At 42.6% G+C, this 65121-nt stretch overlaps 1 protein-coding gene across 4 annotated transcripts; it reads left to right on the top strand.

Annotated features, from left to right (window-relative positions):
• The first annotated feature begins 8957 nt into the window (after positions 1-8957).
• LOC129831946 (roundabout homolog 2-like) lies at positions 8958-62173 on the top strand. 4 transcript variants are annotated; one of them, XM_055895589.1, is made up of 26 exons: positions 8958-9493; positions 31776-32102; positions 39780-39937; positions 40339-40459; positions 40559-40697; positions 43786-43913; positions 45725-45849; positions 47007-47178; positions 47402-47607; positions 49050-49131; positions 49397-49571; positions 53303-53454; positions 54218-54339; positions 54473-54689; positions 54978-55096; positions 55776-55959; positions 56228-56446; positions 56775-56817; positions 57075-57217; positions 57442-57759; positions 57979-58117; positions 58979-59376; positions 59769-59882; positions 60294-60473; positions 60786-60925; positions 61473-62173. In XM_055895589.1, exons 1-26 carry the CDS (start codon positions 9415-9417, stop codon positions 61482-61484), a joined length of 4212 nt encoding a protein of 1403 aa, XP_055751564.1. In that variant the 5' UTR covers positions 8958-9414; the 3' UTR covers positions 61485-62173. The 4 variants fall into 4 exon arrangements, with proteins under 4 accessions (XP_055751564.1, XP_055751562.1, XP_055751563.1 ...); XM_055895587.1 differs by having other exon boundaries at positions 53288-53454; positions 58982-59376; XM_055895588.1 differs by having other exon boundaries at positions 53288-53454; positions 60817-60925.
• The last annotated feature ends 2948 nt before the right edge of the window (positions 62174-65121 follow it).

Raw genomic sequence — 65121 nt, 5'->3', positions numbered from 1 at the left:
CAAATATTGGGACCCGTTTTGGCTCCTGAACACCACTTTCAAAACGAGTGGCTGAAATTATACAAAAGTTTGAGAGTGCATCTTTAATACAAGCAAGACTTAGACTTAGACTCCCAAAGCTGGAACAACTACAGCGCCTTCAGAAAATATTCACACCCCTTGACTTTTTCCACATTTTGTTGTTACAGCCTAAATTTAAAATGGATTAAATTTAGATTTTGTGTCACTGATCTACAAACAAGACCCCATAATGTCAAAGTGGATTTATGTTTCTAGAAATGTTTACAAATTAATAAAAAATAAAAAGCTGAAATGTCTTGAGTCACTAATTATTCAACCCCTTTGTAATAGCAAACATAAATGAGTTCAGGAGTAAAAATGTACTTAACAAGTCACATAATAAGTTGCATGGACTCACTCTGTGTGCCATATGTGTTTAACATGCTTTTTAAATGACTATCCAATCTCTGTACCCCACACATACAATTATCTGTAAGGTCCCTCAGTCAAGCAGTGAATTTCAAGCTCAGATTTAACCACAAAGACCAGAGGGGTTTCCAATGGTTCGCGAAGAAGGGCACAAATTGGTAGACGTGTAAAAAAACAAAAAACAGATATGGAATATCCCTTTGAGTATGGCGGTGTTAATAATTACACTTGTATCAATACACTCAATCACTACAAAGATACAGACGCCCTTCCTAACTCATTTGCCGGAGAGGAAGGAAACCGCTCAGGGATTTCACCATGAGCAGTGGTGTAAAGTACTTAAGTAAAAATACTTGAAAGTACTACTTAAGTAGTTTTTTGGGGGCATCTGTACTTTACTTTACGATTTATATTTTTGACAACTTTTACTTTTACTTCACTACATTCCTAAATAAAATAGTGTACTTTTTACTCCATACATTTTCCCTGACACCCAAAAGTACTCGTTGCATTTTCAATGCTTATCAAGAGATCATCCCTACTGCCTCTGATCTGGTGGACTCACTAAACAGTGTGAGTGTTGGAGCATGCCCCTGGCTGTCCATAAATAAATAAAAAACAAGAAAATGGTACCATCTGGTTTGCTTAATAGAAGAAATTAGAAAGTGTTTATACATTTACTTTTGATAGTTAACTATATTTTAGTAATTACATTTATTTTACTTTTTAGACTTTAACTCAAGTAGTATTTTACTGGGTGACTTTCACTTTTACTTGAGTCATTTTCCCTTATAGTATCTTTACTTTTACTCAAGTATGGCAATTGGGTACTTTTCCCACGACTGACCATGAGGCCAATTGTGATATTAAAACAGTTACAGAGTTTAATGGCTTCGACAGGAGATAACTGAGGATGGATCAACAACATTGTATTTACTCCACAATGCTAACATAAATGACAGACTTAAAATAAGAAAGCCTGTATAGAAGAAACATATTCCAAACATGCATGCTCTTTGCAATAAGGCAAAGTAATACTGCAAAAAATGTGGCAAATAAAATAAACTTTTTGTCGTGAATACACATTTGTATGGGGAAAATCTAACACAACACATGACTGAGTACCACTCTTCATATTTTCAAGCATGGTGGTGGCTGCATCATGTTATGGGTATGCTTGTCATAAGCAGGAACTATGGAGTTTTTAGGATAAAAAGAAATGGAATAGAGTTAAGCACAGGATAAAATCCTAGAGTAAAACTTCTTTCACCTTTCAGCAGGACAATTTTATTTATTTTTTATTTCACCTTTATTTAACCAGGTAGGCAAATTGAGAACACGTTCTCATTTACAATTGCGACCTGGCCAAGATAAAGCAAAGCAGTTCGACACATACAACAACACATAGTTACACATGGAGTAAAACAAACATACAGTCAATAATACAGTGAAAAATAAGTCTATATACAATATGAGCAAGTGAGGTGAGATAAGGGAGGTGAAGGCAAACAAAATATATATATAAATAAATAAAAATATAAAAAGGCCATGCTGGCGAAGTAAATACAATATAGCAAGTATAAAAAAAGAAAAAAAGTAGAGATAGTAGAGATAGAAATAATGGGGTGCAAAGGAGCAAAATAAAGAAATAAATAAATACAGTAGGTAAAGAGGTAGTTGTTTGGGCTAAATTATAGATGGGCTATGTACAGGTGCAGTAATCTATGAGCTGCTCTGACAGCTGGTGCTTAAAGCTAGTGAGGGAGATAAGTGTTTCCAGTTTCAGAGATTTTTGTAGTTCGTTCCAGTCATTGGCAGCAGAGAACTGGAAGGAGAGGCGGCCAAAGGAAGAATTGGTTTTGGGGGTGACCAGAGAGATATACCTGCTGGAGCGCGTGCTACAGGTAGGTGCTGCTATGGTGACCAGCGAGCTGAGATAAGGGGGGACTTTACCTAGCAGGGTCTTGTAGATGACCTGGAGCCAGTGGGTTTGACGACGAGTATGAATTACCGAAAACACAAGGCCAAATATACACTGGAGTTGCTTACCAAGACGACATTGAATGTTCCTGAGTGGCATAGTTACAGTTTTGATTTAAATCGGCTTGAAAATCTATGGCAAGACTTGAAAATGGCTGTCTAGCAATGATCAACAACCAACTTGACAGCTTGAATAATTTTTTAAAGAATAATGGGTAAATATTGTACAATCTAGGTGTGCAAAGACTCACAGCTGTAATCGCTGCCAAAAGTGATTATAACATGCATTGATTCAGGGGGTTGAATACTTATCTAATAAAGATAGTGTTTTATTTTCAAATGATATATTAAAAAAAATGACATTATGGTATTTTGTGTAGTTCATTGACAGAAAACATAAATTAAATAAATTTTAATCCCACTTGTGGAGAAAGTCAAGGGTTGTGAATACTTTCTTAAGGCACGCTATATAGCAGAGAAAGACTTGCAGTCAGTTGTGCCAGAGAAAGAGCAAGTAAGTGTTTTCCTTGGCTCATGAACACTTAGTGGAGGAGATCCAATAGCAGTCAGCACTCCTGGTCAGGTAGACTGATGAGAAAGAATAATTAGTAATACAAACCACCTCATTCCCTCCGGGGTGGCTCAATACAAGTACAACTCTCCTACAATTTGCCACTGATGTTTGAGGGCATGATAAGAGGGTGTACGTTCACGTTGTCTATATTGAAAGGCCTGAAATGAGAAAAGATGGGCTGGCCGCCAAATGCAGCTGTATAATTAGTTGCTTACCTTAGCACTGTACTGTATTGGATGTAAATGGCCTGCCGTAGGGCCCTGCATGGCAGTGACACCAGGTCTATAAATAAACCCCAGGCTGAGGCTGTATCCCAAATGTCACCCTGTTACCTATATACAGTAGCGCACTACTTTTGACCAGTGACCTATGGGCCCTGGTCAAAAGTAGGACACTACAAAGGGCATAGGGTGCCATTTGGGATGGAGCCTGAGTCCTCCAGGCTGACTGAAGGTCCCTCACACAGCCAGGCAGGCAGGCAGGGGAAGACAAAGGGTCTACACCAGTGACTAATGAGACTGGCTGATCAGTTACCACAGAGGTTGACAGCTAAGGACCCTCTCTGTGGGAGAGGAGAAAAACAGGGAGGTACTGTATGTGACGAGGTGAGCCCAGGAGAGGCAGGTAGAGAGAAACTAGGATCCCTAAAGGAGCTTTCTACACTGTACAGGGAACAACCAACCATGATCAGAGGCTCACATTTAGAGTTGTAGTGCGGTTGAGAGTTGTGTTTAATTTGTCATTAGAGTTGTACATTTCAAGTTCAAATCAAATAAATTTTTATTGGTCACATACACATGGTTAACAGATGTTAATGCGAGTGTAGCGGAATGCTTTAGCTTCTAGTTCCGACAGTGCAGTAATATCTAACAAGTAATCGAACAAATTCACAACGACTACCTTATACACACAATGTAAGGGATGGAATAAGAATATAAATATATGGATGTGCGATGGCCATGAAGCATAGGCAAGATGCAATAGATGGTATAAAATACAGTATATACATATTTTTTTAAATGTAACTAGGCAAGTCAGTTAAGAACAAATTCTTAATTACATTGACGCCCTAGGAACAGTGGGTTAACTGACTTGTTCAGGGGCAGAGCGACAGATTTTTACCTTGTCAGCTCAGGGATTTGATCTAGCCACTTTTCAGTTACTGGCCCAACACTCTAACCACTAGGCTACCTGCCAACCCTGAACAACAAGTTGAGTTATATGAGTTGAGTAATGTAGGATATGTAAACATTATTCAAGTGGCATTATTTAAAGTGACTAGTGATACCTTTATTAAATCCATTTATTAAAGTGGCCAGTGATTTGAGTCTGTATGTTGGCAGCAGCCTCTCTATGTTATTATTAGTTGTTTAACAGTCTGATGGCCTTGAGATAGAAGCTGTTTTTCAGTCTCTCGGCCCCAGCTTTGATGCACCTGTACTGGCCTCGCCTTCTGGATGATAGCGGGGTGAACAGGCAGTGGCTCGGGTGGTTGTTGTCCTTGATAATCTTTTTGGCCTTCCCGTGACATCTGGTGCTGTAGGTGTCCTGGAGGGCAGATAGTTTGCCCCCGGTGATGCGTTGTGCAGACCACACTACCGTCTGGAGAGCCTTGCAGTTGTGGGCGGTGCAGTTGCCATACCAGGCAGTGATACAGCCCGACAGGATGCTCTCAATTGTGCATCTGTAAAAGTTTGTGTGTTTTAGATGACAAGTGTTTAAGTGTTGAGTGTTTTTGATGACAAGCCAAATTTCTTCAGCCTCCTGAAGTTGAAGAGGCGCTGTTATACCTTCTTCACCACGCTGTCTGTGTGGACCAATTCAGTTTGTCCGTGATGTGTACGCCGAGGAGCATAAAACTTTCCACCTTCTCCACTACTGTTCTGTCGATGTGGATAGGGTGCTCCCTCTGCTGTTTCCTGAAGTCCACAATCATCTCCCTTGTTTTGTTGACATTGAGCAAGAGGATATTTTTCTGGCACCACACTCCGAGGGCCCTCACCTCCTCCCTGTAGGGTGTCTCGTTGTTGTTGGTAATAAAGCCTACCACTGTAGTGTCATCTGCAAGCTTGATGATTGAGTTGGAGGCGTGCATGGCCACGCAGTCGTGGGTGAACAGGGAGTACAGGAGACGGCTGAGAACGCACCCTTGTGGTGCCCCAGTGTTGAGGATCAGCCGGGTGGAGATGTTGTTTCCTACCTTCACCTCCTGGGGGCGGCCCGTCAGAAAGTCCAGGTCCCAGTTGCACAGGGTGGGGTCAAGACCCAGGGTCTCAAGCTTAATGATGAGTGGGAGGGTACTATGGTGTTCAATGCTGAGCTGTAGTCAATGAACAGCATTCTTACATAGGTATTCCTCTTGTCCAGATGGGATAGGGCAGTGTGCAGTGGGATGGCGATTGCATCATCTGTGGACCTATTGGGGCATTAAGCAAATTGGAGTGGGTCTAGGGTATCAGGTAGGGTGGAGGTGATATGATCTTTGACTAGTCTCTCAAAGTTCTTCATGATGACAGAAGTGAGTGCTGCGGGGCGATAGTCATTTAGTTCAGTTACCTTAGCTTTCTTGAGAACAGGAACAATGGTGGCCATCTTGAAGCATGTGGGGACAGCAGACTGGGATAGGGATTGATTGAATATGTCCGTAAACACACCAGCCAGCTGGTCTGCGCATGCTCTGAGGACGCGGCTAGGGATGACGTCTGGGCCGGCAGCTTTGCGAGGGTTAACACGTCTAAACGTTTTACTCATGTCGGCCACGGAGAAGGAGAGCCTACAGTCTTTGGTAGCGGCCCGTGTCGGTGGCACTGTATTGTCCTCAAAGCGCGCAAAGAAGTTGTTTAATTTGTCTGGGAGCAAGACGTCGATGTCCACAACAGGGCTGGTTTTCTTTTCGTAATCTGTGATTGTCTGAAGACCCTGCCACATTCGTCTCGTGTTTGAGTCGTTCAATTGCGACTCTACTTTGTCTCTATACTGACGCCTGCTTGTTTGATTGCCTTGTGGAGGGAATAACTACACTTTTTGGATTCGGTCATGTTTCCAGTCGTCTTGCCAGGATTAAATGCGGTGATTCGCCCTTTCAGTTTCAGTTTTGCTAAACCATCAATCTACGGTTTCTGGTTAGGGAAGGTTTTAATGGTCACAGTGAGTACAACATCTCCAATGCACTTCCTAATAAACTCACTCACCGAGTCAGCGCATACCTCAATGTTATTGTCTGAGGCTACCCGGAACATATGCCAGTCCACGTGATCGAAGCAATCTTGAAGCGTTGGATCCGATTGGTCAGACCAGCATTGGATAGACCTAAGCACCTGGTTTAATTTCTGCCTATAGGAGAGGAGCAACAAGATAGAGTCATGGTCAGATTTGCCGAAGGGAGGGCGGGGGAGGGCCTTGTATGCATCACGGAAGTTAGAGTAGCAGTGGTCCAGTTATTTGCTCGAGCGGGTACTACAATCAATGTGCTTGTAGAATTTAGGTAGCCTTGTTCTCAAATTAGCTTTGTTAAAATCTCCAGCTACAGTAAATGCAGCCTCAGGATACTGTATATGGTTTCCAGTTTACATAGAGTCCAGTGAAGTTCTTTCAGGGCCGTCGAGGGATCTGCTTGGGGGGGATAAACACGGCTGTGACTATAATCAACGAGAATTCTCTTGGGAGATAATGAGGTCGGCATTTGATTGTAAGGAATTCTGAGTCAGGTGAACAAAAGGACTTGAGTTCCTGTATGCTGTTTTAATTACACCATGAGTCGTTAATCATGAGGCATACACCCCCGCCTTTCTTCTTACCAGAGAGATGTTCGTTTCTGTTGGTGCGACGCATGAAAAAACCCGGTGGATGTACCGACTCTGACAACACATCCCGAGTGAGCCATGTTTCCGTGAAACAGAGAATGTTACAATCTCTGATGTTTCTCTGGAAGGCAACTTGTGCCCTAATTTCATCCACCTTGTTGTCTAAAGACTGGATATTCTACTAATATGCTAAGAAGTGGTGGATGGTGTGCTCGCCTTCTAAGTCGGACCAGGAGGCCGCTCCGTCTGCCTCTCCTGCGGCAACAACGTCGTTTTGGGTCGGCTTCTCGGATAAGATCCCACGTCCAGGGGGGAGGTCCGAACAAAGGATCCGCTTCGGGAAAGTCGTATTTCTGGTCGTAATGTTCTTAAGTTGACGTCGCTTTTATATTCAATAGTTCTTCCTGGCTGTATGTAATAACACTTAAGATTTTCTGGGCTTACAATGTAAGAAATAATACATAAAAAAGCGAATTACTGCATAGTTCCGTAAGGACTTGAAGCGAGGCGACCATCTCTGTCGGCGCCATCTTTTAGGGGGGATATACTGAAGAGTTTGTGTAAAAGGGAAAATAAAGTTGTCTGTAGAGTCTTATCTCTGGATTGGGTTTCCAGGTTATGGTATGGAGCCAGACGATGATCTGAGAGACATGAGATCAGGGCTCAGGGTGGACAGCTGAACCTCACATTCTTTACCGGAGTCAAACTCACTAGCCTGTCCCACCACCATCTGTACCCCGCCACACTTTCCCCACCATCCACATACTCTACCCCATGCAGAGGGATCAATTGACTTTAAACATAGCTTGTTGGTTATTACAATGAACAACATTATTTTATCATAAATCGAAAATACATCAATGGCCTCTACCTAAATGCACATTGCTGAATTCCAAGTAAACAACACAACTGCTCTCAGGTAAAAATACATATATATATATAAACATTTATATACATGATATACATTATATACAAAGGCACAAAAAGTAATGTATTTATTTTGACTGCATCATGAGTGAAATCCCTAAGAATTGGGCATGAGTGCATGGATAACCTCCAACACCTGAAGAGACAGTGTCCACTGGTGCCATTTGTTGTTGTTTAAATATTGACTGACACCCAATTATGCCACTAAGACTCCTGATGAGATGTTTCCATTTGCTCTATTTAGCTTTGTAGACTTTGATAAGGTCCACGCTTCCATTGGAGCTGGGGGTTAATGCTGCTGTTGCCGGGACAGGCGTCTGGACCACTTCTGTTGCCCAATTTCCAGCCCAATTCAGGGGGACAAAGGGAGAGTAGGCGCCTGATTGTCCATGAGCACTCTCCATCATGTTGGGCTCTCAGTAAGAGACACGGAGACAATGCATTGAGAGGGCAGGGGGCAGGGGCACACAGAAGCTGGGGTGAAGGCAGAGAAATGGAGCCTGCCCTGGGGAGCAGGGTGTCCTTCTCCCCAGAGAGTACAGGCACCAGAGGCTGTGCGAGAGGCAGATTGCAGATCAATGAGAGAGAGGAGGAGTGGGTGTGAACCTGCACCTGTTTAATAAATCACTATGGAATCTGGGGTCTGTGGAGGCTCGGTGGCAGACAGTGTTAAAGGGCTGAGCTGCTCTGGACTGTGGATCACAGTGGAAGGCTATCTTCATCATCATCAGCAGTACATGTACTGTAGTAGCAGGAGAATATCATTATCCTTTATCATCATCATTATGATTATAATTCTCTTCAACAGGAGGAGAAGCAGAGATAACAGTAAAAGATTAAAGTCACAACCATAATAATCCTCATCATTATCCCCTTGATTACAGTTCTGTTGGTCAATAACAACATATGCCCTCTGTGATGTAGTTTTCATCAATTTGTGTTAGCCTACTTAAAGGCAACACATGACATTAATCATTTCAGCCAATTGGCAGGCTAGGATTATGTTTATTGAATGACCTATAATTGCTTTGCCATACGATGTTAGGCCCATATGAGTTGGGGAAACTGACACCTGCAATTACTGTAAAGATTGACATGGCTGAAACACAGACCTTTAGGTTGTGAATCATCTCACGGTCATCTAGCCATGCGTAGCGCAGCAGAGGGATATGAAGTGGCAAGGTCAGAGCCTGCACAGATGTCGCTCCTGTCTCTTTAAGAATACATCCTTGTATTTGTGGTTTTGTAGCTGAGAGCTGTGTACGCAGTTGATTCAGCATGTGCGTCGGGTACCATTCGTAAAGTGGTGGTCTCTTATTCCAGGCACACATACAGAGATGCGAGCGGGAGCGCAACTTCTCCGACGAAGCTGTCTTCTTAATATTTTATAGATTAATATATTTACGTATCGATTTCTTGTTTTGCTGAGGACGTTTCGCTACAATATGATTTCATTGTGATTTTGCGTGCATAATGTACGGGGCGAAGTGATGCGGCGATGTATTTCTTCGGGCAAAATTGTCACGGGTCCGGAGAGCTGTTGTCAAATAAGTTCTGTGGGGTAGTTTTAACCGTTAGAAAAAAATTCAGCTGAGCTCGTAGTAAGCACTGTAATTGTTTACCTTTGATAAAAGTGGATACTGAATGTGACTGAGGGTTGAAAACCAGTTTGGACATAGACAGACCTGTCACTACGCAAAAATGACTAACTACAAGAATTTGGAGACACATACCACGCATATCTTGCTATTGGCGGTATCAATCATCTGTACCGCCTTGGGTAAGAGAGACACTACAATATGAACTCTTCCATCTTTTCAACTTTTACGTGTAGCCGATGCATCAAGTACAGGTAACTGCCAACATAAAGGAAACGCTTGCGTAAACTAGGTATACAAGATACATTGAAAGTAGGTGCTTCCACACACAGGTTTAATTAAGCTTTTAACATCCCAGCATGCTTAGGGTCATGTATAAAAATGCCCAGTTGCCCATTATTTTGTCCACCATGGCTAGAAGAGATCTGAAACAGGTTCTCAAAGGTGCATAGGGGGTTAAGTGTGTGTGTGACCAGATCTCAACCCAATTGAACACTTATGGAAGATTCTGGAGTGGCCCTTGAGGCAGTGTTTTCCAACATCATTAACAAAACACCAAATGATGGAATTTATTGTGGCTGAATGTTGTTGCATCCCTCCAATAGAGTTCCAGACACTTGAAGAATCTATGCCAAGGCGCATTGAAGCTGTTCTGGCGGCTTGTGATGTCCCAGCACCCTATTAAGACACTATGTTGATGTTTCCTTTATTTTGGCAGTTACCTGTAGGCTAGGCTAAGGAACAATGTTTTGATTGGTATTAATATTCAGTAATGCAAGCTGTTGATCTCTCTTCATTTTTGTTTTACATTATATTTATTATTTTAAAAGGCTATATATCACAAGGGTATGCATCACAAGGTTATGCAAATCACTGTATTATACTGTAAAACACTGCTTTTATCCAAAACATAGCTCTGTAGTGTGAAGTGTATGGAATTACATTTGATTTTAAAACATTATTGTGAGTTATTTTTCATGGGTCAAAATACTTTTTCATTTTTAAATGGAACATTCAATATATTGTAAAGTCCTAAACATATTGAGAGGAAAACAGTAATTATAGACAAAATGTTATATTTGTAAACAAAAACTAATATAAAGTTATTGCAAGCCAAAAATAAATTATATCACTGATAAAAAAGGAAATTAATATGTTCATGTCACTAGCTAGGTTTCCATTCAATTGGAGACAGATGTTCATGTGAATATTTTAAAATCTGCATAAAAACAATGGCACATTTTCCCAGCAGAGATGTTAACATCAAACTCACTTGTTGCAGATAAAAGGCTGTGTGTGATGGCGTAGTGCACATAAAAATAAATTTTTCCTTTAAATTCCCATGTACAGAATAAAAAATAAGTTAAATGGGTTTCCATCGCATTTTCAGCTCTGTTGATGCATTTCTCACAAAAAAATATGTTGTGTTTATTTAGTGAGGTATTGGCACATGCGCTTTTAAGCTAATTTATCGTTGCTCTTGTAATATAGTACGGAGGGTGTGATGCAATTGTGGATCCTCCGAATGCTTGCGGTGGCCTAATTGAGCTCCGTTCCGCATCGCCATGTGCCTCCAAATTTTGTAACAACGTGGAGGGCTCCATATAGCTACACATTGACATGATTGGGTGAGGGTAGGTGGGGGTGGGAGGTCCTGTATAAACACAAACTCACTTCCTTGACAACAGATCAGCTCCGCAAAGTACAAGAAGTATGAATGCTCTGACTTCTGCGGAGGCTGCATCAAAGTAAATGCGGTATTTACATTTTTTTAACTATGCAAGTCAGTTAAGAACAAATTATTATTTACAATGACGTCCTACCCCGGCCAAACCCTAACGACACTGGGCCAATTTTGCGCCGCCCTATGGGTCTCTCAATCACAGCCGGTTGTGATACCGTCTGGAATCGAACCAGGGTCTGTAGTGACACCTCCAGCACTGAGATGCAGTGCCTTACACCACTGTGCCACCCGGGAGCCCACTCAGGCTTGTAGTAATTATTTTGGTCCGACATGTACTTTACTCGCATAAAAAGATTGGATGGAAACCTGGTTACTTACAAGCAATCTTCTCTGCTTGGTTCGCAACTTTTCCTCACCTATGCTTGCATTTCTCAAGTCTCTTCAAATCACATTTCTAAGGTTACAATATTTCTTTCCCCAGCACTTACATTTTTTAATTTCTCTGTTGGGTTTAGAAGGGAGCGAACTAAATTGGTTACTGTTGGTCAATACATTTTGGAGTGAGAGTTCAGCAACCACTCCCACAGAACGCATCATCAACGCTGTCATCCTCTACCAAGCTACATCACTCGCTGAACAGTAGTGCTCCGCAAGCGGGAGTGAAAGTCACTGCCCAGGTGTCGTACTGTCGGCTTGCAGAGCATATGCCGTGTTCAAGACAACTGGGAATAAAAATAAATAAAATGTTTTCAACTCGGAATTCGAGGTCGGAAACTGACTTTTTCACAGATGTCATGATTTTACCACGTTTTTTTTGTGTTCCCAGTTGCTCCAATACTCCCCCCATTGAACAGTAGACTATGTTCTTAGCTGCTTAGCTTCTGAAGCTAAGCAGGGTTGGTCCTGGTCAGTCCCTGGATGGGAGACCAGATGCTGCTGGAAGTGGTGTTGGAAGGCCAGTAGGAGGCACTCTTTCCTCTGGTCTAAAAAATATCCCAATGCCCCAGGGCAGTGATTGGGGACACTGCCCTGTGTAGGGTGCCGTCTTTCGGATGGGACGTTAAACGGGTGTCCTGACTCTCTGAGGTCATTAAAGATCCCATGGCACTTATCGTAAGAGTAGGGGTGTTAACCCCGGTGTCCTGGCTAAATTCCCAATCTGGCCCTCAAACCATCATGGTCACCTAATAATCCCCAGTTTACAATTGGCTCATTCATCCCCCTCCTCTCCCCTGTAACTATTCCCCAGGTCGTTGCTGCAAATGAGAATGTGTTCTCAGTCAACTTAACTGGTAAAATAACGGTAAATAAATAAATAAATAAATCACTGTAGCATCCAGATGGTCACTACTAATATTACAAGTTATTTCTCATGTAGGCTGCCTTCCTACTCAAAATAAAATCAAGTGGGATAGAACAAATTGGCAGGTGACATCTGACCATACAGCTGAGCAGCGTGTAGGAGGGAGGGTCCAAGGTGTGAGAAGTGTACAGAAGGGCATGAGACAAAGGAATGTGTAATATTGGGGAAAGTAATGGAATGTGTTAATTGTAGGGGTGCGCATGGGGCTGGGGATCAGAAATGTCCCGTGCGATAGAGGCAGGTTTAGGTTTCCAGTGTTTGAGTAGTGCAGAAGTTGTCATATACAGAGGCAGTGAAGATGGGTTAAGGGGGAGTAGTGGTGAGAGTAGTAGAGATATACCAGTACAGGGGAATAGGCCAAAAAGTGATATATGTTTCAGTAATATTGGATTTTTAGCATTTATAGCAATGGTTATCAACTGTACTGCAGGGATGGAACGGAAGTTCCAGAAAATTGAGGTTGAGATGGCAGCTGCAGAGAGGTATTTGGGTGTGCGAGACTTGACATCAGAAGAGTTACAGGGTGTGTTAAGTGGTGATGGCATGAGGTAGGAATAACTACATTTAATTAGTGGAGTAGGGTGGTGTTCATTTTATTTTATATAATTTTGAAATTAGTGAGTGTAGTGTTAAATGGTAAGGTATTTATTTAGTACATTTTTATTTTTCAAGCAAAGTATAAGGGAGTTGTACTCCAGTCTAGTAGGTGGCGGTAATGCAACAAATTGGATGCCAACTGCCGTTAAACCTCATAGAAGAAGACCATACAGCTGCCCAGTGGGAAGCAACTCACGTCGGGAAGCACCTCGATGCAACACCGGTGCACTGGTCATTCACACCGTCTTGACTTGCTTCCCGTGAGCAGAAACGTTAGCTAAATAATTGGCATATTATGGTGAAATACATGGTGATCAATATTACAAGTTAATTATCCCTTTGCCTTGATGACAGCTTTGCACACTCTTGGCATTCTTTCAACCAGCTTCATGAGGTAGTCATGAATGCGTTTGAGCTCAAACTTCTTAATGCGTTTGAGCCAATTAGTTGTGTTGTTACAAGGTAGGGGGGTATACAGAAGATAGCCCTATTTGGTAAAAGACCAAGTCCATATTATGGCAAGAACAGCTCAAATAAGCAAAGAGAAATGACAGTCCATTACTTGAAGACATGAAGGTCAGTCAATACGGAACATTTCAAGAACTTTGAAAGTTTCTTCAAGTGCAGTCGCAAAAACCATCAAGTGCAATGATGAAACTGGCTCTCATGAGGACCGCCACAGGAAAGGAAGAACCAGAGTTACCTCTGCTGCAGAGGATAAGTTCTTTAGAGTTACCAGCCTCAGAAACTGCAGCCCAAATAAATGCTTCACAGAGTTCAAGTAACAGACACACCTCAACATCAACTGTTCAGAGGAGACTGTGTGAATCAGGCCTTCATGGTCGAATTGCTGCAAGGAAACCACCAATAAGGGGCCAAACACCAGTGGAAATTTGACCTTTGTTCTAGAGGCCAAATTGGAGATTTTTGGTTCCAATCGCCTTGTCTTTGAGAGACATGGTGTGGGTGAACGGATGATCTCCACATGTGTATTTCACACTGTAAAGCATGAAGGAGGAGGTGTTATGGTGTGGGGGTGCTTTGCTGGTGACATTGTCTGATTTATTTAGAATTCAAGGCACACTTAACCAGCATGGCTACCACAGCGTTCTGCAGCGATACGCCATCCCATCTGGTTTGGGCTTAGTGGGACTATCATTTGTTTTTCAACATGACAATGACTCAACACACCTCCAGGCTGTGTAAGGGCTATTTGACCAAGAAGGAGAGTGATAGAGTGCTGCATCAGATGACCTGGCATCCATAATCCCCCGACCTCAACCAAATCAAGATGGTTTGGGATGAGTCGGACCACAGACTGAAGGAAAAGCATCCAACAAGTGCTCAGCATATGTGGGAACTCCTTCAAGACTGTTGGAAAAGCATTCCAGGTGAAGCTGGTTGATAGAATGCCAAGAGTGTGCAAAGCTGTCATCAAGGTAAAGGGTAGCTATTTAAAGAATCTCAAATCTCAAATATATTTTGATTTGTTTAACACTTTTTTGGTTACTACATGATTCCATATGTGTTATTTAATCGTTTTGATGTCTTCACTATTATTCTACAATGTACAAAATATTACAATTTAAGAAAAATCCTTAAATGAGTAGGTGTTCTAAAACTTTTGACCGGTACTGTAGTTTGTTTTAGGCTTGCAATACTTTTGATTCGTTTTTGTTTACAATATTTATTTGTTTCCTCAATACTTTTTGAACAGTACACTATATTTCTTTTTTTTCATTTAAAAATCCCAAAGTTTTACGACTGACTTACAATTCTTTCTTTAATCAAATGTGATGCCATAGGCGTGAGTGTGTGTGCATGCTTTCATGCGTTTGTGCGTGCCTGTGTGTAATTGACATTATATCCCCCAGACACCCCTCCCATCAAACTCTTTTTAAGTCGCTGTCAGATCACACTGGTGCCGTATGGTATGAAGTGTATTGAGTGATATGCTTCACACATCTTGAGTTTTGTTATGCATGTTTCCACCAGAAGTATTGTGTTGACACTGACAGGGACTCACAACAGACTCATATGACTTCAATGCAGCTGCCTCAGTCACTGTGAATATCTATGTCATAGGCTACTGTAGGACCTCAAGAATTCCTATGATCCTTTGATAGACTGGCAATCCTATGATGAAAGGATAAGTACTACAATATTTGGAAATAATGACCCTGAGACAGGATGATTGATGTCAAAAACATGAACTACTCGGGTACAATTGAAACCACGGTCATGTTTAAAAAAAAAACAAGCTTTTACTTTAAAGACACAAATGATAGACACTTGTGTACTACAGGGGTGCATGTAAGACAATTCTGCATCATCATGTTAGCAGCAGTGGTCTTGGTTGACTTTGGCCTCCACTTTTAGAGTCAGTCTCTGAAAATAGCACTACCTTACTTTATTGTGAGAACAGGGCTGTTAATGCATGGTCTCCATCCTCTCTCTGGAGTCCATCAATATGCCAATACTTTCCTAAGTTGTTTTTGAACTTGTGTGTTGCATGTGTCCTCCTAAGCCTCTGTTTGATTGCATGAAAAAGAGGGACCCTCCACAAATTGCATTCGATTGAAGGCAGAAAGGGGGAGAATTGTGTGCCTCGGGTTGAGCAAGACAGAGTTGCCAGAGCTAACGGTCTCTGCTTAACATATTGATTGCAGTCTCAGCACTTAACTTGCCTCACCAGAGTGTTTCACACACACAGACTGATCAATCTGATTCAGGTCGGAATTAAATTGTTTTACTCTATGTAACGACAAATCACTGCTATTTCACTGAAGTTAAGTTGAATAAATTCAGAGCACTTGTTGTGCTTGGCGTTATACTAATCCAATGCTAAACACCCTTCTAAAAGCGACAGTTAATGAAATAGCCAACAGAGATATCTGTCCAATTCCTCCTCCCCATAGTTACTTAGCTAGTGAAACATCATGGCTGCAGGTTCACCCAAAGCCTCTCAGAGCTGCACTTAATGAAAATGGTCTCTGGTCTGGATGATGAAACCACAAGAACAGTGTCTGCTCACAGCCTACTATTGTAGTACACAGCCTGGCTTGAATCATATCACTGAATAATGTCCTGCTTCTGGGACATGCTGATGACATCACTGAGATGAGTCATGGGCAGTAAGGGCAACTGCCAGGCAAAGGCCCTATCTCAGATGGGAACTATATGAGACTAGCACATACACAGACCACTTGACTTTTTCCACATTTTGTTACGTTACAACCTTTTTCTAAAATTGATTAAATACACACAATCCCCCCTAATGACAAAGCAAAAATAGGTTTATAGATTTTTTTGCAAATGTATAAAAAATGTAAAACAGAAATCCCTAATCAGACCCTTTTCTATTAGACTCGAAATTGAGCTCCGGTGCATCCTGGCACCATCCCTACGGTGAAGCATGGTGGAGGCAGCATCATGCTGTGGGGATGTTTTTCAGCGGCAGGGACTGGGACACTAGTCAGGATCGAGCGAAGAGTGAAGGGAGCAAAGTACAGAGAGATCCTTGATGAAAACTTGCTCCAGAGCGCTCAGGAACTCAGACTGGGGCGAAGCACACAGCCAAGACAACGCAGGAGTGGCTTCGGGACAAGTCTCTAAATGTCCTTGAGTGGCCCAGCCAGAGCCCGGACTTGAACCTGATCGAACATCTCTGGAGAGACCTGAAAATAGCTGTGCAGTGACATTCCCCATCCAACCTGACAGAGCTTTAAAGGATCTGCAGAGAGTAATGGGATAAACTCCCCAAATACAGGTGTGCCAAGCTTGTAGCGTCATACACAAGAAGACATGAGGCTGTAATCACTGCCAAAGGTGCTTCAGCAAAGTACTGAGTAAAGGGTCTAAATACTTATGTAAATGTAATATTTAAGTTTTTTATTTTTAATACATTTGTAATATTTCTAAAAACCTGATTTTGCTTTGTCATTATGGGGTGTTGTGTGTAGATTGATACAAAAAAATACATATTTAAAATAAGGCTGTAACGTAGCAAAATGTGGACAAAGTCAAGGCGTCTGAATAATTTCCTGAATGCACTGTAACATGCGAGTCAATGGAAGACTACAAGTTTAAGACTGAGAACATTACTTGAGTCTGCCCTTCAAAGACCATTTGACAGCGTGCCAAGAGTAACCAAACTTTTTTCCTTATGACTCTCGAATGCTTCTCAAGGGCTTTTGGGTCCATTCCATTATGTAAATGATATAAGAAGTGAAATCTTAATGAATAGCAACCAGCCCCCAAGGTAAACAGCCCCTACAAATTTGTGTGGTGGTGGCCGAATGTATCCTTGTGTGCCAGCTACATTATTACCCAACAGGTACACTCTGTCTCTCCTGATTTTTGTATACTGTGAAAAATATAGGAAACAGGGTCTGGGGTGTAGTATCTCTGTTTTGAGGAGTGTTGTGTTCCCAGCGCCGACCTAGAGGGGTACTCTTACCCTGAACAACAACAGGATTTGAAGTGAAGCAGGACGTAGTTCTCCCTCTGGTTTTGTTGTTTTCACACCATGTTAGCATGACGGGGGTACACTTATGCCCTTGGGGAAGAAAGACACTGACGCATGCTTAATATTTGTAAATATTAATTAATGAAAGAAGCCCAATTACGTAATGTCATAGCTAGCAGCCATAGGCCAAATATAGCCTTGATCAACAGGGCTGTAAAGATGGGGCTTGATCTTCCCCTAAGCTCTTCTCCTGCTAACTCTGCCTGCTTAATAAGACAGAAGTGTATGAGAAGCCATGAGCCAATATGTGGGTGGGTGTCTGAAGTTGCAATTAGGGCCAATTCAATAGCTTGTCTATCAGATAGTGCTTGGCTTATTTTGCTGTCACTCTCTGACAGGGCTTGGTTGCTTGCTCTGCTGTGGATGTTTCATGTTCTCCATGAATAGCTTTTACTATCTTAATAAATCTACAGTGTATGATGATGGATGTTATTTAGACTCATCATCCTTGCATAATGAGTGAAACATTATCTATAAAATGATTAGCTCTTTGGACTCCGTCGCACAGTATGCGAGTTGTAGATGTAAATGGAATTGTAGTTGTGTTACTACATCAAGGTTAGTGCTTTATTAACCTAACGAGGGGAGAGAATGTCAGCTTCATTCTGGAAATCTGCACAACATCTATCTAATGAGGTATGACCATAACAGGAGCAAGCTATTTGCTTTAAGTTTCTTTCCTACCAGAGATACAGGAAACTTTAGTAGGCGTACAGTGCTCCAGACAGATTCTCTGTTACTCTGTACACAACCTTCACTGCTGCGTGGAGATATCCTTGAGAGGCTGGTAGAGAGTGATCACCTTGTTTGAGACCAACAGCCTCTCATTCAATAGGCCCCTCCCTCTGGAAGTCACTTCAAGGTTGCCCACAATTCAGTCTTATGGACAACCCAGGCTCCTGCTCTGGCATTTGATAGCGCTGGAAGCTTCTTCTGTGTGGCGTGTGTTGAGTGAAGGAATAGTCTGATTGTGAAGTGGGTGTATGTACATTATTTCTCCAGTGTGTAGTATTACAATAATGACACAAACCTTACATAACTACTTATTGGATCAACACAGATGGGAGCATTTTGTGACAGCAGAGATTTAAGATTTAGCTCTGTTCTGTGTTTATTCATTTATGTGGACATTTGGATTCATGAATATGCCCTTCCCTTAGCTGTTCACCCTTAGTGTGTTTAATTTTGTTAGTTCATTTGGAAACAAGGATTGACCTAGAATTATAATTTGGGTCAAATCAAGTCACACCAAAGCATTTTTAAGAATTCCATATGCACATTGAACTCTCTGAGGACACACCATGCTATTTATTTCATGTGGTTGAATGCTATCCAGGCCAAATGGGCCATGAGTATTAGCTGAATGTTTGTACCGCTTTATAAAAGCCTCCAATATCGGCAAATACGTGTTTTTCTCTGTCACAAACATGGTTGGTTGCTCATGTTTCTTTTTTTGAAAGGTGCACTCAACTGCCACCCACAATCTTCTTGTCATAAACCAAACAGCCTGATTACACATCAAAGCAGCCTTACAACGTGACCCAAATGAACTACCCTCCAGTGCATGACTCCCTGTCTTCACTAAAAGATCCCATGGCACTTATCGTAAGAGTAGGGGTGTTAACCCTGGTGTCCTGGCTAAATTCCCAATCTGGCCCTCATACCATCATGGCCACCTAATCATCCCCAGCTTCCAATTGGCTCATTCATTCCCCCTCTTCTCCCCTGTAACAATTCCCCAGGTTGTTGCTGTGAATGATAATGTGTTCTCAGACAACTTACCTGGTAAAATAAGGGTTCAATAAAAAAATGTAAATACATTATAACATTGACTGAAATAGTACTCATACAACTATGTCATGTTTCAAAAGGATTTCTTTATCCAGATGAAGGATACTGCTATGGGATCCCCGATGGCTCCTAACTATGCGAATATGTATGTGCGTTACATGGAGAAACAGTCAATTCTCAATCCTCTCAAAAATGATTTGGACACTGTACATTGATGATATTTTAGTTCTATGGAGGGGTGATGCAGAACAGATCTAGGCGTTCCATGCTTTTCTTAACGCTGGGTCTGAGCACCTGAGATTTACTATACAATCTAACACGTCAAATCAGTTTCCTTGATCTTTTGATTATTTGTGAGGTTAATGTTCTATACACAGATTTTTTCAAGAAACCCACTGGCTGTATCATTTTGTTGAATGCTGATAGCTGTCGCCCTCTTCCCTTGAAAAACAGTTTGCTCTACAGCCAGTTCTGTCGAATCAAAAGAATTTGCAAAAAATAATCACACTTCGACAGAAACATGGTTGCGATGCAAAGACATTTCTATGAAAGGGGGTACAGAAATGGTCAGATCAATACTGCCATTGAGGAAATCCAAAACAAATCGAGACGAGATCTCTTTCAAGGACAGTTTCGCAAAAATAACCATTCTTGCGTTCTCACTACACACTAAGTGCTCTGAACAAATTAAGGGAATCGTTCACAAACATTGGCACATGATAAGATCTGATGACCGTATCGATAATGTGTTTTCGAAACCTCCCTTGGTTTTATTCTCGCGGGGCAGAAATCTCAGAGATCAAATGATAAACTCTGATTTACCACACCAAAATACGTCCTCACAACATCTCAAGTGTTCAATGAAGTGGCACTTAAAAATGTAGATCCTTCAAACACCCCCAAACAGGGAAACAAATCCCAATCAAAGGTGTTATTACATGCTCCACTAAGGCAGTTATTTATCTTATATGTTCTTCTGGTAAAACTCATGTGAACTAAAAGTAAGAATCTCTGAGCATCGTAGCACCATTAGGTGCAAAAACTCGACGTACTCAATTGCTGCCCATTTTTTGGAAGCAAACCACCCTATTTTGTCCCTTCGTTATATCGGCATAGAACACGTCACACTTCCTAGGAGAGGGGGGACTTTTACGATTTATTGTTAAAATGAGAAGCCGACCTGGATCTTTAATTTAAAGACCATCAATCCCTTCGGTCTCAACGTAGTTTGATCTGAAGCCATTCCTGTGATTTTTGCTATCCATTGTAAATTATATTGTGTTTTGTAGGCCTATATGATGTAGCCTAATTGTATCTATGATCATATGTTATCCATTCATGCTTTTTTATGTACTGTTGATATTTGTAAATTGACCAATGAAATCAGGGCCCAGCTGTCAACATTGGAAACACATTTATTGCATTTGAGTGTGCGGCTTTCCTTTTACTTCATAAAACAAACATCCTGATTGTACACTGAACAGAAATATAAACGCAACATGCAACAATTATTTTTTTTTTACTGAGTTGCAGTTCATATAAGGAAATGAGTCAATTGAAAAAAAATAATTAGGCACTAAATTATTGATTTCACATGACTGAGAATACAGATATTCATCTGTTGGTCACAGATACCTTAAAAAAAGGTAGGGGCGTGGATCAGAAAATCAGTCAGTATTTGGTGTGACCACCATTTGCCTCATGCAACGCAACAAATTTCCTTTGCATAGATTTGATCCGGCTGTTAATTGTGGCCTGAGGAATGTTGTCCCACTCCTCTTCAATGGCTGTGCGAAGCTGCTGGATATTGGCAGGAACTGGAACACGCTGTCGATTTAGAGCTTCCCAAACTTGCTCAATGGGTGACATGTCTGGTGAGTAAGCAGGCCATGGAAGAACTGGGACATTTTCAGCTTCCAGGAATTGTGTACAGATTCTTGCAGCATGGGGCTTTGCATTACCATGCTGAAACATGAGGTGATGGCAGCAGATGAATTGCACGACAATGGGCCTCGAGATCTCGTCACGGTATGTCTGTGCATTCAAATTGCCATCGATAAAATACAATTGTGTTCATTGTCCGTAGCTTATGCCTGCTCATACCATAATCCCACTGCCACCATGGGGCACTCTGTTCACAACGTTGAGATCAGCAAACCGCTTGTCCACACGACGCCATACATGCGGTCTGGCATCTGCCTCAGTACTGTTGAAACCGGTATTCATCCGTGAAGAGCACACTTCTACAGCGTGCCGGTGGCCATGGAAGGTGAGCATTTGCCCACTGAAGTCGGTTACGACGCCGAACTGTAGTCAGGTCAAGACCCTGGTGATGACGACAGGCACGCAGATGAGCTTCCCTGAGATGGTTTCTGACAGTTTGTGCAGAAATTATTTGGTTGTGCAAAGCCCACAGTTTCATCAGCTGTCCTGGTGGCTGGTCTCAAACTATCCCGCAGGTGAAGTAGCCGGATGTGGAGGTCCTGTACTGGCGTGCTTACACATGGTCTGCGGTTGTGAGGCCGGTTGGACCTACTGCCAAATTCTCTTAAATTACGTTGGAGGCGGCTTATGGTAGATAAATTAAATTCTCTGTCAACAGCTCTGGTGGACATTCCTGCAGTCAGCATGCCAATTGCACGCTCCCTCAACTTGAGACATCTGTGGCATTGTGTTGTGTGACAAAACTGCACATTTTAATGGCCTTTTATTGTCCCCAGCACAAGGTGCACCTGATCATGCTGTTTAATCAGCTTCTTGATATGCCACACCTGTCAGGTGGATGGATTATCTTTCCAAAGGTGATGTATGGAACATTTCTGGGATCTTTTATTTCAGCTCATGAAACATGGGACCAGCACTTTACATGTTGCATTTTATATTTTTGTTCAGTGTACATCAAAGTATCTTCTGAGAGAACAGGTGTTGTGATGCCCTTGGTGCCACAGAGTTTGCACGGATTATACACTTGTCACAGAAGTTTGATGTTGTCACAGGAGTTTGCTGCTTTTGGTTGTCACACAGCCAGATAAAGGTGTTTGCCTTTCAACTATGGGTGAGCTGTCTGCTATTCCCCAACAAAATTATAAAACACATAAGCTTTATGGCCTGGCCTGTTGCTCCTGCTATGATGTAAGTACCCATTAGCTCTCAGTAATCCCAGAGAATGGCATTATGGGAAAAGCAGCAGAGACTCTCCTCTATTGTCTGATTTAACTTCTTGTGGGGGAACTCAGCCAAATATGCAGATCAGGTCCCAGCATCTGTGAACCATAGGGGAGATGAGACTGGTCATAACAACAACTCAGCTGGAATTGTATTAGAGTTGAAAAAGGGAAAGAGCGATGGAATGTATCATAATGAAGGCTGCAGAGAGATGAGTCGAGAGGGGAATAGTTTAAACTGAATATGAAATGTGGAATAATATTTTCAAATGTTACTTTTTTTCTGTTGCCTTGCTTTTTGTCATTATGAAAGCAATGAGAGAGGTTGAAGGTGCTACAGCTCATCTGATATTACAAACACTCATCTGCATCCTGCATTAGTATTAGCTGCCCTCGTGCGTAACCTGTGGGTTTTAGCTGGTACAGCGACCGTGATGGGATTGTTTGGGTGTTTTCCTCAGGTTCATGGCATGTTGGTCAGTGTTTCTGAGTTCAGAGTAATTCCACATTAACGAAATTCCGATTTTTCACTGTAAAATGTATGCCAAACAAAAAACATTGGTTTAAAAAAAAATAAACATAACTCTATGCACAAGGACTTCCACCAAAAATTTGACAAAAACACATTTACAGTGCAGATGCAAAGTTTGGTAAGAGAATGACTGCACAAACAGCACAACCCGTATGGTTTGTTCAACTTTTCAATACATTTTTGTTTGGTATACATTTTAAAAGTGACATCTGAGTTTCAGCATAATTCCGTTACCTTGGAATTGCCTGTCATAAATTAAACAAATCTGCTTACAGCTCAAAGCTTGGATTTGTCCACACGCCTCAGATGTAACTACTACAGTGTAGCAGCAAGCATGTATGTCAATAGGTTGCGATATGCTCCTCCCCACCATACGCTTCTGGTAATGAAGGTATTCATTCCACAGGAGATTATAGACGGACCGCAGTAAAAATAACACAACATTCAGATTCAGAAAGTCTTAACTGTTGCATTGTGGGGCTGGCTATTCGGTTGAAGCAGTTTAAAAACAACAGGCAAACAAGTAAACAAAAAATAAGTTGGACAAGAAAAACACAAGCTGAAAATTTAACAAAGGAGAATCAAATGTTTTACTGCTTTAGAAGCCTCCGTTATTTTCAGTGACATGTTTTTCTCTTAGTAACAAACGGCAAGCTTGGTTAATTGTCTGTGATTTTGTCTTTTAAAGGTGCACTCAACTGCCGCCCCACAATCTTCTTCTGAACAGAAATATGAACGCAACATGCAACAATTTCAAGGATTTTACTGAGTTACAATTCATATAAGGAAATCAGTCAATTTAAATAAATAAATTCACCCCTAATCTATGGATTTCATGTGACTGTTGGTCACAGATACCTTAAAAAAAGGTAGGGGTGTGGATAAAAAAAACAGTCAGTATTTGGTGTGACCACCATTTGCCTCATGCAGCGCGACACATCTCCTTTGCATAGAGTTGATCAGGCTGTTGATTGTGGCCTGTGGAATGTTGTCCCACTCCTCTTCAATGGCTGTGCGAAGCTGCTGGATATTGGCGGGAACTGGAACACGCTGTCGTACACGTCGATCCAGAGCATCCCAAACATACTCAATGAGTGATATGTCTGAGTATGCAGGCCAGTTCATTTTCAGCTTCCAGTAATTGTGTACAGGTCCTTGTGACATGGGGCCGTGCATTATGCTGAAACATGAGGTGATGGCGGCAGATGAATTGCAAGACAATGAGCCTCAGGATCTAGTCATTGTATTTCTGTGCATTCAAACTGCCATTGATAAAATGCAATTGTGTTCATTGTCCGTAGCTTATGTCTGCCCATACCACAACCTCACCACCACCATACTGGCACTGTTCACAACGTTGACATCAGCAAACCGCTCGTCCACACAACGCTGTCTGCCATCTGCCCTGTACAGTTGAAACAGGGATTCCTCCATTACGACGCCGAACTGCTGTCAGGTCAAGCATGCAGATGAGCCTCTCTGAGACGGTTTCTGACAGTGTGTGCAGAAATTCCGGGTGGCTGGTCTCAGACGATCCTGCAGGTGAAGAGGGCGGATGTGAAGGTCCTGGGCTGGCGTGCTTACATGTGGTCTGCGGTTGTGAGGCCGGTTGGATGTACTGCCAAATTCTCTAAAATGACGGAGGCGGCTTATGGTAGATACATGAACATTCAATTCTCTAGCAACAGCTCTGGTGGACATTCCTGCAATCAGCACGCCAATTGCACGCTCCCTCAACTTGAGACATCTGTGGCATTGTGTTGTGTGACAGAACTGCACATTTTAGTGTTCGTTTATTGTCCGCAGCACAAGGTGCACCTACGTAATGACCGTGCCGTCTAATCCGCTTCTTGATATGCCACCCCTGTCAGGTGTATGGATTATTTTAGCAAAGGAAAAAGTCTCACTACCAGGGATGTAAACAAATTTGTACAAACTTTGAGAGAGGTGAGCTTTTTGTGAGAATGGAAAATATCTGGGATGTTTTATTTCAGCTTATGAAACATGGTACCAACACTTTACATTTTGTGTTTATAATTTTGTTCAGTGTAAATCAAACAGCCTAATTTATTAATCAAAGCAGCTTCACAGGTGCCCTTGGTGCCACAGAGTTCTCACTGATTATACAGTACACTTGTCACAGCAGTTTGCTGCTTCTGGTTGCCACATAGCCCTTCAACTATGCCTGAGTTGTGTGCTTTTCCACAACAAAATTATAAAACACAAAAGCTTTATGGCCTGGCCTGTTGCTTCTGCTATGATTATAAGTACCAAGTTTGGGGTCAATTCCAATTTAATAAAAAATTGGAATTCCTGAATTAACGTTGAATTCAAATGATTGCATTTGAATTAGACTGTTTGAATTGGAATTGTGAAAACCTTTAATATTTGGAATTGTATTGGATTTCAGTATTTATACATTTCCCATTTATTTCCCAGAAATGAAAGAACTTAGTATCAAAAATGTACAATAGGATTTGTTTTAAATCATTTTTGCTTGGCTGTCTGAACAGTGAAATGTTCAGCCTGAGGGAATAGTATTTGAATTTGTGGAATTGTTCGGGATAATATTGAATCGAGAAATTCAATGAGCATTAAAAGTGCTACAGCTCATCGGATATTAGGGCCCTATAAAATCTTAGTTCCAGACATTAAAACGGAATTCAACAATATTAAAATGTTTTATTGAACTTATTAGGAAATGCATTAATTTGCCCAAGTGAATCCTAAGACATGAACAAAATGCATCAGTGATTCATATTTTCCTGCAACTTTCTGAAACGGCACAGGGATGCCCCTGTCTGTGTGTGTGTTGTGCGTGCATATGTCTACACTTTGTATAGCCGTTAGCGATGATGCTAATGATAACCTTCTTCTGTTAGAGATAGAAAGGCTTTCCCAAAAATCTTCTCACTTAAATGTTAACTACAAAGTAGCCTATGCCTACCAGGCAGAATGATATCATGATTATTTGTGTCAATCCAGTATTTGTTTATTTGTTTTGCAAACTCTGCATTCACATGAGCGCTACAGCAACACTGCTTAACCAAACAAAGATTTCTTTCTGGTGCACACTTGCATTTAAGGGTAACATTTCTCAGACTTAAAAAAATGGTCTCCTTGTGTGGTTTAAACATTGTTATGGACTTAGAACATCCAATGTTGTTGTTCTTCTATAAAAATGTAAAAAATGTCATGTGAATTTGATAGGAGAAACAAAATGGAAAAATGGAAACCTGGAATAACAAAATGGAATTTTGGGGAAAAAATGACAGAATCAGGCAAAAAACAGAACAGATTTTATGTGGCGCTATTCAAGCATTCATCCGCATCCTGCATTAGTATTAGCTGCCCTCGTAACCTGTGGGTTTTAGCTGGTACAGCGACCGTGGTGGGATTGTTGTTTGGGTGTTTTCCTCAGGTTCAAGGCATGTTCAGTGTTTCTGATGTGCATCAAATGAGGTCATAAAAAAACAAATCTGCTTACAGCTAAAAGCTTGGATTTATACACACGTTTCAGATGTAACGACTATAGTGTAGAAGCCAGCATGTACAGTGAGCCCCAAAAGTGAAATGATAAAATGACTGAGGTTTAAGTGTAGACTGTCTGCTTTAATTTGAGTGTAATGACATCTGTTTTTATTTTTTTTTATGTGTTTAGCTTGTGACGCTACAAACGTGTTGGATTTTTTTGCTGTTGCTTGATGTTTCAGATGATTTTGTTCCTAATAGAAATGAATGATATATAATATATTGTGTCTTTTTGGAGTCACTTTTATTGTCAATAAGAATAGAATGTTTCTCAACACTTCTACATTAATGTTGATGCTACCATGATTACGGATAATCCTGAATGAATCGTGAATAATGATGAGTGACAAAGTTACAGACCCACAAATATGTGAACCACCGGTTCGATTCGGTTTTATGTAGCAACATTTAAAATTGTGTTTTTTTTACGTTGGATAAAAGTAGAGACTCAGCGCTAGAAAATGGTATATCATACAATACAGTTGTGGAACAAGGGGAAAATATTTCTGCTTTGAAAGTTGATAAACTTGTAAACCCCCCGTGAATATTTTGATACACCTTCTGGAGAACTCTTCTTTGTCTACACCCATTCAGCATTGTTCATACCCTCTTAAGCATTAGCCTCAACCATCTCTTTAAGGATTCACGTGCAGCCACGTGCTATACAGAGGGACTACTTAGTGTACTAAGCAACCAAAGATTTCAAGACTAAAATCTGGTTTATACTACGTCTATCGACATGTCTATATACAGTTGTCGCAGTGACATCATGAACATTCTATTGTCGTAGGACATCAAACTTGTCGTTATGAAAACGTATGAACATAAACATTACAGGCTGCATGACATCAGCAGCCTGGTGGTCCAAAATAGCATAACTGGTGTATTTTAACACAAATAAACCCATCCATTTAAAAATGAATGTAGTATATGTCAATTTAGCAAACCAGGCAACTAAAAGCAACTTTCTAAACACTTGCTCTGTTTTGATTTGTTTCTAGCTTGTTAGCTAGCTAACTAACATTAAGTTAGCTGGCTAGCCAGTTCAAATAATGACTATATCATATAGCTGACAACGTCTTAACTTTATCTAATTTGTATTCATTATTACAGGAAAATAAACTCACAACAAGATCATTATTTACAAGTTAATGGTGAGCTAATTACATAAAATAACTTACGGTTGTGAGTGTGACGAAATAAAGCAAGGCATTCTAACAGAGATTCTTTTTTACTTGGACACTGGTTGGCCAAACTTTATATCCTAATTTGACTTTGGTGCAGGTCCGGTTGTTCTTCACATTACCGTCTCTGGTAAACGCACACTATATCTAATAAAATAAAAGTGTATTTGTCACATGCACAGAATACAGAAGGTGTAAACGGTACAGTGAAATGGTTACTTGGATGGTAGAGTCTTTTTTTTGTTTAGACATCTAGCTAGCTAAACAATGAACCATAATTCCAACTCATAACGTTACTACCCTACATGACTCTATAGTTAGCTAAAGCTTACCAACTACTTTCAATGTTAGCTAGTTAGATAACATTAGGCTATAACTAGCAATACAAATGGCTCTGAGATACTAATATTACTACACAGATCAAATACGTAATGTTAGCTAGCGAGTCAGCCAGTTAATGTTAGCTAGCTAGCTAACAATACACTTTAACTTGCAATGAAAATGACTTCATGACAAAATTAGAAACGTATCATATCTAAAAATGTAGCTAGCTAGACTTACTCATGTACATAGTTGAACGCTTCTCCCTCTCTGTTACAGATCCCATTGTTGCCCTTAGTTTGAAAATGTAATCCGGAGGCAGGTGTTTGATACAACAGCCTTCTTTGTATTCTCTTTTCGACTCCCTCCGCATAGTTGCAACCAGATGTCTGAATTTTCTCCATCTCCTTAGATATCATACTGTGCTTCCTCTGGCATTCCACTGATTTCAAAACTCGGTCCTCCAGAAAGTGGAGAGCATTAGCAAGACTTTTGCAGTTCTTCGTGATATCTTTTTTATCGGGCACAAAATAATCTAAAACACAACCAAAACAAATGGCAAATGCATAAATGTGTAGAGTCATAAGCTTGATGTAGTCATTGCATGCTGTGAATATGGGACCAAATACGTAACTTTTCGACTAGTTTAATACACATACAGTGGGGCAAAAAAAGTATTTAGTCAGCCACCAATTGTGCAAGTTCTCCCACTTAAAAAGATGAGAGAGGCCTGTAATTTTCATCATAGGTACACTTCAACTATGACAGACAAAATGAGGGAAAAAATCCAGTAAATCACATTGTAGGATTTTTTATGAATTTATTTGCAAATTATGGTGGAAAATAAGTATTTGGTCACCTACAAACAAGCAAGATTTCTGGCTTTCACAGACCTGTAACTTCTTATTTAAGAGGCTCCTCTGTCCTCCACTCGTTACCTGTATTAATGGCACCTGTTTGAACTTGTTATCAGTATAAAAGACACCTGTCCACAAACTCAAACTGTCACACTCCAAACTCCACTATGGCCAAGACCAAAGAGCTGTCAAAAGACACCAGAAACAAAATTGTAGACCTGCACCAGGCTGGGAAGACTGAATCTGCAATAGGTAAGCAGCTTGGTTTGAAGAAATCAACTGTGGGAGCAATTATTAGGAAATGGAAGACATACAAGACCACTGATAATCTCCCTCGATCTGGGGCTCCACGCAAGATCTCACCCCGTGGGGTCAAAATGATCACAAGAACGGTGAGCAAAAATCCCAGAACCACACGGGGGGACCTAGTGAATGACCTGCAGAGAGCTGGGACCAAAGTAACAAAGCCTACCATCAGTAACACACTACGCCGCCAGGGACTCAAATCCTGCAGTGCCAGACGTGTCCCCCTGCTTAAGCCAGTACATGTCCAGGCCTGTCTGAAGTTTGCTAGAGAGCATTTGGATGATCCAGAAGAAGATTGGGAGAATGTCATATGGTCAGATGAAACCAAAATAGAACTTTTTGGTTAAAACTCGTCGTGTTTGGAGGACAAAGAATGCTGAGTTGCATCCAAAGAACACCATACCTACTGTGAAGCATGGGGGTGGAAACATCATGCTTTGGGGCTGTTTTTCTGCAAAGGGACCAGGACGACTGATCCGTGTAAAGGAAAGAATGAATGGGGCCATGTATCGTGAGATTTTGAGGGAAAACCTCCTTCCATCAGCAAGGGCATTGAAGATGAAACGTGGCTGGGTCTTTCAGCATGACAATGATCCCAAACACACCGCCCGGGCAACGAAGGAGTGGCTTCGTAAGAAGCATTTCAAGGTCCTGGAGTGGCCTAGCCAGTCTCCAGATCTCAACCCCATAGAAAATCTTTGGAGGGAGTTGAAAGTCCGTGTTGCCCAGCAACAGCCCCAAAACATCACTGCTATAGAGGAGATCTGCATGGAGGAATGGGCTAAAATACCAGCAACAGTGTGTGAAAACCTTGTGAAGACTTACAGAAAACATTTGACCTCTGTCATTGCCAACAAAGGGTATATAACAAAGTATTGAGATAAACTTTTGTTATTGACCAAATACTTATTTTCCACCATAATTTGCAAATAAATTCTTAAAAAATCCTACAATGTGATTTTCTGGATTTTTTCCCTCATTTTGTCTGTCATAGTTGAAGTGTACCTATGATGAAAATTACAGGCCTCTCTCATCTTTTTAAGTGGGAGAACTTGCACAATTGGTGGCTGACTAAATACTTTTTTGCCCCACTATATAAGTGAATTTCTTTCCAATACTTTTGGTCCCCTAAAATGGGGGGACTATTTAAAAAAAATATGTAATTTGTAAATGGTTCACCTGATATGGATAAAAATACCCTCAAATTAAAGCTGACAGTCTGCACTTTAACCTCCGAGTCAGTGTATCATTTAAAATCCAAAGTGCTGGAGTACAGAGCCAAAATAACAACAAAAAATGTACTGTCGCAATACTTTTGGAGCTCACTGTATGTCAATTGGTTGCTGTATGCTCCTCCCCACCATACGCTTCTGGTAATGTAAGATTTTCACTTCACTGGAGATTTATAGACTGACTGCAGTAAACAGTCCCTGTAACACGATATTCAATGGCATGGTGAACATTCAAATTCAGAAAATCTTAACTGTTGCATTGTGGGGCTGGCTATTCGGTTGAAGTAGTTTAAAAACAACAGGCAAACAAGTAAGCAAAAGACAACAGATGGACAGGAAAACATAAGAATATAATTAAACAAAGGAGATCCATAGAGAATTACTTTTTATTGTAAAAAAAAATAAGATAAATCTGCTCATTCACTGCACATTGGCTTTTTTTTCTTAATTTGAATTATATATATTCCAGACCCAAAACTGTAGTACACATTGTTCGAGCCATCTACTCTAAAAGCTTAGCTAAAGCCCTTGGCTTGGAGTAGTACTCTTCTCCCATATAGCAGAGGGTAACAGTAATGGATCCCAAGAGGGAGGGATATAGGAGAGCTTTCTCTCTCTCCTCTCTCTTTCTCCTTCTCTTTCTCTCTGATATTCTACCCAGTTCAATCTCTATTGGCTTTCTCTCTGTCTTGTTTTAGTTAGCATGTCACTGGCCTTCATGTCTTCTCTGCTGAAATCCTGACTGACATTGAGATTGGCCATTACCATCTCCTGTGGCTTCTTCCTCCTTTGAAAATACCCCATCAGAATAAAACCTGTCTTCTTCAGCAGGCTACCAACCATTACTGACAAATTACATTTCAATGGACGAACAAAGTTGGTTAAAAGGCTAGAAGTCATTACAGTGTGAAGAGTATACAAGCAGGATACTTACTTACCTATGCTCAAGGGAATGTCTGATAAGGTGTTTTGTTAAACACTAGAATAACAGAGGCCCAGAAGGTAAAATAAAGATGTGATTTATCTCTACGGAGTGGGAAGAAACAACAACAACAACATGAGATCTTCAGTACCAAAGTTCTGATCCTTGTTGTCAGCTTTACTATCATGGTGCATCAGATCTCAGTGGTGAGTGACAGACATTTCTCTATTATTGTCCAACCCATCTGTCTCTCCCTCAGACTTCATGCATCTATACGTCCATGTCAGTGGAGATGGATTTGGGTTAGCCTGCCACAGAGCTTTTCTACTGCCTTTTTTCTCAATGGGATTACATTGTGTTGTGATGTTTTCTTTCAGAGATTGCAGGTTTGGGCTACAGTATGAATGACTGATAGACAGCTGCATGGATAGTAAGCTTCTTTCACCTCACAGGGTCCCGTGCACGTTTTGAGGACAGCCCACCTCGGATCTTGGAAGACCCCACTGACTTGATCGTGTCCAAGGGGGAACCCGCAACCCTCAACTGCAAGGCAGAGGGGCGGCCTAACCCCACTGTGGAGTGGTACAAGGACGGGGAGCGGGTGGAAACGGACCGGGATGACCCTCGATCTCACCGAATGCTCCTTCCCAGCGGCTCCCTCTTCTTTCTGCGTATCGTCCACGGACGACGCTCTAAACCAGACGAGGGCGTCTACACCTGTGTGGCACGTAACTACCTTGGAGAGGCTGTCAGTCGAAATGCTTCACTGGAAGTAGCCAGTAAGTCTTTGTCATTTTACTTGCTGTCAATGTCACCCCATGACCTCGCTCTGTCTCTCTATGTCTCTCTCTCTGTCTCTCTCAAAGCACAACAGGGGAAGAGAACCGGCTTTCAGCTGCTATCTTGAACTTCTGAAAATATGACCATTTAGAGAGACTTGTCTATTAGTGGCCCTTAGGCTCTTGTGGTCATCACTAGTTGTCACAGTCATAAACCCTGCCTATTTCTACAATTTATATATTTTTTTATCTGATTTTAACCCTAACCTTAACCACACTGTAACCTTTTGCTTAACCATAAATTAAGACCAAAAATAACCTTTTTTTCTTTTCTTTAAAAAACAAATATAACAAATTATGACTTTGTCTGTGGTAACTAGTGACAACTGCATCACTTGCCTCTTTCTCCTTGTAATTGTGGCAGTGTGGCGTGACCCTGGGCTGAACGCAGGTCCTTTCTGCCGTTAGGAAATGGATTAGCGGAGTGTGCTGATTAGGAAAAGGAGCGTAACAGATTAGGGAATGTCTCCTCGTTTAAAAACACAAAACAACAATTTGCCTGCATCTTATCTTCCACCAGACCACAGAGCCAGCCAAGCCTCCTCAGCCTCAGCCTCTAACTGCTCATGGCTCACTGACTTCCACAGCTCATGTTCAAAAATAGGGCCAGCTTTAGTTCAGCTTCCACACTGAGTGATATATCCACACTCATAAGCGGCAGAACATGAAATATTAGAGAAAAACTAAAAATATTAGAGCAGAACAGCTTCCAGAGAAAAACATTTAAGCGCCACAGTTATATTGCTGTTTTTGATGATGAATTCTCCTCAGCCAGTGGAGATGTAGCCGGAGATGACAGTCCTACCAGTAAGACTATGCATCACCTAGATGCAAGCACTCTAACGGTGACTAACTGCAGTAATGACTATTGTCCTAGGTCTGGTGCCTCTGGGTAGCTGGTGAATATGTTGATTATGATTGATTAGGACTGAATTGCTACCATGGTAACGATAGTGAAATAACACTGAGATCAATGCAACTCCTGGCTTGGGAGTAGCTCAGAGGAAAGATACATTGAATTGCTGTGGCATGTAGGCATGCCTAGATCTGACCTCTGAACCATGACACCTCACCCTGCCCTGACTGTCATGGGGATTGGCTACAGTAGAGTATTACCTCAACAGGGTTGTCGAATTTAGATTTCTACACAGTTCATTCCTTCCACACAATCAGTCCCTTCACTGCACAAATGCATCGGAAGTGACATGTATTTCATCCTTAAATGTTTTTCGCCTTCGGGGTCCACAACTCAGGCTTCAGTATAACTAGACACTGTTGCCTCATTTGACTTCCTCAGAATAACTTTAATGTTGGGTATGGACATACTAAACAGTCAATTATTGCTGGCTGTGTTCTTGTTGTTGGCATGAATAAGCTGTAAGCGACCAGCTGAATAGCAGGGCTGTTGAAGCGCCTAGATAATGAGATATTGTGTATGAATCCATTCACATATTCCTCCCAGAAATAGCAGTGTTCTGCTCTGTCGGTTAGCCTTTATGTAAGAAGAAGAGGAAAGCGGTATCTATTTCAAAGCCATGAATGTGAATGTCTGTCTGAGGGAGCAAACAGCCGCGTTCTTTGAGCTGGATTAAAATAAAGTAGGACAAATGAAAAATAAAACTTGCTTAAAAGGCTTTAGGGCCAGATGTCCCTCTTTCTCCTGATGGGGGGATTATGAAGGAATGACATTTTGGGCTGCAGCTTGTTTCTTGGCCTCTTCTACACTACAACTCTGCCACTGGTCTCTTCTTTAAACCCTGAAGAAGAAATACAGGAGAGATGTTTTCTGTATGGACAGATATCGCAGTGGCCAAACTGTTCATTTGAACTCTCTTTATTGTTACTACAATACCTTACCCATTTTTTCTTGTCATAATCATTTACATAAAGGATTAGAGATTTTGAATAATCAAGTTGGCTTTAACAAGTGCCTAAGGAGGAATTTGTAGGCATGAGTTGACCACTCGTCCAACCATTGAAACACAACAGGCTCAGGAGACCTGGCACTGCCTGAGTCCCTCTTTAACCTCAGTAAACACAGACAATGGCTGGATTAAATCAATCCCTCCTCTCGACAGGCGCCCACTGGCTCTATTAGCCATGACACGGCAGTAGCAGAGAGATAGAATTAGACCACCTCTAATGGGTGTACTCCTACTGTACTGAGACAAAAGAACAATGACTGACTGACCATCAGGTCACTTTGCTCTAGGACCTGCTCTCAGCTAGAACCCTTCCACTTGCCTGCCAGGCTCCCATCCCATACACATCTTCATCTACATTGACATTTTAGTAAATTAGCAGACGCTCTTATCCAGAGCGACTTACAATTAGTGTGTGTATCTCAGATGGCTAGGTAAGACGACTACATATCACAATCGTAGCAGATACATTTTCCCTCAATAAATATGTTATTAGCAAAGTCAGTGCTAGTAGGAAAGGGGTGGAGGGTGCCAGGACAGAGAAGAGCTCTGACTGGGCTGAGCGGGAGCTGCCTTGCGCTGCTGTACACAGCTTGCCACTGTGTCCTCTGGTTAGTGTTTTTTCATCATAAATCTTGTTCTGCAGAGTGGTCACTAGCTGGCACAGCCACAAAGTCATAAAATCATATTTTAACCTTAACCACACCACACCTAATTCCTAACTCTAACAATTTAAGACCAAAAATCAAATTTTTGTTTTCATGCATTTTTACAATATAGACAATTTTGACTTTGCAGCTGGCTCATCTAGCGAATATCGCTCAGTTCTGTCTCAAGAGCAAGACTCATCCCAATTGAAGTCAACCTGTCCCTCGAACAACTCTGCCCAACCTCTCAACCCTGTCCCTCACGTCACCTTTAGAGTGCCCCCTCCATCCTCACCTTCTCCCTACACTCTTCCCCAATCCTGTCAACCCTACTCCTCCACCCTGCCTTGAGAATGTTCAGTGAATCTGATAACTGACTGATGTTTAGTCTAGTGGTGTTCATAGTGAACTGACTGACAAGGGCCACACGATGCAAAGCAGCCTATTATTGCCATGACTACTCTCCCATCTCCCCACTTCAAAACATTAACAGATGGCCACTACGACTGCACTAAAGCTGCACTCTTGCTAAATGCTAAATATTGAGATTAATGTCACTTAAAAATACAGTGCTGAATATTCTGAGGATATTCTTAATCTCTTAATCTGTATATCCCTGAAGCATTACAATTATGAAAATAAATGGCACTGTCCCAGAATAGGAATGTAGCAGTAACAGTAAAGTATGAAAATGTATGCACTCAATGTAGTTCGCTCTGGATAAGTGTCTGCTAAATGTTTAAAATGTAAATGTAACAATTATTACGGTAGTAACCATAGAGCATGATGGTTAGTCATTTAACAACATTGTTTAAGCTGAGCTAAAGAAATAGCAGGAGGTAGATGAATATGGGCTTTATTTATCCCCAGGCCAGGACCTTAGGTGTCCTCTTCTCCACTTCTGTCACCGTAAGGTGAGGTTGGGATACTTCAGATTCAGGATGTCCTGGTACTTACTCACCACCATTGGGAATCACAGTGTGAGTCACGTCTGGTACAAAGACTGTGTTTTGGACGTTACCTCAGGAAGTCCCCTGGCCATCTGTCTGTCTGAGAATATCAGAGGTTCCTGTGGTGCCATCATCATTTCATAAAAATATAACAGTGTGTGAATTCTGTGAAACGACTTTTAGCATGTCAGCCTTTAAAGCCTGGGTGCAGGAGGGATCGTATTTACTTCCAACAGCTTCAAAGAGTTGCTCTTGGCTGCTCGCACTGCACAGAGTTGGGGGGAAATTATCTGAGGCTACGTTCCACTCTCTGACACTTGTTTCAAGCCCTCAAATGGTTCACATTCTGGGACTTCTGTGGTTGAATGTGTGGGTGAGAGTGGAGAGGTGTTTGTGTGTGGATTAGCTCATTGGCTCCTTAACCATGTCTTCTCTTCAGTTCCCTCGATATGGCTGGGTAGTGATGGTCTCTGTGCTCCTGGTCTCGTCTCCACACCGGCCCTTTACAGACGGATCTCTAAAAATAATTCACCACTTTCAATTAGCCCTCAGCTCTCTTTTCAAACAAGCAGCTAGCTGAGTGGCTACTACTGAACAGACTGTTGGGAGGGGAAGGGTGTGTGCTTTGTCAGGTAATAGCTCATCCATCAATTGTCTAAAGGGGGTTCTTTAATTGTGTTGGCGTCTCCTTTTGTTGGGTTTTGGGGGCGGGTGGGACGGGAGCTCAGGGGGTTCCGTTATACCCCTGAAGGGACAGATGTTCAGGCAGCGCGTGCCTGTAAATGTTCCCTTAAACTGCCCCCCTGCCTATGTACTTAACTCACCCCAGACTGTAGGGGTGCAACTGCTACTAGTTGGATGAGCTGATAGGCCTTGTGTATCTTAGATTCAGATGAGGTGGATGTATTACAATCTGTGACAGAAAAAACTCCAGTTGGATGTGATGAGGAATACTGACAAGGTTTTTAATGTTCTGAACAAGTCTTTACCTTTGAAACAAATGGGAAACAGAAATCAACTTTTCTAAAAGTTTAAATGTCACGTCAATGACAAAGTCTAGTCTCAGCTGAGGAATTAAATGTGCTTCATTATAATACAGAAAAAATGCCTCCAAATGATCAAAGTAGAGATACTGCTGCATTTGAACAGGCAGCGACTTCAGGCAGCCAGAGAGTGTGTGACAGATTGTCTCATATTGGGGGGCTGGCGAGAGGGGGGAGGTTGAGCAGATCGACAGATGACCACTTCAATAATGACAGCGGATCTGAAACGCAGCCGGCTCAGCGACGGCTCAGCCACCATTTGTCTGCTTCTCAGAGATTGGAATATTCATAGCAACACGTTTCCCAAGATAATTGCAGCCCTTACAACTCAAGATAGAGGAGAGCCAGTCTCTACGCTCTAGATGGCTGTGATAAACTAAATGAGATGGTAGTCAGTCAGTCACTGTAGTTGTGAATATAAATGCCATTTTAAAAGACACAGGTAGCTGCTGTGTTGATGAGGGATCTGTCAAACACACGTCAGGGGATAAGTGATGGGGGTAGTGTGGCTTAGCTGGAGAGACGTCCAGTTGACAGACAGGTGATGAGTTCACTAATGTGTTTAGTATAGATTAACTGATGTTTAAGATTGGACTAATTCACAGCATATTTGCAGTGCTAATTGATTTGATTGGGTGTTGATGCATTACCGTGCTAACAGATGGATAGTTTAACAGGCAGGTAGATGTTCTTGGTCTGATTGTTTACTTTGTAAAATGCCAACCTAAAATATAAGAAGATATGTTATTCTGGAGTAGTGTGTGTTGGTCAAGGAAAAAGCCAGAGGAAAGGGTTCATAGGGAGGGTCACCTGCAGACCCTCAGAGTGTGTGTGTGTGTGTGTGTGTGTGTGTGTGTGTGTGTGTGTGTGTGTGTGTGTGTGTGTGTGTGTGTGTGTGTGTGTGTGTGTGTGTGTGTGTGTGTGTGTGTGTGTGTGTGTGTGTGTGTGTGTGTGTGTGTGCATTTTCAACGCTGGAATAGTAGTGCTGCACAGGTTTCCTGAGGCCTCAGCCAGGCATCAGAGCGCATACAGTTTCTTTCCTCTGTCAATCATTGCTGGGATTTAATGACAAAGGTTGCTGCCAAGTCAAGCCTCTCATCCTGTCTTCCTTTGCAGAGAAAAGGCTGCTAAACTCACTGTGTGACAGTGACATAAAGATCATGTCCCCTTTTTTAGTTATGTCGTCGTTGTGTCACTGTCAGATTTATAGTGCGGAAATGTGAGTTAGCATAGTTTCCAGTGTGAGGCAGAAGCATTGCATTAATGTGTGATGCCATTTTTCCCTCTGACAGGTTAAATTATTAATGTGTTTGTATTTGTTTACTCTGTGTTGGACTGAGAGTTGTGCATTATTCATCCACTCTGACAGTAGAGACTGCAGTCTAGGATGCGGCACAGGAAACATCAAAACACTGCACAACAAGGAAGTTGCCAGGGATTTGAACAGTCATGTACAAGCACAAAACACAATGTACTGCTTTCACCCAATCAGCTTGTTTTCCTCTCGTCTAACCTTCAAACAGAAACTCTACATATGTAAAATATGCTCAAATTGATTACAAGGACAATATTTGAGATTACTCTTGTGATGACATTGACAGAATACCGCATTGGAGATGGATGTGTACTCCAATTCTGATGTATATATCTCATATTGTTTGCATTTGAAAGATAACATATTCTCAATTACATACACTACCGTTCAAAAGTTTATGGTCACTTAGAAATGTCTTTGTTTTTGAAAGAAAAGCAAATTTTTTGTCCATTAAAATAACATCAAATTGATCAGAAATATAGTGTAGACATTGTTAATGTTGTAAAGGACTATTGTAGCTGGAAACTGCTTTCTCCCCAATTTTCGTGGTATCCAATCGCTAGTAATTACTATCTTGTCTCATCGCTACAACTCCCGTACGGGCTCGGGAGAGACGAAGGTCGAAAGCCATGCGTCCTTCGAAGCACAACCCAACCAAGCCGCACTGCTTCTTTAACACAGCGCGCCTCCAACCCAGAAGCCAGCCGCACCAATGTGTCGGAGGAAACACCGTGCACCTGGCCCACTTGGTTAGCGCGCACTGCGCCCGGCCTGCCACAGGAGTCGCTGGAGCGCGATGAGACAAGGATATCCCTAACGGCCAAACCCTCCCTAACCCGGACGACACTAGCCCAATTGTGCGTCGCCCCACGGACCTCCCGGTCGCGGCCGGCTGCGACAGAGCCTGGGCGCGAACCCAGAGACTCTGGTGGCGCAGTTAGCACTGCGATGCAGTGCCCTAGACCACTGCGCCACCCGGGAGTCCCTGAAACGGCTGATTTTTAATGGAATATCTACATAGGCGTACGGAGGCCCATTATCACCAACCAATCACTCTTGTGTTCCAACAGCGTTGTACGAGATCTTCAGTTTCTTGGCAATTTCTCACATGGAATAGCCTTCATTTCTCAGAACAAGAATAGATGGACGTGTTTCAGAAGAAAGGTCTTTGTTTCTGGACATTTTGAGCCTGAAATCGAACCCACAAATGCTGATGCTCCAGACACTCAACCAGTCTAAAGAAGGCCAGTTTTATTGCTTCTTTAATCAGAACAACAGTTTTCGGCTTTGCTAACATAATTGCAAAAGGGTTTTCTAATAATTAGCCTTTTTGAAAATGATCAACTTGGATTAGCTAACACAACCTGCCATTGGAACACAGGAGTGATTGGTTGCTGATAATGGGCCTCGGTACGCCTATTCTATTAAATATCAGCCGTTCCCAGCTACAATAGTCATTTACAACATTAACAATGTCTGCACTGTATTTCTGATCAATTTGATGTTATTTTAATGGACAAAAAAATTAGAATTTCTTTCAAAAACAAGGACATTTCTAAGTGACCCCAAACTTTTGCACGGTAGTGTACATATAAAGGTACTAAATTAATAGATAAAAAACAATCTGCTATATAGTTTGACTCTGTCTATTTTTCCTAATGTGTTTACCTACCGGGTCAAATAAAAGTACAGTAATATGAATAGATAGACTAAACCATGCCAATGCTCTCCTCTTCCCAGTCCTGAGGGATGACTTCCGCCAGGCCCCCAGTGATGTGGTGGTGGCAGCCGGTGAGCCAGCGGTCCTGGAGTGTGTTCCCCCCCGTGGTCACCCTGAGCCCACCGTCTCCTGGAAGAGGAACAATGCCCGCGTCAGCAACAAGGATGACCGCATCTCTGTGAGTCTCACCTATACAGTTTTTCACGGCACTGTATGAACCCTGAATTATGACCCCTAGTTTCAGCATCAAGCTCATTTAGAGTTAGAAGTAAAACCCTCTAGAGTTTGCCTATACTAGAGTTCCAACCCACTCAAGTTCCAACCAAACCTCACTGAGCTCAGTGCAGTTAAGTCCCAAGTCAACCCAAACTGTCTCAAAGGCCATTAATATAATTAATGATGCATGCTGATGATGGTGGAATCCTTAATGATACATGCTGATGAAGGTGGAATCATAAATTATACATCCATTTTGAAGTGCTGATGTCAGATGGTGGAAGTACTGCCTCTCCTCTGAAAAGCCCAAAGGCTAATACATGGAGTGATATGATGACCTGTCATCACTGTCTTGTTTTTCAGATGCTTGGGGGCAAGCTGATGATCTCCCACTCCAGGAAGAGTGATGCTGGCATGTATGTGTGTGTGGGCACCAACATGGTGGGAGAGAGGGACAGTGACCCTGCTGAGTTGGTGGTGTATGGTGAGTCTCTCACACACGTTGGTGTGTGTGCGTGCATGCGTGCGTGCGTGCGCGCATTACGCTGTCTTCGTGTGTGTAACTCTGGGTCTCTCTATGCAGAGCGTCCTGTGCTGATACGGAGGCCGGTGAACCAGGTGGTGATGGAGGAAGAGACCGTTGATTTCCTGTGTGAGGTACATGGAGACCCCGCCCCCACAATACGCTGGCATCGAGAGGAGGGGGAGCTCCCCCGCGGGAGGTGAGGACACATTTACGGACAGGTCCACTCACTAATAGAAAATAAACGGATTGATTGATTGACATCTGAGGAGATAGACAAAACACTCAGTGACACATTGATTGATGGAGTGCTGGAGGTACAGACTGACAGAATGAGGAAAGCCCATTCACCAGGAATGCACAGACATGTACACAGATAGGGCTCTACCTGTGCAGAGCTCGTGCCCTTTTCCTCTTCCAGTCTCCGAAGTGCCCTTTTTGGTGGTGGTATAATCTTCCCCAAAATGAATTTGTTGTATAAATATTGTGTCATTGCTGTTCGGAGCCCACTACCCGCAATTCGTTGTGGCGTCATCAAGTTTGCCAGCCCCCTAGTTTAAATTTCAACATTTGATTAACACTTGATTTAGCCTCCATCAATAATATTCGCTCTGGTTGGCTGATACACATAGCAGAGAGAGGCAGAAAGATGTAGAGAGGAGAGGCTGCATCAACGACCCTCGGACCCAACTCCATCCGTTCTTTAGTCAGGAGTTGCACATGTATGTCAGGGCAGCAGCAACTCAGGCAGTCTAGACTCTAGCTAACCACCATATACTAAAATATCAACAGAAGCAACTGACAGCCAGCCATATATCATGAGTTAGAAGATTATTAATATTATATAATTAAGTTATTCTTATTATTTGATATGAGCATTGAATATAAATAATAATCAGTAAAAGAAATCGCTCTAGGTCAATAGCAGATTTACATCAATCATCAATATCAATGATCAATTGATAGCCCACCCTCTTTTTCGATGTTGTCGTGACTTTACTTTCATTAATCTGATGACTGTTATTTAACGAATCAACTAACTATGTTTAATTGTTACCTGATTTAAATTTATCATGTAACAATGAACTCATTAGGAGTTTGGGGCACCATGAGAGCGGTTGTTAACAGAGTTACCATCTCTCGAATTAACTCTAAAGGTCTTTACCTATCACATCCATAAAACAGTCAACGTATTAAATCATAACCTCTTATCATATCATCATTTTGAACAGTCGTAACCTCATGCATCTGCAAAAAAAACAGCTTTACTTACGATTCAGCACTACACAAATTGGTTTAATTATTTATTTACTAGCTAACTAAATAATAACACAGAATAAACATACCCACTTAATACATGAGGAAAAGGTCCCTAGCGGACTGACACAATATGGTGGCTTTTTACACAACGACATGGAGAGAGAGAGAGAGAGAAAAAGAAAGAGACACTTATCGTTGATACATTTTAGAAACTTTTCTCGCATTAATCATATACTTTGCACACAAACCGCCACCCGTTTGAAGTAAGAAATCATGAATGTATTCACTGGCCTTTCAGCGACACGCTTGTATGGCTCTGATTATCCGAAAGGGGTCTTCCCTTTCCCGTCTTCTACTGTTGTTCACTCTGGAAGATGCTCCTTGGAAGGTGGCTAGCCAGCCGTGTCGACGGTTCCCATTGGCGATGAGAGTAGTAGAATATGGTGATTTGAGAAGAGTAGTAGGATGGTCCCACTTAAATTCACTTTTCTAGATATTTGACGTAGAACAGCTAATTAGCCGTACCAGTGATTGTCTGGAAGGTGAGCTTCTCACCTATTCGTCGTGTTAATATTCAAGGTTCAAACCACTCTGGACGTGAGCTGCAGCTCTACACGCCTCTCTGGTCTGGGAGGTGAGTTTATTTTCTCCACCTCATGTTGAGGTTCAATGTTCCAACCATTTCAAATGTGTAGCTACCGCTCCACGCATTTCTGGTCTAATGTTAATTTCTCCACCAATTATTTTATGCTCTCTGACCTCACTCCCGGCGTAGCTATCTACCATGCACAGTTTATAGGAGATAGATTATCCTATGGCTCCTAAAATCACATTCCTATCTTGACAAAAAAAAATTCTTCCATATTTCATATACAACGTTAAGGATGGAGACTTCATACCTGTTGTGTGTATACTTTTCAAGTTACAGTATTTCCTTTAAAACCTTTTTAATGGCTTTACAAAATAAAAACCCATATGACATGATTATTCTTTAGATCACCACTGACCATTCCCCACAATCTTATGTTAGAAATATGTTCTAGTATTCACTTTTAGGACGTGTTAGAGAAATCAAATCAAAATCAAATCGAGTTTCGGCGGGAAGACTGTCTGTGTAGACAAAGCACATTCCTTGGTGGATTTTGGAGAGGAACAATGTCAATCATGTGTTTAGGAGGCACTGTAACTAGCTTGCAAACAATTTGTGATGAGCAAGTGTGTTGCAGAAATAAATAGAAAATACTTTATTTACTCTAAGATGGTCTCATGGTGACGGAGGTGACTCACTTTGCCCATTCTGATTGGCTATTTGACCCTAACACAGTTGACTTAACTTAACACATCTCTCTCTGCAGATCTATTAAGTTATAGGGTTGACTCATTATAGGGTTGACTCATCCTTTCTGTATTTAATTGTTTTTTATCTACAGTTTCAGATTACCTCATACAATTACATTTTGATGGGTCAGAGGGTCAGGTACATTCAAGGTCACTTTTACATAGTTCAAGGCAGTGCTTCTCACACCTGGACGGTATCCAAAATCTGTCTTGCCTACTACTAAAACTACATACTGTGTATTAATTGTACTACATACCATTTAGAACATACTGTGTAGCAAAAACAAATGCAGTAAGCAACAAATATCATCATACTGGGCTCATCTTACTGAGAATGTGCCGTCTAATGCACAATTGCGTTGATTCCCTCCATTCGTTCATTTGAGTACAGCGCGTTCCCTTATCTCATTATTAACTGATTATCACACGTGAGTCTGGAATGACGATTCTCTTCTTTAAAAGTGTGCATTGAATTCTACTAGATGAAAACCCGAAATGAGTATAACATCCTGGCATTCTAAAGCTTATTTGTCTCGAAATTTCACATGCTATAAAACGTTCTATTTTCGCGTACCTAAAATGCCTACTATTTAGAACGGAAGTATGGGTATTCTGACACGGGCCTGGTCTTTCTGTCTCGATGGTTAGATTCATGAAAATACTTTTGACTCTGTGTGTCTCTGTTCCAGGTTTGAGATCCACAGTGACAACAGCCTACGTCTGACTAGGGTGAGAGGGGAGGACGGGGGAATTTACACCTGTATGTCTGAGAACAGCGTGGGCAAGACAGAGGCTTCAGCCACGCTAGAGGTCCATGGTAAGAAACAAAGATTCTCTCTCTCTCACTCAATCACATACACTGATATGTGTTCTCACCCTTCTCCTACAGTACAGTACGGTCACACACTGTTATGTCCACTTCATTTGACAGTGGTCATTTAGAGTTGTCAAAGCTCTGCCCATCCATCCGTGTGTGTTGGAATACGTGTTGGCATATCAATGTATTTGTGGCTGGCTCTCTTCTCTTCAACTCCACTGACTGAAGCTTATGCTAAACCGTATGTATTACTCCCTCTGACAGCTGTTTGGGAGATGGTGCACTTTAACACACTGCCAAAAAGCAGGACCACTATTAATAAGAAGTGTGTGTGTGTGTGTGTGTGTGTGTTGGCTGTTTGGGCAGCAGGGTTGACTTCATCCTCCATTGCTTTTGTCAGTCCTGATGAAATCTAAACCCTACCTCTTCAAACAATGCATTCCCTTCCTTCTGTTCCATGTTTCATTGACTATGTAGTAGATGTCATGTTTTCATTTTACTGTAGTCAGCCATCTCATTCCATTTAATTGTATTTCCCCCACACCATTCTGACTCTGTTTTGTAGATTTTTTTCAAATACATTTTAAAAGCAAGGGGGGTTATAATATTTAATTCATTCAGTATCATCAGCACCTAATGGTTTAAAAGAGCCTGTAAACATGACTTACTGCATGGTCAGGATTCTAGTCTACTGGCCTGTTGCAGCACTCAGGCAGTGCAGTAAGTAAGCCTGTACTCTGACACAGTGACTTAATGTGTACCAGATTAAGGACTGGTATCAAACAAACACATCTGCTGTTTTTACTCTTATTAAAGAAGTGTGTTGAGATATGAGGTCACAAAGTTCAGACATTCACTTTGTTTGTTACCATAGAAACCCATGATTGCTGAATGTGAAATTATTCCAATGGAAAAATACCACTATTCATTTATATTGTAAAAAAAATATTGAAATATTAAAAGGTAACAGAACTGCCTATACATGTTCACTCTGATCATGACTCTATTTGAAGTGAACATAAACCACATTAATGTTTAGTAACATGGTTTCTCTACACGGTTCCCTGTCATAGTTACATCCCCCCTGCTGGCTGGTTAGTGGTGTTAGTGTAGTGAAGTCAGTCTCTCTCTGTGGCTGTGTGTGCGTGCTCCATCTCTGATGTGGGAAGATCTGCTGTGTTCTCCCTCAGAGTGAAAATCAAGACACGACACAGATGACTCAATTCCCTTGAGGATTTAGCCTGATCCCATGTGTGTGTGCGTTGTGTGCATGAAGACAGGGAAGAAGCCTGCTGAGGAGAGTAAACAGCAGGAGAGCTCAGAATTGGAATTGGAGTCAATGCTGTCATTGTGCAGTCAAAGTCTATAGGAAGACAGGATGTGGTGGGATCAGAAGCAAGCTGTGGCCACAGCACACAACCTGACTGCCAGTTCATTTCCACTGATATCACTCCAAAGTAAACCCACTAATACCATCACAATAGTTTAAGATTGGAATTAGATGATGACTCGTCTCAGTATGAAAGATATGCATCAATGTCTTCACTCATAATGTGAAAATGAGAAGGCAGATTAATCAGAAAGGGAAACCATATCAACTGGCTTAGGGTTAAAGAGAGTTAAAGACAGCAGTCAAATCATGGATTAAAAAGGGTAGTTATATATGCTAAATGTTGAATAAATACTGTTCTGGAATTACATAGTAGGTATTGATTATGCAGGGAAGGCAGGAGAAACTGTGAATTTAAACGCTATAATTTAAAGCCTAAAATCTGAATCTTCTAACCGAGTGTCTCTGCTCTACTCTCCAGTGCCCCCACAGATCACCATTAAACCCCAGGACCAGATCTCCGCTCAGGGGTGCAGTGTCACCTTCCACTGTGGCACCAGAGGAAACCCCTCACCTGCCATCTTCTGGAAGAAAGAAGGAAGCCAGGTAAAAATGATGGCACTTCCTGACAAACAGGAAGTGAGTGGTCAAGAAAGACTACTTCCTAAATAAAACATTTAAAAAAATGACTAATAAAATTCCAACTATGTACTGTAGAAACTACAACATACGTTGTCATAGATAAATGGCACTTTAAACTGATCAACAAAGTAATGATGTTATGTCACATTTAAGTAGGATTTTGATTTGTTTTAGCCTTATTTTGATCAGCAGCAGACAAATAGTTTTCTCACCATGTTTGTTTGGTGGTGACTCATTTGATTTCTCTCAGCTTGAAACAAGCCGGGGAATTGTTCGATTTAACAATGCTTTTCACACATTTTTCTTGATTGCCCGTGCTCTTGAAGAGACGTTGGCCGAGGTGAAATGAGGGAGGGAGCTCGTTTGTATTTGGCTGTGAGAGGCGACAACCAATAGGTGTTGGAAGAAATCACAGGAAATGCGTTGGCGAGGAAGTCACTGTTACCTGCAGACAGATGAAGAGAGGGGGAGGAAGGGTAGACGAGGGGAGTGACTCAGATGAGCTACATCAGGTGGGAGAGGAGCTGCCTCCTTCGGAAATAGGCACAGAAACACTATGTTTAAAACCTTCTATCATTATAACTTACTATAAATACCTAATGATAACATTCTGATAACAGCGGGGGAACAATCAAGATTACTTAGTCTAGATGGTTCTAGTAGAGAGCATAGAGGAGTTAACCCTCAGATCCGCAAGGCAGGGGGAAGTTGGCCTGAGGCTCTCTGAATAAATTTCAATGTGTTCCAGTCTATTTGATAGTTGATGTGCCTGGTCCCCTGTTTGTGAAGCGGTTTGCTGTACTTTTGGGATTATCTTGTGACCTTATAGCCCTGGTCCTCTCACTCAGTCTAAGCCTCTTAGAGGAATGAAATGGATGGATGGATGGAAGGCTGTCCCTTCCCCCTATTCATGCCCATCTCCCCCTCTCATCACTCTGGCCGTGTGTAAAGCATCTGTCAGCTCACATCAAGCCAACAGACCAAACCAAAAGTCTGTAGTTCTCCTGCTATTCTGTATTGTGTTGGAAAAGTGATGGCTATATAATGCATGGATACACCATCTCTCTGATTCATCACTAGCTAAGATGCAAGTTTTTCTTTCTCTCTGTGTGTGTGTATAGATGCTGTTGTTTCCTGGCCAGCCCCTCTCCCAGTCCGGCCGCTACTCCGTTTCCATGAGTGGTGAGCTGTCCATCACCGACGTGCACCTAGAGGATTCTGGGTATTATATCTGCCAGGCCATCAGTGTAGCAGGAAGTGTCCTGACCAAAGCCCTGCTGGAGGTGGAAGGGGGTGAGTTTGAGGGATGGAGGGGGTTACTTTGAGACGAGGAAGGACATATGGTACTGGGAGAAGAGAGCCCAGCAAAAATATATTGATATTACAACACACATATATGGATGGGCAGATGGCCTTCAACAGCTCTACATAACCACTGTCAAATAAAGTGGACATTAGTGTGTGTGACAGGACCCACTGTCATAATATCCTGTCTGTTCTTCCCTCTCACCCATAGGTCCTTCAGACCGTGTTCCACCAATCATCCGTCAAGGCCCAGCCAATCAGACGTTGGGTCTGGGGTCCGTTGCCCAGTTGCAGTGTCATGCGATTGGTGGACCCTCACTAAGGATCATGTGGGAAAAGGACGGGGAGAGGATTGTGGGGGACGACCCCCGCATGACCCTGATGGAGAACGGGACACTGCAGATCACTAATGTTGAGGTACGTGTATGATGTCATGGAATAAAAATATGGCTGTGATCTGATGTCTTTTGATCCTCATTAATAAATTAGTATCGCGTGGCTGTACAGAAATGCCTGCCATCCATCATTGTTACATTTGTACTTTTTCCAAAACCGGAGGGCAACCAACAAATGTTTTTATGTTCTCCTTCATTATAAGTACCACTCTGCGTTGAAAAAAAATCAAGGTGAAACTGAATTTCAAACCGACCTCTCTGGCGCGATTACCTGCCTATGCAGTGTGTAATTGTAATGTTAATGAAGGGGCTTGTTTGTAAATGTAAATGTGTTCTGCTTTGATGAAAGAGCAGTCCATGGCCCTTTTGTGCTGTGGCCTCACCTGGAGGTGAGCGTGCGGAGCGGGGAGAGCAGCATGGTTTGTGCTAATTGACTGTGGTCACGCATGATTAACGATTTCAAAGCCTTTAATTACATCTCTGGCACAACTCTCTCTCTCTCAGCAGTGGTGCTCAGCAAACTTGGAACATTAACACAAGGTCCAATGCATCATTGAGGCAGGGGAAATCTGCCATGTCACTGCGCTCAATGGAACAGAAGAGATGCATTAGCTTGGCATGGAGAGAGAGGGAGGGAGGGGAATGGAGAGGACGAGATGTAGAGGGAGAAAGAGGGGCTAAAAATATTTAGCCTAGCGATGCCCCCTCCTAGTCTTCAATATTTCAGCAGTGGTTAAACTCACAAAGAGTTCATCTGTTCACATACTACCAATCCACAAACCAGAGGTCGATGCTGTGGTGAATGATCTAACATGAATTTATGTTGGTTACAGTAGACTGGCACTCCGCCAGCCCAGTGTTAGTAACACCATTTGGCCAGTGGAGGACATATATACATACAGTACTGTGGAAAGGGAGAGCAGGTAGACCAGGGGTGTCAAACTCATTCCATGGAGGGCCTAGTGTCTGCTGGTTTTTGTTTTTTCCTTTCAATTCATACCTAGACAACCAGGTAAGTGGAGTGACTTACTAATAAGTGAGCTTCATTCATTAATCAAGTACAAGGGAGGAGCGAAAACCCGCAGACACTCGGCCCTCCGTGGAATGAGTTAGACACCTGTGAGGTAGACCATGCACATGGGGAGATGAATCACATTTCGACTGCTGTTCTCTCAGGAGTGTTCAGCGCATATGACTCCTACTACTACTGTGGCTGAGTGATGTCTACTTTGTGGCAAAGTGGCATTTCATAAAATATTTTAACTTTACACTTCTAAAAGTGAGTCTCAGGACGGCGGCAAAGCAGTGAACAAAGAAGCAATTAATAAGTAAAAAGAGGAGCTCCGCTGAGATTTGCTCCACTCAGATTAACAAACACAGATAGTATCTAAAGCACTGTTGTTCCAATGTTTTGGGTCCCCTCTCCTCATGAAAGGGAGCTAAAATGCACCTTTCTGTTGCTAGAATAAGGATTCGGGAATGTACACTTGTGTGGTGTCCAGCGCCACGGGCGAGTCGAGCTGGAGCGGGACACTCACCATGAGAGGTAAACACACACACTCCCCTTGGCGCCTCACAAAACCATACAAACCCCATTGGTTTCAAATGATACAGTACATGTACATTATACTTTATGGAAACCTACTTTCCTGCTTTAGCTACAGTATTTATCACTACTGTGTGTAGATATCAATAGACTTGAAAAATAAACAGTCAAGCTCAGACTATATCCCGGTACACAAAGTTACCATTATCACACACCACCACTGTGTCTCATGTTATCTCATGCCGTATCCCTGTTTGTGTTCCAGAGGACGGAGCCCCTGGGTCATCAGTTCCCCGGGTGTCAGAGTCCATCCAGCTGCCAGGGCCGCCCCAGAAGCCTGTGGTGACGGATGTGACCAGGAATACAGTCACCCTCACCTGGCAGTCCAACCCCCACGAGGGTGGGGCCGCTGTCACCTCCTACATCATCGAGGCCTTCAGGTACGGTATGACATGCAAGGACTGGGTAACAGAGACATATATTTAGAAACCACACCAAACACCAACCTCTCTTAATACATGGCTCTGCAGGGTACTATATAAATAGGGGATTTCTATTTCAATGCTGGGTACTTGGGTCTTTCTAGGTCTGTTGCTATATCAGTTGTGTCCTTGATTTGTATTCACATACAGAGATTCTCCATTTGGTTTAACATACATGTGCTACAATGGCAGGAAATAATGACGTGAAGGGAAACACGCCATGGCAGATTAAATAAAAGCATAAAGCATAGAATCAGTTGCATGAAGAAAAAAGCATCATTTTCCCTGTGGTCCTGGACAGCACCGACCTGGGAAGGAGAGACTCTTATCACAGAGGCAGAGAGGGCAGAGGCTCTGGGCAGGCAGAGCCAGACACACATACAGGCCAACAAGCTGCCTGGCACTGAGACTGACAGCACAGTTTGAGACAAGACATTCCCATGGGTAGCTGTTAGCTACTTTCCTCAAACTTCATCTAACAGAGTCTTTAAATAGAGCTATCTGCTGGATGTGGACGTCTCCTATTATTCCTCCACTAACCCTCCTAGGGCTAGAGAACAGGGCTTAATGGAAGAAGAGAGGGATGGTTGGAGGATAGCAGAGGGCAGAATGTTACTCAGGTCTTATTTTTACCTTTATTTAACTATGAACAAATTCTTATTTTCAATGACAGGAACAGTGGGTTAACTGTAAAACAACCGTTTTTTTTTTTTACCTTGTCAGCTCGGGGGTTTGATCTTGCAAACTTTCGGTTACTAGTGCAACGCTCTAACCACTAGGCTACCTGCCGCCGCTTATCTGACACCTATTGCAGTTAAGGAGCAGGTCAGAGTTCTAGCGCTGCTTCCTTAAGGCGTCCACATGCTTTCCAGACAAAACAAATCAAATCAAATTTTATTTGTCACATACACATGGTTAGCAGATGTTAATGCGAGTGTAGCGAAATGCTTGTGCTTCTAGTTCCGACAATGCAGTAATAACCAACAAGTAATCTAACCTAACAATTCCACAACTACTACCTTATACACACAAGTGTAAAGGGATAAAGAATATGTACATAAAGATAATTGAATGAGTGATGGTACAGAACGGCATAGGCAAGATGTAGTAGATGGTATAGAGTACAGTATATACATATGAGATGAGTAATGTAGGGTATATAAACATAAAGTGGCATAGTTTAAAGTGGCTAGTGATACATGTATTACATAAAGATGGCAAGATGCAGTAGATGATATAGAGTACAGTATATACGTATACATATGAGATGACTAATGTAGGGTATGTAAACATTATATTAAGTGGCATTGTAAAGTGGCTAGTGATACATTTTTACATAATTTCCATCAATTCCCATTATTAAAGTGGTTGGAGTTGAGTCAGTATGTTGGCAGCGGCCACTAAATGTTAGTGGTGGCTGTTTAACAGTCTGATGGCCTTGAGATAGAAGCTGTTTTTCAGTCTCTCGGTCCCTGCTTTGATGCACCTGTACTGACCTCGCCTTCTGGATGATAGCGGGGTGAACAGGCAGTGGCTCGGGTGGTTGTTGTCCTTGATGATCTTTATGGCCTTCCTGTGACATCGGGTGGTGTAGGTGTCCTGGAAGGCAGGTAGTTTGCCCCCGGTGATGCGTTGTGCAGACCTCACTACCCTCTGGAGAGCCTTACGGTTGTTGGCGGAGCAGTTGCCGTACCAGGCGGTGATACAGCCCGACAGGATGCTCTCGATTGTGCATCTGTAAAAGTTTGTGAGTGCTTTTGGTGACAAGCCGAGTTTCTTCAGCCTCCTGAGGTTGAAGAGGCGCTGCTACGCCTTCTTCACAACACTGTCTGTGTGGGTGGACCAATTCAGTTTGTCCGTGATGTGTACACCGAGGAACTTAAAACTTTCCACCTTCTCCACTACTGTCCCGTCGATGTGGATAGGGGGGTGCTCCCTCTGCTGTTTCCTGAAGTCCACAACCATCTCCTTTGTTTTGTTGACGTTGAGTGTGAGGTTATTTTCCTGACACCACACTCCGAGGGCCCTCACCTCCTCCCTGTAGGCCGTCTCGTCGTTGTTGGTAATCAAGCCTACCACTGTAGTGTCGTCCGCAAACTTGATGATTGAGTTGGAGGCGTGCATGGCCACGCAGTCGTGGGTGAACAGGGAGTACAGGAGAGGGCTCAGAATGCACCCTTGTGGGGCCCCAGTGTTGAGGATCAGTGGGGTGGAGATGTTGTTACCTACCCTCACCACCTGGGGGCGGCCCGTCAGGAAGTCCAGGACTCAGTTGCACAGGGCGGGGTCGAGACCCAGGGTCTCGAGCTTGATGACGAGTTTGGAGGGTACTATGGCGTTAAATGCTGAGCTGTAGTCGATGAACAGCATTCTCACATAGGTATTCCTCTTGTCCAGATGGGTTAGGGCAGTGTGCAGTGTGGTTGCGATTGCGTCGTCTGTGGACCTATTGGGTCAGTAAGCAAATTGGAGTGGGTCTAGGGTGTCAGGTAGGGTGGAGGTGGTATGGTCCTTGACTAGTCTCTCAAAGCACTTCATGATGACGGAAGTGAGTGCTACGGGGCGGTAGTCGTTTAGCTCAGTTACCTTAGCTTTCTTGGGAACAGGAACAATGGTGGCCCTCTTGAAGCATGTGAGAACAGCAGACTGGGATAAGGATTGATTGAATATGTCCTTAAACACACCAGCCAGCTGGTCTGCACATGCTCTGAGGACGCGGCTGGGAATGCCGTCTGGGCCTGCAGACTTGCGAGGGTTAACACGTTTAAATGTTTTACTCACCTCGGCTGCAGTGAAGGAGAGCCCGCAGGTTTTGGTAGCGGGCCGTGTCAGTGGCACTGTATTGTCCTCAAAGCGAGCAAAAAAGTTATTTAGTCTGTCTGGGAGCAAGACATCCTGGTCCGCGACGGGGCTGGTTCGGAAGAAGAATCGAAACAGTTCGGAAGAATTTGTGCATATGTTATGACAACATTTTGTGATGTGTTTTTATTCGTTTTGTACTTCAGAAAGGTTTTTTCGCCTGTTCGGGCACACATTTTTCGTCTTCGGAGCCGAAGTTTTCATCCCTTCATCAGTGATTGGTCAACAGTAGGGATTCTTATTTTTTGTCATTCAACCAGAGACGACTCGTTTTCATGCAAATTCTTTCATTGAGAAAGACTACACCAAACATCTTAGTAGTAAATTACGCAACTAAGAAATCCTCCGCAAAAACGTCAAAATTAATGACAGATTTCTGGAGTTATTTTAGATTAATTCAGACTATTTTGAGGAAGTGTTTACTGGCTACGGCTTCTAAAAATGGTCAAACAGTACTATTGACGCTTTTTCTTGTTTTTCAAGTGAAGGTCTTTTAAGGGAGTTTGCGAGCACACTCAGTTGGTTCCCGGCTGGGCGCCAGCCGAAATGAAGCATGCTAACGCATTTTGACTAGTCGGTTATCACTCACTGGGTAATTGACTGGACAAATCATACCATAGACTAGGTAATATGTATTATAGGTCCTCACTGGACTGAGATGATAATATCATTAATTTACCCAACATTCATCTATGCTAGAGGACCCAAATTGTCAAACCACACTCATTGTTGCGTTATTTATCATATCAGGATAAGGACAAGGCCAGACAATAATCCCAGAATTCAACCTGTAATTGATTAATGTTATTTCCCAGCCAATCTGTTGGCAGTGTGTGGCAGACGGTAGCTGACCACGTGAAACAGGAGAAGCACACCGTCATCGGCCTGTACCCAAACACTGTCTACCTGTTCATCGTCCGAGCAGTCAACTCCTACGGTCTGAGTGACCCCAGCCCAATCTCTGAACCCATCAGGACACAGGGTCAGTATGGACACAGAACAGCATATAATATGTGTATAATCACTCAATCACTTGGACTTTTTCGTTGGAAAGTGTTCTGTGATGTTAGGCTGTTCTGAGTGCAGTGTGTTATGACATTAGGATATTTTCAGTAAAGTGTGGTATGACATCAAGCTTTTCTCAGTGCAGTGTGGTATGATGTCAGGCTGTTCTCAGTGCAGTGTGGTATGATGTCAGGCTGTTCTCAGTGCAGTGTGGTATGATGTCAGGCTGTTCTCAGTGCAGTGTGGTATGATGTCAGGCTGTTCTCAGTGCAGTGTGGTATGATGTCAGGCTGTTCTCAGTGCAGTGTGGTATGATGTCAGGCTGTTCTCAGTGCAGTGTGGTATGATGTCAGGCTGTTCTCAGTGCAGTGTGGTATGATGTCAGGCTGTTCTCAGTGCAGTGTGGTATGATGTCAGGCTGTTCTCAGTGCAGTGTGGTATGATGTCAGGCTGTTCTCAGTGCAGTGTGGTATGATGTCAGGCTGTTCTCAGTGCAGTGTGGTATGATGTCAGGCTGTTCTCAGTGCAGTGTGGTATGATGTCAGGCTGTTCTCAGTGCAGTGTGGTATGATGTCAGGCTGTTCTCAGTGCAGTGTGGTATGATGTCAGGCTGTTCTCAGTGCAGTGTGGTATGATGTCAGGCTGTTCTCAGTGCAGTGTGGTATGATGTCAGGCTGTTCTCAGTGCAGTGTGATATGATGTCAGGCTGTTCTGAGTGCAGTTCTCTTGTGGTGTTGTAGATGGGAGTCCTACAGAGCAGGGGGTAGACCACAGACAGGTGCAGAGAGAACTAGGGGAGGTGTCTCTCTACCTGCAGAAGCCTGTGGTCCTATCACCCAGCAGTGCCCAGGTCTCCTGGACTGTGAGTAAAACTGAGTGTCATAACCTGGAGAAACAATATGCAACTTGTACTGTGCTCCATACTTTATAATATCTCGGGAAATATATAATTAACCACCTCTATGTCCCTCCCCCTGTGTTCTGTCATTGGTCAGGTGGCACGTCAGTCTCAGTACGTGCAGGGATACAGGCTGCTGTACCGCTCCACTGGCAGCGCCTGGTTAGTCCAGGATGTGAAAGTGGGGCCTGAGCTCACCACTGTCCTATCAGACCTGCACACGGACACAGAGTACGAGGTGAAGGTCCGCCCCTACTTCAACGAGCTGCAGGGACTGGACAGCCCCCTGGTGCAGCTACGCACCCCTGAGGAGGGTAAGGCACGCAGCGGGATGCAGGACGTTCCTTCTCTGTGAAGTCTGTAGGCATACAGCAGTTCACTACATTTTATTGTTGCTGCAAGGGCAGTAAGAATCACTTTTCCTCAGACTTTCCCTTAGATTTATAAAGATTTGTTTGCTTCTAAAATGACTCAATGCTGTGATGTGTTACTGTAGGACACCACAGCACATGCGTATAGGAAAATCTATTTTATTGACCAAAGTCTCTTTTGATTTCCTGGGTCTCATTAACCGACAGCTGTCCATGTTCACATCCTTCCAGTGTTAAGTGCTCCCCCGCAGGCTGTGTCGGTGGTCCAGCTCAGCAACAGCTCTAGCATCAGTGTCTCCTGGGAACCTCCCCCCGCTGGTGTTCAGAGTGGTACAGTCCTGGAGTACAAGGTAAGATTACAGAGTGGAGACTGTTGAAGCTGTACCTGGCTGGAGGAAAGTGCTACTCTAGACTACTGTCTGATATTATTTTAGTGAAAAGTGGGCAGTTAATTAGTCACTACAGCTGGTCGTGGGAAAGAGAAAATGTATTATTTGTTTGAATCATCAATGTGCTGATTTTAAGCAGTCGGTTTTATCCTTGTTGCCAAAACATGCTGTGCTAAACAGAAATGCTGTGCTAGTGGTTTTAATTAAACATTGCACATTGCTGCCTGCTTAGTATCAGTTAACAGCAACACTTCTATAGGATGCAAAAACACAATTTAACTAATAGTCCTCAGATTTAAATCACTTGTCCTCATCTTGTCGATTGGATCTCCTCTTGGTTTGCTTTGCAGTCAACAAAAATAAACGTATTTTCTCAGACTTTTCTGGAAAGGCGTTTTAAAGCATATCGTATCCCCATGTCATGCCGGCTAGCAACAAAATATCTCCACTTCTGGTTCAGTTGTCCTCTTGGCAACATGATCGACTTGATGCTTCTAGTGTTATTAAATGTTGTATGTCGTTTCTGCCTCTCTGGAGTTTCTGTCCCATTTCTGTCCCTCCGGAGTTTCTGTCCCATTTCTGTTCCTCCAGAGTTTCTCTCTCCACCACTCATTATCAAGCTTGTTTCTCTGTCTGCCAGGTCTGGTGCCTGGGGAGTGACACTGAGTTGAAGACAGAGAGCCATATCAACAGGACAGTTGATGGAGCGGGTTTGTCCATCCTACTGACTGGGCTGCTGCCAGACCTCCAGTACAGTGTGATGGTGGCTGCAGTCACCAACTTGGGAGTGGGTGAACACAGCCCACCTATAGACCTGGTCCTCAGTGAGTCAGCTGTACCACTAGAAGAGACCATTCCTTAGATGCAACATTAATAGCCAACATTAATAGCCAATTAATACCCTGGTCCTCAGTCAGTATGGTAGATTACTAAAGACGAGGCTTGAGGTTTTTGAATTGTTTGTTACTGGCATACGGTATATCAACACTTCTTGCTAGAAAACCAATGGGGTAAGTTAGTTGTCTGTTTATTCAGGAAGCCATATTGGAAATTAATTTGCCGGACTGATAACCTGAACTCTCTATCATTCAGCCCTGTCACTGGACATGCCTTCAGACCCTCTGCAGAAAGACAGCAGCCTCAGTCTATCAGAGCAGATCACGGGAGTGGTCAGCCAACCAGCGTTCATCGCTGGGTTGGGTGTGGCCTCGTGGCTGGTGCTCATGGGCTTCAGTGGTTGGCTGTACTGTCGCCACCGCAGAAGGAAAGAGCTGGGACACTACACCACCTCATTTGCCTACACACCTGCAGGTATACTGTAACATCCTTAACCTCAACCCCAACATTGTATTTACATAGCATACAATCAATACCATTAGCATTACACCACTAATCTGTTCCAATCCTGTCACCATCACGTTTGCCAAGTCTGGGTATCTGAGTGTCTTAAAATGTGACTTGTTGTAATCTGTGGGTTCAGAATCCTAGTGTTGCTGTGATCTATGCCTTTTAGTGTATCTAGGTCAAACTCAGCAGCATGGCTGCCATGTGTTTGATGCCATTTTTCTCAGCAGCCTCCACTGCTTTGAGTAAAATGTGTTTTTAATTGCAGCCATTGCTTTTGTTGTTTTTCCTGCAGTTGGATTTGCTCACAGTGAAGGATCTGGTCTCAGCAACGGAAGGTAGAGATCTTGGTTTTACTCAGATATTCAATGTAAACAAGAATCAAATCAAATTTAATTGGTAACATACAAGTGTTTAGCAGATGTTATTGCGAGTGTAGCGAAATGCTTGTGTTTCTAGCTCTGACAGTGTAGTAATATCTAACATATACCCAACACACACAATCTAAGTAAAGGAATGAGTGGACACTTTTTATTACAAACAGCATAGACTTACAGTAATATCTGACCTTTTAGTTCTCTCCATCTGCCTACAGTAGACCAGGGATGCTGGGCTCCAACATGGGGAACTACCCATGGCTAGCAGACTCCTGGCCAGCCCCTGGTCTTGCCCACAATGGAAAAGACTCAGTCAACTGTTGCTCTGGCAAACTGGACTCTACAGACAGATACTACAATGGTGAGAGCCCACAGTCACTTCTTGCAACTTAGGGTGGGATAAAATGCAGTAGTTTGAACAGAGGCAAAATTAATAGTAATAAGCCGCCATTGCTGCTCAAATGATGGAACCTATTTGAGCTTTTGTTATTGACCAGGAAGTTGCAGAGGGAAGATAGAGTGGTTCATTCAAGGAAATGGGTTCCACTTTACATTTTTAATTTACTTTCTATTTCTGTCCCGCAGTTGGCATCTCCAATTACCTGAGCCAGTCTGAGAAGTACAGCTCAGTGTCCACAGACTGTCCCATCTACAGCACCATCAATACAGCTGCTGCCGAGGACCTGCAGGGTTTAGCCTACTACAACAAATACTCCAACACCCAGGGCTCCAACACCCCCTACACCCAGGGCTCCAACACCCCCTACTCCCAGGGCCCTGACCCCTACGCCATTACCCCCGTCCTCTCCAACTCTGGCCTCTTCGGTCTGGAGCAAGACCTGGACCAGTTGACCGTCCAGTCTAGAGAGTACGCCAAGCTGCAGTACGCCAGGACAAGCAATGGTACAGGCAGCTATTACACTTCTCATGTACTGTAGTTAAGGGCTCATGGAATGCTCGTTAGTGGGGATATAGCTAACTCTGTTGCATAGTTAATGTGGGTGTTTGTACGCTGTACACAAACGTATCGTACATACATATGTTTAACATAGCTAATTTCTAATGTTCTCCTCAGCTTGATTTAAATAAGTGTGTGGGTTGTCTGCTGTCTCTCTACTGTAGCCAAGCTGGTGAAGCAGAGGTCCACGTGTCCTCCATCCAAGCCTGCACCACTCAACTGGGAGGACGTGCTGTCTCTACCACTGCCTGCTAATAAAGAACGGGGTTACACAACGAGAGACAGGGATGAGGGGAGGAGCAGGTAACACCTAGCGCCATATCCCCTGTAGACACCCTCCCATGGGATAGCTTGTTAAGTACAGATGAGGGAACTAACGGTGTATGGAGGGAAATGGCAGTAGAGGGAAGGAAAACCAGGAGTGCTGAAGTTGTTACATATTGAACCTTTTCTCCATAACTCATTGTGATTTTTCCTGATGTTTCCTTTTTTCTATTCTGTGACGCCCTCACTTGAGGGCTATGTTTAGTTTGAATGTATCGCTTGCACTCTATTTGACCTGATAGTTTACCTGAACTATATAGCAAGAGTTCGTGACATTAGGGCCAGATTGTAAACTCTAATGATGTTTACTATGGTTAAAGTTGGAGTTAAAAACATTCTTGTCTGGAGGCTCAGGAGAGACTCTGATTGTGGCTACATCAGGGGGAGTGTAGAGTGTCCTCTAACTGACTGTGACAGATGAGATTGTGACCATAACTGGGGGGACCTAGCTGCTCTGACTGTACATCGTCTTTTGTAATGACATTAGCCACCGTCTGACAGTGTGGATTAGCACTTTCCTGTTTCAATAACATGTCCTCTATTAAATCTGCTCTGATGTCCTCTGACGTTGTCACGGCAACATAAATCATTTGAAGTCACTCTTGTGTTTTGTAACCCAATGCTGCTGGTTCCTCTTTTAAAATGTAACTCTGTCAACTACTGTTACTGTCTCTGTTAATGTGCCTCAAAGACTTTTCTTGATGATGAAGTACAAGTTTTGTTGTAAGATAGACCCCTTGATTTATACTGGGGTCTTACTGACAATGTTTTTCACTCAATGTGTCAGGTCCTCTTAGTTGTTAAACCAGGGGTCTTTTCTCCTCTTCCTCCTGCTCCCAGTAGCTCAGATGAGGATGAGGAGGACTGGTGTCCCCCGCTGCCAGCCAGGACCTACCTGATGGAAGGCTCCAGGGATGAGTTACCCAGCCTGCCATCCTCCAGAAGAGAGGAGCTGACCCAGGGCTCCACCTCCAGCCTGCGGTCCACAGCCATACTTCCCCCCTCCCCTCAGGAGGAGACACACCCCCCTAACCCCAACGACAGCCCCCCGCTGCAGCACTTTGACCTGCTGGCCTGCTACGGGCCCAGTTCCCAGGTCTCCCATTCCAACCCCAACCTGTTTGCCAATAAGGAGGATGTCAGCGGGCCATATGATGTCAGCGGGCCATACCACACCAACCAATGGGGAGACACCTTCATGGGGGAGAGCTATATTTCAGAGAGGAGTGGCGGAGGAGGTTAGTTGTACACACCTGTCCCCCTGTCTTTACACACCTGTTCCCCTCTCATAGTTCTAATGCATAGGATAATTATTTATATGTGTAGCTAGCCTCTTGAAAATGACCCGCCTCGTCACAGAACTGTATGTGCCTTAGCCACGTCCTTTGTCATGTATTGCCATGCCATGCATACAGTCTGTGTTTGGCATGATAATGAACTGGACAAGAGGAGTTGGCTAAAGCACACACCGATCTGCTACCAGGCTAATCCATAACTGCATACTTATCCTGAATTATTCAATGTTGTCATGTTATGTTAACACGAAGTATTTGCATATGAAGATGGCGCTGTGTCTTTTATTCCCTCTGAATGTCTACTTGATGATGACATCACTGTTCTTTTCTGTCAGGACAATCTCCTTTCCTGGCTGAGTACGCTCATGCTACTCAGGGGCACAGAACCAGGAGCAAGAAGAAAGTCCTCAGGGAGGGCCAGCACCGACGAGAGCTGCATGACCAAGCAGGTAAGACATATTGGACAGTGGGCTACATTTATGTTATCTTCATATCATATCTTCTCTTTGGAGAGGCTTTTATACAAGGCAACACACACAGCTTTTGGAATAACAAGTTACCCCAGCTTATTATTTGCAAGAACTTAGAAATGTCTCTTACTGGCTCTAACTTCTTGGTATTTTGCTAGAGGAGGTTTTTAAATGCACATGAGTAACATTCCCGCCTTGGGATTCAAGCCACATCCTTACAGTACAGTGTATGTACATTTTGGTCATTTAACAGATGGTCTTATCCAGTAAGTATGGTTAAAGTCCTATAGTGTACATCCAAGTGTGAATAGATAGACCGCAGTGCTTAAAAGAGGCAACCTGTTAGGTCAAATGAAGGCAGTGTTTTTTTTAACATGAGCTGTCAATCAGTCTGTGCAGACCTGCCCCCTCCGCCGGCCCCACCCCCTGCAGCAGATGACCCCCTGCAGCTCCTGGCTGATGTGCTGGGCTGCAGCCGGACATCGTCGGCGGACAACTCGCCGACTCTGCAGAGGAGAGGAGACTACCCCTCACCCCATAAGAGGGGGCCTGCCATGTGGGGCTCACAAGGTATGCATCAAACCATCGAATTAATGCTAATTAATACAAATATGCAAATACACATACATTACAGTATTATAAAAGCCACAACCACAGACACATATTGTGATTGAGGTCTAGTAATGCTCCGTCTACATTCATACGCATACAAATCCTCTGTGGACTTAAAATAATCCATTGGTTTAAGCACACATATCTAGCAGCAATCCCGTCTACTCAGGTGGACAGATATGGTGGAAGGTCTAGTCTGGTTCAGCACTTAGAATCTGACCCATATAATTCCAGCTGCACTTTTGAGTGATTGCATATTGTCATCTGCAGATGAGAGTGTAATCCTGTACTGCCCATCCAGCTTTTTGCCCCGGGGCCAGATGTCAGGCTACGGTTCCCTTGGTGGAGGGGCCTCCTTGCGGGCTTCAACTGGACAGAGAGGGCCTGGAGCTGTCCGGAGGAGGGACGAGGTGAGTCCAGTATGAAGGACAGCAGGACTACCTGGTCTGGCTCAGTAGAGACATGATCTTAGTCCTATAGTTGTTATCAGTGTTGTTGTCCTCCTAAAGTCTAGTACTCTAGTGGGTTAATGTAAGGCAATGATTTGGTAATTATCCAAGACAAGTTTGGGTCTTAATAAGTGTTGATTGGGGTGGCACAGAGAGACAAGAGACCCAGTGGCCCAAGACACACCTGGCTCTCCGCTGCTTTAATTTCTCTACGAATCTGGTATGGTTTATCCAACATGTTTAATACAAACAATATTAATTCCAAATCAAGACTGCAGTGTTTCCATCTATAGTATGTTGCACAGGGTAGATTATGGACATGTCAAACTAATGTTTTGACAATGGCATAGATGTAGGCAAATATGGGGGGTCAGTAGATTTATGAGAGCTCAACATAAATGGAATACTCATATTTGTGTGGCTAAACCTTGGCTAAATTACAGTGTCAGGATTTGTTTTTGGCACCAGTCCCATGGGATGATTGTGTTGTGTGTTTGTTTACTTTCAGAACCTCATGTAGCTGGAAGCAGATTATGTGATGTGAAGTTCTCCGCCATGTGTTTTTTAAAAGGTTGTTTTGCTGCTTCCACTTTTGCTGAAATCCAGCCTGTTGCCATGGTGTCAAAGAAGAGCTGAATACAAAAGTGAAAGCATTTAGGCTTGCCACCTGCTTTTTCAATATTAGTTCATATTTGTGTTTTTTATTTATTCATAATTTGTATGTGATTTGATGTCCTGCCTCTGTATATAAACATCTTTGCAACTTTTTTTAAACATGACCTGGGATAAAGATAATATATTGTATTTTAAGAAAAGGGAAAGAAAGTCTTAAAATGACTAAAGATATTATACATCAGATGTTTGAATGTACCTTATGTTTATTGTTTACCATGGTGATGTTTGTGTAATGAAAGGATATGAGGCAGAAACTCTGTTAACAAGACCTGATAGTTGGGCATCTGTGAGGTTCTGTGAGTGTGTTTACCGTTTCTCTTTCTCTCTCATGCGTGCTGTCATTGTGGAGTCAACCTCCTGCTTCTTCTAAACAGGCATATCGATCTTTTCAACAGCAGATGAAATAGCCTTGTCATTTTAGGTTGTGATGCTGAAAATGTGTGAACCTATACCCTTGTTAAACACCAATGTTATGTTCTGTCATCAGTGGAATGATTTGTTAAAAAATACCAATAAAACATTTGTTACTCTAAAGACATGTTTCTCTAGACTGTTTCCTGGAATCGATCTAGTGTAGGTAATCCTATCCTAGAAACCTGCTATATTGATTCACATTTACAAGAAAAAAGTACCCTTTCCCTGGGTTCTTTGTATTGTGCCAATGCACTGACTTTGATGTAATTGTTAACTGCTAAACCCAGACAGATTTCAGATTGGGTTTTCTACCAGACAGTAGAAAGTAGTTAACAGTAAGGTGGTGAGGGGGACAACCCAACACAAAACTACAGTAGAGAACTGGATCAGGCAGGGATATTCTACAGCTAAAAGGTAGCCAGAGGAGGGAGATGTGTTTATTTTGTGTGGATTATTGGGCAGGATATGTGAGGTGTTAAATCAACTGACATGGCTGGGAGCGTGGTGGATGAGGTTGGGAGAGAGAGGGGCATGTGAGCTGTTCCACCTGAGACACACTATTCCCGGGTCTCTAAAAGCTCCTCTGTGTACAATATGAACCTCCTTTATTCTGTGTCTCTAGTGACTGGTACACTGGTATCAATCATAAATCCATGCAGTTATCTTTCAATACGGTCGGTCTCAAGCCATTCTGAAAACCTCCGCTTAAGATCCTGTTGTTAGGTAAGGACATGTAGGGGTTTGTCTGTATAGAAGGTTTTTCCATCATAAATATAGGAACAGAAATAAACAAACATCCACTGAGATGTTTTTATATCCGGGGCAGGGTTGGGGTCAATTTCATATAAATTAGTTAATTCAGGAGGTACACTAAAATTCAAATTCTCTTCAATGCTTTTCGATTCAATTTTATTTTTGAGTTTTTTTATTTTTTATTGACTGGAATTGACTCCAACCCTGATCAGTTGTATATGATGAACTGATCTGTTGAGTAGAGATTCATATAGAAAAGGTCAACCATGAACCCATACACACAGTAAGAACATAAAATACCTAAATGTTTGATATCAATGGCAGATGATGGGATTATGAATGTAATGTGATTTAGATTATAAATCAAGCACGGTTGTCATCATGGAGAGAATTTGCAGAGATGATCTCATGTACCGTTGACTAAATACTTCAGAGTCCGTTACCATGTGGAGGATGACCAGTTGGCCAGATGAGTAATAGAGGCCTGCGGAACTGGCTCCATATGTGGATGTATGACTTGATAGAAGGCACCATCTAGTGGCTGTTCAATAGTGTACATAGGATGTGCAGATCATTTTTTATTTTATTTAACTAGGCAAGTCAGCTAAGAACAAATTATTATTTACAATGACAGCCTACCCTAACCCAGACAAAGCTGGGCCAATTGTGCACCGCCCTATGGGACTCCCAATCACAGCCAGGTGTGATAAAGCCTGGAATTGAACCAGAGTCTATAGTGACACCTCTAGCACTAAAGATGCAGTGTCTTAGACCGCTGCGCCACTCGGAAGACCACATCATGCCACACAGACGCTGTCATAATGGAGCATTTTTTGTCTCTTAACTTGCTCAAGCATGACTCAAAATTTGAGAAAAAGAGCTAGTAAATTAATTCAAAATGTGTACAAAAAATATGTATATATTTATGCACTCACAGATGTAAGTTGCTTTGGATAAAAGTGTATTTATTCTAAATGGCATTTATATTAAAAGAACTCTCAACAAATCACTGGCTGTTGACAGACATCTTCAGCCTAACGAAACACACACACAAAAAAAAATATATATATACAGTGGGGTCCGAGATTATTGACAGCATTGATAAAGATGAGAAATAATGACTGTATACAGTGCATTAGGAAAGTATTCAGACCCCTTGCCTTTTTCCTCATTTTGTTACATTACAGCCTTATTCTAAAATTGAGTGAATTCGTTTTTTTCCTCATCACTCTACTCCCTACCCCATAATGACAAAGCGAAAAACAGGTTTTTCGAAATTATTGCACATTTATAAAAAAACAAAAACAGAAATACCTTATTTGCATAAGTATTCAGACCCTTTACTTGTAACGTTAGACTTGTTTACGTGCTGCTGTGCGGTTTGTTGCTAACCTTACCTTGCTACCTGCCAACTTAACGGTTTTTACTTTTTAATTTCCGTTTTATATTTTTATTTTTTAATATGACTTTTTCACCCGCTTTATCACGCTTTATCTAGCCGAAGCTAAGTTGTAACATTAACATTATGCCTTCTAATTGCTGTCGCTGTACTCAGGCGTGGATACCAGCTTTAGACGCAATCGTTAGGCAAGGGTAATTTAAGTGCAGGAAAGGATGAAACAGCGTCTGTGACAACAATAAGTATAGATAGTACAATTTTCTCATGGCTTCTGGAAGGAAATGCTGTAGGAATGCACAACCGGTGTCGCTCATTCAGCCGACAGAAATTTGCAACCGGTTCTTCCCATTAATTAAGCAACGGGTCGGAGTCAGAAGCCGAGCCTTCTCTGGTCTCTACTCCTCCCGTTACCCGGTCTGAGACGCCGAAGCCTCCCGCCATTAGCTCTGACATATTGAAAACCCTAGTCATTGGCGACTCCATTACCCGCAGTATTAAATTTACAACGAATCATCCAGCGATCATACACTGTTTACCAGGGGGCAGGGCTACCGACGTTAAAACTAATCTGAAGATGGTGCTGGTTAAAGCTAAAACTGGCGAGTGTAGAGAGTACAGGGATATTGTTATCCACATCGGCACCAATGGCTCAGTGGGTTTTGTTCAACATGTCTCCGGACCACATCCATACTCTGGACCTAGTTTTGTCCCGTGGAATAAATGTTGTGGATTTTAATGTTTTTCCTCATAATCCTGGACTATTAGACCACCATTTTATTAAGTTTGCAATAGAAACAAATATTCTGCTCAGACCCCAACCAAGGATCATCAAAAGCCGTGCTATAAATTCTCGGACAACCCAAAGATTCCTAGATACACTTCCAAACTCCCTCGACCTACCCAAGGACGTCAGAGT

Source organism: Salvelinus fontinalis, chromosome 33 (assembly GCF_029448725.1).
Source record: "Salvelinus fontinalis isolate EN_2023a chromosome 33, ASM2944872v1, whole genome shotgun sequence".
In the NCBI taxonomy this organism is placed as follows: domain Eukaryota; kingdom Metazoa; phylum Chordata; class Actinopteri; order Salmoniformes; family Salmonidae; genus Salvelinus; species Salvelinus fontinalis.
This window is presented reverse-complemented; position numbering and strand designations above follow the sequence as displayed.

Coding starts and splice junctions, on each gene's coding strand:
- LOC129831946 (XM_055895586.1), top strand. CDS start 9,415: ATGACTAACTACAAGAATTTGGAGACACATACCACGCATATCTTGCTA. Junction 49,572..53,287: donor TACATCATCGAGGCCTTCAG/GTACGGTATGAC, acceptor GTTATTTCCCAG/CCAATCTGTTGGCAGTGTGT. Junction 56,447..56,774: donor ATTTGCCTACACACCTGCAG/GTATACTGTAAC, acceptor TTTTTCCTGCAG/TTGGATTTGCTCACAGTGAA.